The 72,089-nt window shown below is 36.5% G+C and overlaps 1 long non-coding RNA gene and 1 pseudogene across 1 annotated transcript; both read right to left on the bottom strand.

Moving 5' to 3' along the window:
* Positions 1-34,669: 34,669 nt before the first annotated feature.
* On the bottom strand, positions 34,670-52,092 carry LOC120768084. Its single transcript, XR_005704730.1, has 3 exons — positions 51,960-52,092; positions 47,553-47,711; positions 34,670-35,052 (listed from the first exon to the last, which is right to left on the bottom strand). It is a non-coding gene; the product is annotated as an uncharacterized LOC120768084 (long non-coding RNA).
* Positions 52,093-52,242: 150 nt separating this feature from the next.
* On the bottom strand, positions 52,243-71,261 carry LOC120768758 (annotated as a pseudogene).
* Positions 71,262-72,089: the final 828 nt, after the last annotated feature.

Genomic DNA, 72,089 nt, shown 5'->3' with positions numbered 1-72,089 from the left:
TCGTTGGCAATCAATTCTATCTATACTAAAAGCGTCAATCTATAAGCAACGAAGCTTTTCGTTTCTCTATTTGTTTTGGCCGAGGTTATGCATATCTATCGAAGTTTAAAACTCTGTACAACATCCGTAATGACAGCATTCCAATTGCAATGACAACCCCGAGGGGCAGCACAACCGGAAACCGAATATTCTGCGGCAACTAGATTCAGTGTGTAATATTATCCAAACATTCCGAAACTACGTTATGAAAATACGCGAAACCGGACTGTGATCAGTACTACTTCTTAAATAAATTAAATTCACTTGATTTTATCCTTCATACAGAGCATTTATTTCTCAGAATGATAAATGCAAAGTGCGTTAAAAAGTAACCAGGATTTTTTGAATCTAGCGCCCCCTGGTTGCATCATATACGTATGTATATGTCGATGGTGCGTTTGAATCTGCTATCTTTATCGATTGTCCAGTGAGAATTTCATGACATTTCATCAATTGGAAATGAAGTTATCGCGTTTTAAGTGTCAGTATGTTTGGGTTATCGGTCCAAAAATGGGCTTCGAACAAAGAGCCAGGATTAAATTTTCGTTCGATATGCTTTTGGACTGTGCAAAAAGCTGTATTGAAGCAGAAGGAGACTATTTTGAATAAAACAAATTGATTTTGCCAAAAACACAATTTATACTATTTTTACTGTCCTGTTTACTTTGGAACACCCCTTGTAGTAATCTCAAAACTGGAAAATAATGAGTCAATAAGTTTCCCAGCTCCTATAAACTTTATATAAGAATTTTAATCTGTCGGTTGTCAATTATTACATATATCGGGTCCATATACCAACCATACAATTTGTTTGGCTGTGATTGACCTTAATCATCCCATCGAATCAATAATACTCCATTGGGTCGCTTACCAAGTAATCCCGTTTTTAGTGCAATCAAATATGAATTTCGATCCAATATTTTTTGAAATCTTTCAGACAAGAGATTGACTCCACGTTCATACAATTTTTGGTTCTTGCAGACAAATAACCCGTTCAAGTTATTTTTCAGTCCCGATTTGAGGTGAAGGTTGTCTCATTCAAAGAAAATTGCAAAACAACTGAAGAAGTAATAGTCGGAAGAATATGGTGGGTTGGGTAGAAAATCCCATTCCAGCTGAAAAAACTTTTAGCGAGTCATCAAACTGGTATAAAGTGTCGCATCATCCTGGTGGAATAGTACACTTTTTCTATTGACCAATTTTACCCTCTTTTAGCTCAAAATCACTTTATTTGTCAAACAGATCACAATCACTTCAGGATTCATCGTGTTATTGTCAAGCTACAAACTTAACGAAAGAGACAACATAAATATCTTTTGATGACTATCGGCCTTCGAAGCGGCTCGAGCTGGTTCATCCTTAATAGACCATGATCTCTTGTGCTTGACAAGAATAAATGGATCACTTCTTTGATATTGAGTGAGGAAGCAAATAAGTAATTTTTGGTCTTTATTACTATTTGTTTATACTCTTTTTTACTTTTTAGTTTGATTTAAGTTTGTCACGAAGTCTGTAACACCCAGAAGGAAGCGTCGGAGACCTTATAAAGTATATATATAAATGATCAGTATGTTGAGCTGAGTCGATTTAGCCATGTCCATCTGTCTGTCTGTCCGTCCGTCTGTTTTTATATATACGAACTAGTCCCTCAGTTTTTAAGATATCGTTTTGAAATTTTGTTAACGTCATTTTCTCTTCAAGAAGCTGCCCATTTGTCGGAACGGCCGATATCGGACCACTATAACACATAGCTGGCATACAAACTGAACGATCGGAATCAAGTTCTTCTATGAAAAAATTTTGGATTTGACAAGATATTTTCACGAAATTTGGTATAGATTTTTTTTTAGGGCAACAGTGTAAGCTCCGAAGAAATTGTTTAGATCGGATTACTTTAGCATATAGCTGCCATACAAACCGAACGATCGGAATGAATGGCTTGTATGGGAAACTTTCGCATTTGATGTGGTACGTATATCTTCACGAAATTTGACATGGATTACTGCTTAAGGTAACAATATAATCTCCAATAATATTGTTCAGAACGAATTACTATAGCATTAGCTTCCATATAAACTGAACAGATAGTTACTAAAAGAAACGCATTTGTGAAGGGTATATTAGCTTCGGCGCAGTCGAAGTTAACGTTTTTTCTTGTTTATAATTAAATCACCTGGTGGTTCTGCAGCGTCAGTGATACTGACGGAGAAATAAATATATTGGATAAATAAATAAAGAACATACTTATGGTGCGTAGTCCAACAAGCACCTTTATATTCAAACACACTTGCCCGCTCAAAGGTGAGAAATGAGTTTATGTAGGCACGACGAGGTCTTTAAGGAGTAGACCTATGACACTTCGGGAACTAAATCTTTAATATTCAAAATACATAATACCATTTGGTCACTATATGAATGACAGGAAAAAAAAACTTGAGATATTCATAAATTTCTCATATTTTATAATTTATATTCTATTAATATGACCACAAAATCCGACTTGAGATGAAACCCATTGCTTCGTCGACGAGCGGAACGACGTCTTTCAGATTTACCTTAGTAAAGTAGCTTACTTAAAGGCTACAGCTGTAATGACTATATTTAGAGAAGTTACTACCTTCACTTCTCCTTCTTTTCGGTATTACATCGTTATGAAATATGTGCTTGGAATTTAGAAGAATTCCGAAGCAACTATGTACGAGTATATATGTGAATAGTAATCTCAATGTAGCATCTCAACCATGCAGTATCATATCTCTCTGTAAATCATGCTTCTCCTTGGTAGTTTTTATCTCTTTAAATAGCTGATTCGCTTAAGTTATAGAGGTCATAAATGGAGACCAAAAAAAATAATCGATCTACTTATCAAAGATGTGCTAAAAATTTGCTGATATCTCTGTTTGCCGGATAGCAAACAGGAAACAGCAAAGCTCAACTAAGCTAAAAACGGGCATTACATACAAGTTTCAGAATTGAATCTAGCTAAATTCTGACTCTGGGCATTGGAAAACACTTGAATTTTGATTTTTAGCTCTTCAGGGTTGTTCTTGTTGAATATGAATATGCCCATACGAGTATAAAATATATACGAAAAAATTATTTACAGAAGAAAACTTTAATAAATACACAAAAATGTTTGCTTATCTTTTTTTAGGTAACCAGTGCATTATTTTAAAATTCAAAGGATTGACAACCATCCGCCACGAATATTTCCATTATTTCCGCTAATAGAGTAAGTCTGATCGAGAGCGAGACTCTTCTTAACAAAAAATTTAATTGTTTAGAGTAGAGGTCTTTAGGATCTAGAGTTGGAAAATTAGTCAAGGAATAACATTTTGTTCTTCAAAAGTTTAATACTAACGCATACATATTAGTAAGAGCTCAATTTTGATATCATTTCAGATGAGTTCTTATTCAACAGGAAAAACTCTCTGGTCAAATATACATATATATTATGTAAAGTGGTTAATTTATTTTGAATTTTTTTCAAGCCTCTAGTTTGGGTTTAATATCATTTCGAATGTGAGAATTTGTAATATTATTTGCTTTTTATTAGTTAAAATCTGAAAAATTAGCTCAACCGCATTCTTTACCAGTATCTTGCAATGGTTGACTCACCAAATAAAAACAGACATTAAATGGGAACTTTTTGGTAAAAAGTACAGAGTTTCGATTAACCATAAGAGCTGCTCTAAAATATGTCGGTGCTTTCTGATAATTTTTTTTGCTTTATTTATAATGGCGGCCTTACAATAGACTCTCATTTGAATAAATTTAATAATTAATTACGAGTCAAAGACAAGAAACTTCGTATCACTTGTAGTAGTCAGAGAACTATTTATTTTATTTATTATTTTTAAGTTAGAGCATCTGCGTTTATAATACTACTTGCGACAAAGCATTGCGGTGCTGATGGCGGTTATGATTGGAGTTGATGAGGGGCATCATCCTACTACAGAACATATCATTTTACGTGTCACATGCATTGGCACGTGGGTGGAGTGAGTACAGAATGTGGAGAGAGTACAGAAAATTTCGTTAAATCTACATATATATATATAAATGAAACCCGCTTTCCATTGTCACGATATATCATGAAAACGGCTTGACGGATTTGGCTGAAAATTGGTGGGGAAATAGCTTAGAACCAGGCAATTCTACCAAGGATTAAAAATAAACTCTTCATGAATTCCCACTGCTATGACTTTAGCATTTTTCCTGCGACCATGGCGTATACGTAACATGATGTGAAGCTTATGAATACGAATGCGCTCTTTAATTGCATACAGTTCGGAACAAACATAACTTGTTCATCTGTTAAAGATTAATATTATTTTTGAAATTTAGTTCATATTACCCTCTTTGCACGATCAATTGGTTTTACTGTTCGATTCATTCATTCAGATTTTAATACTAATGCGGCATTTGTAGAGCAGGTATAACTAATATTTTTCAAATTCAAAAAATATACATGAGAAGCTTTAAATGAAGTATTGAGGTATAATGTCTAGAAAACCGGGAAATTATCCTATATTTGGTAATTGATCAAACTCCGACTAAGTTTCTCATGATCGAGTTAACCTTTTAACATAAGTTCCCCTATCTCCATCATTATTATTTCCCTGTACCCGTATGAAATCAACCTTATCCGACAACCAACATGATTTTTTATTATTAATTACTTGAATGGTAAGTTTTCGAAAAGAATTGCAGTTCTTACTGAACCAACTAATTCATAAGTGGTTCATTCAGAGAGTTCTGGTCTTTAACTTCGAACTCGCTTTCACAATTTGTATGATGATATGTTTTAATTTTAGTCCTGTTTCAACAGCTGGTCATAAATTTTATTCAATTAAATTGAAGATTTTACAATTAAACCTTAAGTGGGCGAAACTTTTAAAATTAAAAAGAAGTGAATATTTATTTTAAGTAAAAGTAAATAAGAAAGAGTTGTTAAAAAAATTAGGAAGCTTCTCAATGAAATCTAAAATGGGTATAACGATCGTTGGAACCCTGTTTGACGGGTGATATTTTCATACCACAATAGCGAATGTCAAAAAAGTCATCATAGCACAACAAGCAGCTTTTAAAGAAACAACGAGGACTATTCTACCTGATCTCACATCAACATGTTGGTATTGGATTAAAGAAAAACACTTACCACTTAGTTGCTACACTTCTTGTTGAAAGCACAAGAAACTGAGTTTTTTAACACAATTTAGACACCGTTTGCCTTCACTACAACTAGAACAGTAAGGAATCGATGAACAGAAAAAATGTAGATAAATTGTTGTCCATGGTGTCCTCAGCCACAATAACGAACGCTGAAAACCGAAAGGCGGTTGCAGTCATGCAACAACACTCATAAGTTGATGTGCTTTGCTATGTTATGTAACTAGTGGCTTTATGTGCTAAAAATTTTTGCATGCCACCAAGGAGAACAACATAATTATTTACAGCTACATCGAAACAAATCTATCAGAGTTATGTTGCGTAGGCGTCGCAATGCAAAATTTGCACACTTTTAGATACACACATACATATCTAAATACAGGCGAGCTTGATTTAGTGGGGGGATTTAAAAGCACAATTATCAACAACAGTGAGGTAAAGCAATACGCTAAAACTGAAAACACAGCGCCTTTGAAGAAATGCATGTCGGAAGCAATGCGTCAATGTCAATGTCAGTTTGCACACACTCGACAAACAATGGAATTATTACTGTGTTCACTGGAGTACCAACCAGCGTTGCTAGGGCTCTTATGCTCGTCGCTTGTAGCATATGTAGAGAAATAAACTACTTCTGGGGTGAGAGTCGTAACAGTGAGGAGGATCATTAATTAGATCACGAGCTCCTTAGTCCGATATCGTCTCATATTTCAAATTGTAGTTCATCGCTTAGCTGAAAATAGGTTTGTGTGTCGGTTACATATTTGACTTAAATGTTTGGAAGTTTGTTCTATTGCCTTCTAAGAATGTATGTAAAAGTCATTGTGATTTCATAAACCGGGTCCACTGACCAACAAATTACTAATCGAACAGTAGTAGCTATTGAACCCAATGGAACTTTATTTTGCAACAACTACTAATTTGTTAGGTAGATAGATAGTTTTAAATATTATTTATTTCTACTGACCGAATGAGATTCTAATGGACAATGGCATTAAATATTTTCAAAATATAATATCTTTGTATGCAAATGTGTTAGGCGATGAGGGGCATGCATTTTTACACACTTCCTCAATTAGGTTTGTGATTATGTCTGGGATAGATCATTTGCAAGCTATATAAATTTCTGTTTCGTATTTGCAAATACTTAGAAAAAGTTCATGCCAATGACTGGAAAACTGTGCCGTTTGGCATTGTGGTTGAAATTTTAAAAGTACAAATAACATTAGCATAATCAGAAACATATTCGATGGAATAATCAAACGGGGATGATTAAATTAATAAAGAGAATATTCTGCTCTTGCAAGGTTGTTCGATTGCACGAAATGACAAAATGTAGTGCCCACCAAAATATGCCAAGGAACGAGAATACCTCAACGAAATGTTTGTATGTTATGTATGTAATAGCTGATGGTTGCAATTATTTAGCTATTTTTAATTGGAAAACTAACATTAGTTTTAGTGTAGCGTACTTTGCATATTTTTTGCGAGTGTTTTGTTGATGTGCCATTGCGCAGAGTGGAAAACTTTCCGATCCGTACACCGTGGAAGGATTTAGCAGTAGCCAGACGTAATTATTTTAATTTATTGATAAAAAGAGTTGAATTAGGTAGAGTTTAAAATTTTCGGATTGCAAGAGTTTTTTTATTAAAAAAATAATTAAAAAGGAACTCAAAGCATTGATCTGATTGTCGAAACAGAGAAGCAGATAGATAATGAACCCACTGTATAAAGAAATTCAGGACTATTCTTCTAAAAGCTTAGCGTTCTCTACGAAGAGGTCATTACTAAATGAAGGCATCTGTAGTAGTCTCCGATAGACCGGACACCCTTTGGTCCGGACACCTCTATAATCCCGACATTGCCATTATTCGGACACTTTTATATTTTTTACTCTTTAAGCCGGTCGCTATAAAAAATGCAGACTTTTGTTTCTCTTTTCGCTTTGGTATTATGATATTTACTTTGCGTTGTGAGTTTTTGCTGCAGCAGTTCGAAGAATATCGATACTTTTACGAAAAAATGTGCGTATATATGTACAATACGTACTTAATGTATTGCCAATTATGGTGTATTTATTCCAAGAATGATATTATTCTCTACACGGCGGTGCACCGTTTGTTTATTCATAGTTCGTGAAGTGGCACAGTGACTGGACTTGCATTCAATTTCTTCCTCATATTCTATTGAAATTCACTAAGCTAATTGTGAAGTTTTTCTCATATACTTATATTTTAACATCATTACAATAGCCAATCTACATCGCACCGTAATCAACATCTTGGTTGAATTGCCTCAGCTTATCGACTTATGTTAAATGCTGTTGAAAATCCGTAGGTAAAAGGTGGGTTTTAATACATTATTTTTTATTCCTTTTTTCATTGGGTGCGTTTTTTTACGCGGTGGGTCCCAAACCCAGAGCACATCCCCTACGAAGGGGATGTTTCGCCTTCAAACGGATGTTCTTAGGCTACCCAGAGGATAATTGGTCAAAGACCGGATATCGTGAACTACTTGAGGCATATATAAAAGAATTGTTTCTGGCCACTCCCAAGTGAATGGCGATCAGAGAACTTTCCTCACTTGTGTGAACTTCTACACATGTCTCCGTCGTCCAAACTGACTGCTTACGACATGTGCGGGATGGTATAGATACCGAGATACCGAGTTGAAGAGGGAAGCGAGACGCATTTGCAGGCAGAAAAAGAAAGAGGCCGAAATGAGTGAGTACGAGGAGCTTGACAAGCTGGCCGACAGGGGTAATGCTCGAAAATTCTACGTAAAAATACGGCAACTAATAGAAGCTTTCGAGACCGGAACATACTCTTGCAGAGCCCTCAGAGAGGATCTAGTGACCGATGCCTATGTATGTACCTACTAAAATTACGGAGGGAACACCTCTCCAGCCTGTTGAATGGCAGTGAAAGTATACTGCCAGGAGAAGGCGAACTCGATTCCCCAGTCGATGACGAATCCGTTCCATTGCCCGACCATGAAGAAGTTCGAATAGCAATTACCCGCCTGAAGAACAAAAAAGCGTCGGGGGCCGATGGATTGCCGGCCGATCTATTCAAACACGGCGGCGAAGAACTGATAAGGAGCATGCTTCAGCCTATTTGTAAAATATGGTGGGACGAGCGCATGCCCAACGATTGGAATTTAAGTGTGCTATGCCCAATCCATAAAAAAGGAGACCCCACAATCTGCGCCAACTACCGTGGGATTAGCCTCCTCAACATCGCATATAAGGTTCTATCGAGCGTATTGTGTGAAAGATTAAAGCCCACCGTCAACAAACTGATTGGACCTTATCAGTGTGGCTTCAGACCTGGAAAATTAACAACCGACCAGATGTTCACCATGCGCCAAATCTTGGAAAAGACCCGTGAAAGGAGAATCGACACACACCACCTCTTCGTCGATTTCAAAGCTGCTTTCGACGGCAAGAAAAGGAGCTGCATCCGATGTCAGAATTTGGTATCTCCGTAAAAGTAATATAGCTGTGTAAACTGACGTTAAGCAACACCAAAAGCTCCGTCAGGATCGGAAAGGACTTCTCCGAGCCGTTCGATACCAAACGAGGTTTGAGACAAGGCGACTCCCTATCGTGCGACTGCTTCAGTCTGCTGCTGGAGAAAATAATTCGAGCTGCAGAACTTAATCGAGCAGCTATATTCTTTTATAAGAGTGTGCAGCTGCACATGATATTGATATCATCGACCTCAACACCCGCGCTGTTAGTTCTGCTTTCTCCAGACTGGATAAGGAAGCGAAGCTGATGGGTCTGGCAGTGAACGTGGGCAGGAAGAAATATCTCCTGTCATCAAGCAAACAGTCGTCGCACTCGCGCTTAGGCTCCCACGTCACTGTTGATAGTCATATGTAACTTTGAGGTCGTAGATAATTTCGACTATCTTGGAACCATTATAAACACGACCAATGTCAGTTGTTGTAACTGGAAGCTTCAACTCGCTTGCTAGTGTCATCCCTTGTACCCAGACCAAGCTTCGATCATTTCTATATGCTGACTGTTTTCAAGATTTTTGCAAACGCTGCCATGTTTTGAAACTAGCTCCCTCCTCTTTTTATGTGAGACCCAGACTCATATATTCATGTTTTTTTTGTTAGTTTGGATTATGTTTTGGACCCACGAGTGTAGATGAGGGTGTGCCCGCTTGTGCATGGTCCTACTACGCAAATAAAGCTGTCTTATTATGGAGGGTGTCAGGTTACGGATACCGTTCAAGGCTGGGCTATTTCAGAGCCGACAGCCAAATTAATCCTCGGCAGACACCTTGATGAAAAAGTAGAATTCACAAAATATAAATTCAACGCCGCTGCCGACATCAGACACTGAGAAATGGTTAAAAAGTCGTCCTGCAAATGAAAAGATATGCCTGGCATAAAGTCAAGAAATCGGCAATAGAAGATCACGCAGCGTAGCAATTAATAGCCTGGAATGACCAACTGACATAATGTGGGGAAGCCATTTGACCTAAATGTCATTGAAAAATATTTTTGGCTGCGCTGTTGTTGGCTTCGCTATGTGTGGCTGTGGATGGTGCGCCGAGGGTTGTATGCATAATGCAAGCACTGCAGTATTGAGATAAAGGTAAAAGACATAACTGCTACAATTCACCGATAAGAAAATGTAGGAAAGATAATATAAGGAAACAAACCGCAGTGTAAACGGTAAGACGCTCTAACGCTGAGAGGATTGTATAGGACCTACATAAGGAATTTCTGATTATTATTGCAGCACAAGACGAGTAAATGTAATTGCTATTGATGATGCGTCTGATGGGAAAATTCATAGCCCATCGAGTGATAAAAACTGCACACACATACTCGTGACTCCAAACATGCACCAGACTTGGTTATCCGTTGCTCCGGCTTTAGATACTGCGGTGCACGTCACATATGTAAGCATGAGATCAAAAGCAAAGTGGAAATGAAATTTCATAAAGTAAGGGGTACAGATATGGATATTCGAATTTATGTGTTTGCTGTCTCAATAAGCACCGAGCACTGCTGCTCCGTTTGTAATTACGCAATTATTGTTGTAGTATTCAGAGCGCACTGCAATTGAATCTCCGAATTACATATTTCCAACCCAACAGAAATTTTAATGCCACAAAACGCGATAACAACAACAAAAAAAAACATCATACGTCATAATGAAGTAATGGCACCGAAATCTAGATTTTTACGTCAAAGAAAAAAGATTGTTGACATAAAATATGTGTACGAAAAAAATTGGTCGAACGTATAACGTTATAAAACTTATGTTTATTATTCAATTTCAGAACATATGTATACAATTTGTAGTTTATATATAGATTTATATGAATTCAATATATAATATTCTGAATATTTTTTTATAAGCGAATAATCGTAATTTAGACTTAACATCCTTCATAAGCGCTTGCACAGAATCCTTATTGAAGTCTTTAGTGACGTTTGGCCACTTATTCCTAAATTGCCTCTCATTTTTCATTGTATGTTGCGTCTTTAACAGTTTCGCTTTAATAATGGCCCAATACGTCTCAATCGGCCTGAGCTCTGGGCCATTGAATTGGTTCACCTCTTTGGGAACAACAACCACTATGTTGTCTTGGTAACACTTCAAAGCGGTTTTTCCGTAATGACATGTCGTAAGATCAGGCCAAAAGCGTACTGGATCCTTATCAAGCTTAATTAAAGGCAAAAGACGTTTCTGTAAGCACTCATTAACATAAATGTCTTGATTTATTGTTCCATAACCTCTAAAAGGTTCACTTTTAAAGCCACACAGGCGAATGGCCTGCCTTACTAGACATTTTTTTGGGAATTCGTCAAACTTTTTTTTTTAATTTATTTGCCCTTTTTGTTTGCTATGTAAAATTGTCGCCTTCGAATTTGTTCCAAAGTCCGCTTTTACTCAGGATTCATCGTCCATTACAACGCAGCTAAAATTAAGCATGAACTTTCATATAATTGTCGAGCACGTCGTTGCTGTCCCCAAAATTGGTTCGCGTCATTGCGGTTTGGTGCTGCATTCACTTTGAACGTACGTAATCCATTTCGTTTACGTACTTTCTGTACATATGAAGGTGACATTTGCACTTTTTTGGCGACATCTTGTACTGAACGTCCAGGATTTCGTTTCAAAAAGGTCAACACTTTTTTCTGCTGTAAGTGGAGATTCAAATCCTTGTTTTCTGCCACTACCGGCCTTTCTATTTAATGGTAAGGAGTCACTGTGTCTTTTAAGTACAAAAGATACCGAATATTTTGCAATTTTTAATTTTTTGGCGATGTCGCTATGAGACATGCTTGGATTTTCCTGCTTTTTGCGCAAAACCGATTCGTGAACTTGTATATTCAATGCTGACTAATTTTACACTAACCTTACTTTTTTAAAAAATATAATGCAATTATGTAAACAATGTAGTAAACTTTGCGTGCAAATTTGAATTTTGATTTTACCGTTAGAAATTTCTAAGCTGTGCGGATTTCTATGTGACCAGATTTTTATTGCAATTATACTTTAAAGCTGACGAAGTGTAGTAAAATATTTTAAAACTAGAGTTTTCGTAACTAAAATAAAATTTTGAAATAAATGAAAACAATTTTTCGTGTCTTCCTTAAACCTGCTTAATGTAACGTCTAAAGGAGCTTTCCAAATTAAACAGGACTTTTTGAATTTAGCGCCCCCTGGTGAGTGTTAGAATCTGCTATCTTTATCGATTGTCTAGTGAGAATTTCATGACATTTCATAGATTGGAAGTGAAGTTATTGCGTTTTAAGTGTCAGTATGCTTGTGTTATCGGTGCGAAAAAAAAATTTATGGCGATAATTGCCTATCGCATAGCAGAGTGCACGAGTTGTTTCAACGTTTTCACACTGATCGTGAGGACATAAATGACGATTAACATGTGGGCCAATCAAAATCCGTGATCACCGGAAATTCCATCGAAACTGTGCGTGACTTCATCAAAAATCAGCCGAAATCATAACACTGGAAATTGAATGGCAAATAGAATTGAACATCTCCAAAACATCGATTTATCGAATTTTGAGCGAACATTTGGGCTTACGAGATGGTGTGTGCACGGTTTGTTCCGCACAAATTTACTGACGACCAAAAAGTGCTCAGAATCCAACATTCGAAGGACGATTATTTGAAAAAAAATCACATTTTAAACATTAACCACACCCCGTATTTACCTGATATGGCACCGTGCAACTTCTTTCTTTTCGGAATGCATTTGCCCATGAAAGGAAAGCGTTATGCAGACCTAGAGGTCATTCAAAAAGCTTGCACCAGCATACTGGCGGCCATACCGGCCAACGAGCTAAAACACTCGTTCGACATGCTTGTGGACCGCGCAAAAGCTGTAATGAAGCAGAAGGAGACTATTTTGAATAAAATAAATTAATTTTCCGAAAAAACCATTTGCTCTGTTTTATTTAAAGTCCTGTTTACTTTCGTACGCTCCTTGTATACCACCGTCGTTCCACCTGTATTTTAACGTAAACTAAATGGTTAAATTTTCTAAAGAAATTGGGTTGCTTAGCGCTCCTCTGGTTGACGTTTTCCATATTAATTTTATTTATTAAATTAAGCCTCTTCTGTTAAGTTTTTGTCGGATATATCTCATTTGTAGGTGTTTTGAATATAATTTTAGCTAACGCTAACTGAAATATAGCTATAATACTAAGCGTAAGTTAATGGTTTTTATATATGTCAAGAAGATACCAAACGTGATCATTACATATATAAGACTTCATCAAATAATAGATATTTCATTCTTCCGCAACTTATAAGGATTTGTCAGCACCTGAATGAATATCCGGGGTTTTGATTCTCCCGAGTTGCAATGGTATAAAATGTTTGAACTTAGCCCTTTCTTGCTGTTTATGTTGTCCCTTGAAACTGATGTTTATATTTTCCGCCTATTCTAAATAAATATACGCAAATAGGTTACTGTTTCCATACTCTTTGTAACGTCACAAAGGGCATGTTGAAGTTGCTCATTGCGACTTTTATTGTTATTCTTTACGAGCTTTCATATCTTTTGTTTCAAGTATTATTTTATTTTCTGTTTCCCTGCATCGAGGTGTGCGAATGTGTTCATATTCCAGGACTCTAATTTTTTATAACTTTATGTTTTTGTTATTTGTAGTTCTTCACCCAACTTATCTCGTTGGGACATCATATTTTATGCGGACTGCACAAAGGACGGTATTATTCTTGGTAATGTTTTTTTTATGTGGACTGCTATCCTTGGGGAAGGGTATAATTAAATGGCTGTATGGTTGATGACATGGTTGTTTGCCATATAATTGGCCAAGAGAGGCTTAATTAATTGTGCATACAACAAAAACGAAAACAATAGAAAAAGAAAAATAGAAAACAAAGGTCCAAATAAAGCTTGCGAAGGGAAGTAAAGAATTTTTATTTGCTTGCCGCAAAACAATGAAAATGAAAGAGAAGTGACAGCATTTGCAAATTCTTCAATTTAAATTTAAATGGAAATGCTCTGACGAATAATAATTTTTTTCGGTTTGTGTAAATTTTTAGCTAAAGATGTATCTTCTTATATATAAAAAGGAGTCGCAAAATGTGTTACTAACGCCTGGACCAATTTAGCCAATTCTTTGTTTTAAATGTCTGCTGAAATTCAAAGATGGTTTTTAAATTCGAGTTTCGAAAAATTGAGTGCATCACGAATGTTTTTGCCAACCTTGGCCAAATTATCGTAACTACTATAGCTTGAGAGTACGCGCAATTTTAGCTGCCAAAAATACGAAGCCGTGAATTTTTCGGTGAAATTTCTAAATTCTTTGGAGAGGCTTGGTATGCCGTCGTATTTTTTACGTCTCAAAGTTGGATCTGACATTATTATGTTTCGCAATCTTCATGCGTCTAAATTTTGTAATGCAACCCTACTGATTGTGCCGCAGCTATCAAATTTAAGATGCAGACTATCGTGCAATTGTTTGGATAAGTGCCAGCTCAGAGAAAAATTATTTTGTGAGATGTGTGTCCACTCTGCTTTAAATGCAGAATACCTTTTGAGGTTGAGGAACGAAGCCATAATGATTTTTTCAACAATTTCATAAATCTTTATGTTGATGGTCTTTTTACGATGAAGGATTTATCTGCATTGAAAAAACATTGTTGAAAAAAAAATACCCTCTTTCGACATCAATTAACCAGAATTGATACTTCAATCTTTTTTTAGTTTAATCGATTGAAAACTCGTCAACGCATATTGAAGTATAATTATAGCAATATATTTTTACACTTTTGATATCCATAATACCTACTCACCTTCATGACTACATTCCGTCATTACAGTTTTTTCTTAGAGTCCAATAATGTCATCATCTATAGTTCAGTTTGAATTAGTACGACATGACTTTAGAACGAGTTTTACGAACGCTAATGCTTACTTTGGGCTTGCAGTTACTTTTGCAGAACAGCGATACTCTGATGAAAGATTTGCTGAGACCAGATTAACTAAAATTGAATAATTAAAGTTAAGATTTTGATTTCGTTGAACTTCCCTAATATTTCATCTAAGATATGTATATCAATTTACATAATCAACGTCAAAGTTAAATATTTTTAGAGTGGATAATCAATAACCCGGCTTTAGCTTTTCTTGAAATACATGATACCGCAATTTAATCAGCAGTCATAACACCCAATTGGAACTAACTATTACCAATGTTCTTAGTTCGCAAGAGCAGATTCTCTCTACTTATTGTCTTGTTCCTATTTTTACTGATACCGAAGTGGCTCACAACACACGCAGTAATATATTATAACCATTAAGGTGTTACATAGGTTTCCTCGGAAAAACGCGTAACCTCGACCAGCTGTCAACTTGACGTACTACCATCCTTTCTTTTTCTTCGCGCATCATCACGGCTGCAAGCACGTCCTACCATTTTTATCTTTTATCACATTGTATCAGTATTTTACATTTTAATAAATCAAGTATTATTGTGGACATCCCACACCCTTAACCAAGATTCAAATCTAGGTATTATCAAATAATGTAAAGAAAGCGGTCGAAAAAATCCAATATAATCCAACGAATATAATCTATTAAGTTCTTCTATAAAATAACATGATTTTTGAATTTTGAGTTGACTATTGTTTTCAGAAAAGGAAGTATCTAGGGCTTATACAATATTATGTTAGTATTGTGAGAAGTTGGCGAATGTAGGGGTAAGACCTACTATTTATTTATTCTTATTATTCTGTCATTATTTTCGATAAAGAGATAATATTGTCAGTGTAACATATGTTAAACTTAAAGTTTTGAGTTAACATTGTTAAATCAGCTCTCCTGTTGGACTTAGACTTCGAAAGAATTTGAGGACATTGAATAAATCTTCTTTTAAGAAAAAAGGAAATTGTACTATAGTTATGTAAGAGAAGAAAGATAGTTTTATAGCATTAGAATATTTTATACATCCCGGGGCCAATTCTGGGTTAGTTTTAAATAACTTTAAACTGAATGCACCCTGCCTTTTCGGTAATTGGGCAAATTGGTTACTAATAAAAATCAGTAAGCCTATAAGTGCAAAAACAGATGCACATAATTGAAGTGGACGTAAGTCAGATTTTCCAACAGCATAAGCTTCAATTACTATTTATTATATTTTCATTTATCATGGCTTTGTGTCGCTCCCTCGTTAAGCGGTGAACACTGATACTTTTATTTCAATTTCGTAATTATTTATTCCTTCACTTTCAGAAGACTACTGTTATAACAATCAGTGCCTGCAGTTTAATCCAGCTGCGCCTAACTGACCCGTCCAAGTCGGCACCATCCAACCACCCAAGATCCACCAGTCGCGTTCGATCGTATTAGAAGAGGCAAACAATGAGCAAAAGGTCACTCAAAGTGTTCATTTGGCTTCAACTTCGAAATCAACATTCAGTTCCATTCGTAAAAATGTCACAAGTTTCCGGGTATTCAATGCGGCGTTTGTGATGCTTGATAACAGCATCCAATGCAGCTTCGCGGATGTAATTGGCTTTATTTACCCGTTTGAGTCGTTGCGCTCCATCACTTTGTGCTCGAGTCTACTGTTTTAAATCGCTTGCTGCTCGTGATCCTTGATAGTTTTTCAGACACATATACCTACAAAATGTGTTTTTTATTTATTTTGTGAACACATCCCCCTTGGGATGTGACAAGTCATTAACTGAATGCTTCAGAGACATTAAATTTTATGACCAGGATGAATGGAAGCCAAATTTGAAGGATGGGCGTGGCACCGCCCACTTTTTTGGTGAAATCACTTAACTTGGCACCTGCTGGACCGATTCCAACCAAATCCTTTGCATAACATTTTTCTGATATTCATACATTGCAATCCAAAAATGGAAGACTGCAACCACTTCAACTTTTCGTGATCCTTTTCTCCGGGTTACTTTATGTTAAAATTCACACGAAATGTTAATGTATTATGTCACAAAAAACTGCTACTAATCCTGGATCAAATGTCTGATTTCATATACATACATACATCAAAATTGTAAGTTGTTAATGTAAATTTTTGTTGTGACAAACTCAGAACTCATATGGTTGACGTAGCAGCCACAACCAAACACCCGAACGGCAAACATAAATCAAAAGTCATAGTAGAAATATAAATAAAAGCTTGATGAAATGGATATAAAGTAAAGCAAAAGTATGTAAAGCTGTATATGCGACGTATAGTCAACCAAACGGTGAAAAGAAACGTTAGGTGAATTCCCAATACCATGACTTTTAGCGGCCATGGCGTATACGAAACATGCTATGATACTTATAAATACAAATGCACACTTTTGCTATAGTTAAATATTTAGGAAGCTATGTTTGCACTTGTGTTTGCATTTATATACACGGCGTGATTCTCTTGGGTCTACATTACTTTTGATACGGTCGCACCCACTTTGTTTGCAGGTGTGGCGATATACTATATGTAGGTACATATACCAACTTTGTTATGCTTTATCAGATTTTTATACCCTGAACAAGGTATATTAAGTTTGTCACGAAGTTTGTAACACCCAGAAGGAAGCGTCGGAGACCCTATAAAGTATACACATAAATGGTCAGTATGTTGAGCTGAGTCGATTTAGCCATGTCCGTCTGTCTGTCTGTCTGTCTGTCTCTATATATATACGAACTAGTCCCTCAGTTTTTATACTCTCGCAACAAAGTTGCTAAGGAGAGTATTATAGTTTTGTTCACATGACGGTTGTTTGTAAGTACACATGTACGATATATGGGTGAAATCGGTTCACAACCACGCCTTCTTCCAATATAACGCTATTTTGAATTCCATCTGATGCCTTCTCTGTATAATATATACATTAGGAACCAATGATGATAGCGGAATAAAACTTTACACAAATACGGTATTTGAAAAATATGTAAATGACGGATAATGAAATCTCGATTATCACTTTATCATGCGAGAGTATAAAATGTTCGGTGACACCCGAACTTAGCCCTTCCTTACTTATTTTTTATTTAACTCAGTCGGATAAACTGACACTTATCTGAACTACCTTCGGTCCTAGTTCTTATAGTTTCATAACAATTATAGTTAGATATTACATATTTGCATCTATTAAATGGAAAAAAAACCTAGCATATGTCAACGACAAAATTGTAAACCACATAAGGAGTCATATATCTTTGTTGCAGTGTGAAATGTCAAGCAACACTTACCGACAAAATTTTTTTATTTTTCGTCAAACGCGCCAAAAATGCTAAAGGTTGTCCGAAACTCGCAAATACAATTTTTTTGCAGGAAACCTCAAAATACTTTTTGACCAAACTGAATATGAATGTATGGTTTTGTGAAGAATTTCCTATTTACTGAGCTAGTGCAATGTGACAACGGTAGTTTTGATAGTTGCCACAAGGGGTTACTGCTAGTTTTGCATGTTACACTGGCCTGGCTCAGCTGAGCAAATAACATGTATTAAAATTTGTTGAAAATTTCATATGAATACAGTGGAAATCAACAATATTTGTGGCGAGCTATGGGCAACTCCCAATTTAATACAAAGTCCAATGGTAATTTTTACCTATATATTAGGGTGTGTCATTCTGAGGCAACCTTTTTTTTTCAACTGAAAAACAGGCTAAAACCTTTCGAAAATGTGAAAAAGAAAGTCACTCAAAAGATGAGCTCTTAATATTAATATTAAGAGGTGCCTATTTCAAATTTTCTGTTTTCCATATACATAAATTACATGGAAAAAATCATTTTTTTTGTGGTGGTTATTGTACGGAGGTTATTATACATATGTGCACGCGATGGCTGCCAGTAGGGATGGTAAACTCGATTCCGATTCTACTCGAAAATAGAGCTTTCTCGTAAAATAATCGATTTTTCGGAATCGATCTTCAGTAGTCGAAGTCGATTAAGAATCGATTCTTGACATGATGATTGCCTATCTCGTAGCAGAGTGCACGAATGGTTTCAGCAATTTCAAAGTGGTCGTGAGGACAAAAATGACGATCACCATGTGGGCCAATCAAAATCCGTGATCACCGGAAATTCCATCAAAACTGTGCGTGAATTCATCAAAAATCATCGGAGGACTTATTTTTGCAAAATAACAGTCGATTTGACAATATATGTATGTATTTATAATTCAAGAACGGCTAAAACGATTTTGCTGAAAATGTATTCGGTGGTAGCTTAGAACCAGAGAAGAGACTTAGAGAAAATAGCTTCAATATTCATGAAAAAATCATTTGAATATGTTTTTGCTTCAAAAAACTTAATAGCATCACTTAGCTACTTCCAGAGTGCAGTAATTTTTATTTACATACATATGTATTGTTGTTAATGAACAAGGTTTTTTGGGCACATTATGTGCAACCGGCAAATCATTTATAATATCACAACAGAAAATCGCATCGCCAGGCATTGCAGCTACTTTTTTGGATGATGGGTGCCCGACGCACAAATATTTATAACAGACCAAACAGAACGTGCTGCATTAAAAATCGCGGAATTGCTATAGTGTTGAGGAAAAGTTCAATCTTAATATGAGACGAGTGCATGAAATCCTCGACTACAACGTAATAAAATATGATGTCAGTTTCGAAATCCACGAAAACCAACTACTGGAACTGAAGCAATGAGAAAGCGAATAGCAGAAAAGAACGAGATAACTTGTTTTGCCAAATAAATGTGACCCCAGCAACCAGAAAGGCACGCCGAAACAAAGAATGTTAGTAGTTAATGTCAGTGGAGTGCTGTATGCATCAACAACATTTGCATACCACCCAGAATAGCAACAGAATTCCACATGCAACCGAGTTATGCTTCGGAAGTTTTTGCAGCGTCGAAGTCAATTATTTGTGTGAGTGTTGTTAACAACAACGATAACGTTCGAGTTGACCCAACAGATGGTCTTGAATTGAAGGAAACGCACGTCGGATGCAATGCGTCACTGTTGGCTTGCATACGCTAGGAAAACAACTGAGTTATTGCTATCACCACTGGAGCTCCAGCCAACGTCATAAAGCTTTTGTATTCCATACTCGTATGTTGTGACGTAATCAATAGTTGTAGAAAGCTGAAGTTGCATAAGCCAGCTGTAAGTTTAGAGTTATGTGCTAACTTAGTTTGGTAGGGAACGATGACGGTTACATAATTCACTTACATGTTTGGATATACATACATATGTTCCAAAAACTCGCTTCCTTGAGCAGGGTCCTCTAATTCTTAATCTCAAAAATCAATTGCATTTTGGCAGTTATTGACTCTCATGAAATTAGGTTTTGCCAATCAATAATTTATTTGTTATTTCATAAAAAAATTGGTGGAAATGGTTTATTGTTGTCGTAATGTAATGCTAATCGATGGAAATAATTTGAGGACTGTAAGGAGCGACAAGGTAATGTCCTACCGCCATGATGGCCGACACATTTGTTTAACATTAACGGATCCTCCGGCAGAGAAACTGTAAAATTGTGCAATATCCCGTCGACTTGTTCATCAATGATAAAACACCGACTCTCTGAAGCATTTATTGAAATTTAAAACGTAAATGTTATTTTGATACTAAAAAACAAATAAGCTTAAATAAAAACAACTAATGAGGACTAATATGCCGACGAGCAGACTATAAAGTTCATATAACAGTTTTCGGACACCAGAGCCAACATGAAGATACCACTAATCTTCGCTTTCGAATTCACAGCTAGCGATAAGTCTTATCTTATCATACATTGGTCAATGTCTGAAGAATTGACTCGAGCTTCTTTAAACATTTAGTGCAAGTTTCTGCTAACAGAAAATTAGCACTAGCATATTTAACATCTGCGACTAGAACTGAATTGGCAAACCCGGAGGAAACTAACTAGCTACGATCAAGGTTCAAGTCCATTTGGTTCAAGTACACATATCCCAATTCCATGCTGGTTACATGGGAAGAGTTTTTGGTTGATATAATAAATTCTTTTCTCAAAGTAGACATCAAACTTTTCACTTCGTGCTCCTTTGCTCTTAGCACAAACTGGGTTAAAAATATCTGACATGAAGAACTGCATACGGAATTAATGAGAACAAAATTTAAGCTTAGCTTAGCTGGTGTCAAACTTGTATACGGGACGTCCGCAGCTCAGATTCATAACACCACGGAACTCAAGCCGGATTTCTGAATTCATATTCAATAGTTTGACACCATTTCGATCACTGTTGAGTCTAGCCGTCATCATATCACATGTGTACACAGTTACATACACATCTCTAATATCTGTACAATGTACAGTGTACATCCTTGCATAAAGTTTCAGATTTAACAAAAATCGATATTTGACCGTTGCAGATGTAGCAAGGCGATAAATTCACATGCTCCACATGCCATACCACCATGCATTCGTTCTCCAACCTACCATCAGCACCACTCGTGATCCGGGTAGACCATATAGTAGGTAGCAATCGGGAGGAACATGCTATGCAAATGAAATTGTATGAACGATGGGCCTTAACTCGAAGTGCACAATGAAAATAACAAAAGCATTTTTTTCATTTTAACCTCATTGTTTGCATTGCTCCAACTCATTTTTTCCTTTGTTCAACTGATAGAACGGTGAGTTGACCGGAGAGCCTGAGTGCAGTGCTTGGTGTTGTTATTGACGTTGTCTTTGCAGCCATCAGCTCGGCATCTCTGGGAAACGAAAATACTTTCGCAGGGACTTCACTTTTAATTCCCGACAAATGTCTTTTGTGCTGTTAAACGATAAATTGGAACTGGGGTATAATAGTTTATACTTTGGCATTCTTTGCAAAACCCTTCGCCGGCACACCTGCACTCTTATTTAAACGCCTCCCTAAAATTCATACGGTAATCCAGAAAAATTATTTTTATACCCTGAACAGGGTATATTAAATTTGCCACGAATTTTGTAACACCCAGAAGGAACCGTCGGAGACCCTATAAAGTAATATCTAAATGATCAGTATGTTGAGCTGATTCGATTTAGCCATGTCCGTCTGTCTGTCTGTGTGTATATATACGAACTAGTCCCTCAGTTTTTGGATATCAAGTTCTTGTATTGAAAACTTTCACATTTGACGTGGCATCTTCACGAAATTTTGTATAGATTATTTTCTAAGGTAATAACATAGTTTCTGAAAAAATTGCTTAGATCGGATTGCTATAGCATATAGCTTCCATACAAACTGAACGGTCGGAGTAAAATGCTTGCATTGGAGACTTTTTCAGGTAACCAAATTATTCTGTAAATTTGTCATGTTTTATTCTCTAAGACAACGCTACAATAGTTGAAGAAATTTTGCAGATCGGATAACAAAACCTGCCATACAAACTGAAAAATCAAAATTAAGTTCTTCTGTGACAAGAAACATTTCTTAAAATTTAGCACAGATTATTGCCCAAGATATCGCTTTCATCTTCATAAGAATTGTTAAGGTCGGATTGCCAAACAAACCGACCAATCAAAATCAAGCTCATATATGGGCAACTTTGGCTAAATATAATCACAAAATTATGAATTAATTTTTACATTAAATAGTGAACCAATTTTCTACGCAATGTAATATAGTTTGTAGGTGTAACGGAACTAATTATTATTCTACATTATTTTTATATTGTAATCAGAATTAACCACTATAGAATTAATATATCTTAAATAAATCAAAATTATGTTAAGAATACGTAACATAAGAATAAGGAGCAAAAAAGTTTTTTTTTAATTTGCCTTAAAGTTAATTATCCCTAATTTTTTCAGACACATATTTTATTATATATTAATAAAAAGAGAGCACTAATTTTTTAAACATAATTATCCTGTTTTAAAACCATAATTAACTGATAGGTAGGTACAAAACAAAAACTTGGTAATAACATAGGTAGGAACTAAACATAGTTCGATGGGTTGGTAGAAAGTACAACTGAGGTATAAAAAATCTTCACAATGACTCTTTTGTAATTAACGCCTTAATATTTCCACTAAAATTTCTTAATGCAATTTCGCATGGAATAATTTCTACGTCAATGATACAGTATCCAGGGAAATTTTACAGATCGGACAATTATATCATATACTTACCGATCAAAATATTTTTTTGTATGGAAAATTTTTTAGTTGGCAAGAATATATATGGCACATAAGATAAGTAACAAACATATGAATAAATTAGTTATATAATAAATAAATCCCTAATTTTTCCAGATATGTTATTATTTATTAATATTAATACAGATAATAATGAATAATTAACATTGTAAGCACAATTATCCAACCGTAATTAACTGATGAGCAGGTAATAAACAAAGTTGGAAGGTTAGGTAAAGTGTAACCAGGTAAAAACAGGGAGGATTTTACGTATACGGTCCTAAAAATTTTATAAATATAGTGCAAACACATTGGATTACTTCAGTTTACGCGTGCAGCTTAAACTTTGAAAAACGAAGCAACTTGCAAATTTATCAAAAAAACTATTTTTTTTAAACAACCTTTTTTGTTTTGAAATGTGTTATTATTTATTCATTTATTATCAATCTTTAACTGTTATTTTTTATGTTTTTTACTGGTACAATAATTTTATAGTAATTTATAAAAACGCCAAGAGTATCTAGGCAGTCACAGGAACAAAGAGGTCGCAATGCTTTGAATCGAAGCCGACAACAATATAACCAAAATTTGGAAATAAATCGACTGAGGAACGCCGACTATATTGCACAATTACGTAGTTCAAATTTGAAGTTCCGTAATAAAGAGAGAATTCGGGACAGTTCTGCACGTTCTAATAGACAACGAAACGTACTTCACAGAGCTGCGGAGCAGGAGTGCGACGCAATAAGACACTCAAACTGACGACTGGATTCAGAATATAAAGCTGAGGAGAAAGAACGCAACACCGCGGAACATTTAATTAGGCGAACGAATCCAGAATATAGGGCAGCGGAGCAGAAGCGCGTCACAATAGGACATACAATCAGGCGTTTGAATCCGGAGTATAGAGTTGAGGAGCAGGGACGCAACACCGCGGAACACAGCGGAGCAGAAGCACGACACAATAGGACATTCAATCAGGCGCTTGAATCCGGAATATAAAGCTCAGGAGCAAGAGCGCGACACAATGGAACGTTCTGTACGACGCCAGAATCCAATAATCAGAGAAGAAGAAAGGCAACGAGATGCAGCATTGATTTTAATTCTTCTTAAAGAAGAGTGACACGCCAGCAAACCAAGCAACAACTTGCAAACGAGCAGGAATCAATGTTGCAAGGAGTACAATTCTATAGGTCGGATCCCGCAAATCGTCAGTTGGAGAGCGTAAGGCAAGCCAGGAGAAATATTAGAAGACATCGTGAACTTTCTCCTGATGCACTGCTAGAAGAACAAGCATGCCAACGTCGAGCTGCCAACATCTTTGATATGTACGCATTGTTGATAAAAAAAAGGTCCCACTGAAATATGCGTGTGTTGTGGGGGCACTTGGTTCCCTCACCAAGTAAAAAGCTAGAAAAACGTCAGACCTCAACTAAGTTCACGCACTCGGAAGATACTAGAAACGTTTTTTACTTGTCGTCGAAGTTTCCATCTTCGGGCCAAAAATATAATTTTTGCAGCACCTGCTTCCGGATCGTCAAACAAGGTAAAATACCAAACATCTGCCTCTCAGAAGGATTAGAGTTTCCTGATATTCCGGAACGTTTTCAACACTTAACGTGTCTGGAGGAAAGGCTAATATCCTCGAGAATTCCATTTATGCGCATCATATCCTTAGGATATGAACAACAATGTGCTATTCATGGAGCAGTAGTAAATATTCCGATTTCGGTTGTAGAGACAGTTACCCTGTTGCCACAAAGATTTGACAAAAGCCATATTATTCAAGTGCATCTGAAACGTCGCTTGGAATATCAGCAAAATTTTATGACGGAGACAGTGCGACCAGCAAAAATATTACAAGCACTGAATTATCTGTTGAGTACAGAGCTCTACGTCAAGCACAACATTCAAATGTCGAGGAAATGGCTGGAAAATGTTGGAAACGAGGAAACTGTGCCATTTATTGCGGATCCTGGAGATGAGGTAGCAGTAAAAGACCTTCTTAATGCCCGTCAGGAAAATGTACAGGAAATGGGAGAGGAATTAAATCCAGGTGGCCAGGAAACTTTTATGGACCCTTTGAAAATAGATCGATTGAACGGATTGCAATGTCACCAGGGCAAGGTAGATGCCCAAGGGACATTACAACCGACGATGATGCTCAGGAGTTGTCGTATCTTACAATTTACTGCGGAGAGAGGAGGACATCCACGACAACTTATAGCAAAATTGCGCGATCTGAAATACGACGCTATGATCGACGTTGCGTTCGTGCTTCTCTATATCTATTAGTTCTACGAGTTGGTGCGCATCAAAAATGCTATTTCTATTTGCCTGCGCAAAAAGTCTGGATCAAGAAATATAACTGCTGCAAATGTGAGGAATGAAAACTTTGTCAGCAACTTTATCCAGCATGATGACGGCTATCATATCCTCAAAGTACTTCCTTTGGGAGGCTGAAAAGGAAGAAGTTTTAGCCATGATCCGTCAGTTTGGAATGCCAACATTCTTCATAACAATGTCAGCTGCAGAGACAAAATGGTCGGAGCTGTTGGTCATATTAAAGAAAGTAATAGAAAAAGTTGACATTTCGGAAGAAGAGGCCACTGCCCTATCAAGTTCTGAAAACGCGAGACTCATGAGGACAGATCCAGTTACATGTTCCAGATATTTCGTCAATCGATTCCGACAAATGCTGAAATTGTTAAAAAAACGGACTGTTTGGAGTACATTTCGTAGTCCGTTACTATTACAGAATTGAATTTCAGCAATTGGAAAGTTGAAGTTGAAACTTTCATCGACCGTTACATTACGACTGATGGGGATGCTTTGGACTTACAGGAATTTATTCAGTACAAAAAACACAGACATGGTCGAGCTTACATAAGAGACCTGCATGGAAAAGAAGTGTGCCGATTCAACACCACATATCCGCCGATGCCGCGGACAGAAATTCTTTTCCTCTTAGAGAATGAGGAGGGTATTGAGCAACACAAACTTCAATTTTTAAAAATACAGGAACTATTAACTCAGACGGATCTCGCAGAAGAAAAAACAATACGGTTGAGTTTTTTTAAAAATTTTCTGGCGGATGAGCGGATTAACACTGACTATGAAGGATACAAGCTTCACTCATTTGTAAAAAAACACCGATTTTCTTAAAGAGAAAATTTTCGGACAGACTTCTAAATGCCTACCATAAAAATATCCTTTACTTGCATAGAGCAAATATGGATATTCAATTCGTTTTGGACGCCTACGCTTGTTGAAGCTATATAATTAATTATATAAATAAATCCAATAGAGGGGTATTAACACTACTGAGCCAAGCCATGGAGGAAATAAATGCTGGGGAATTTCTCAATTTAAAGAAAACTGCAGCACATCGGAAACAAATTTGTAAACGGGTCGGAAATATCGGCTCAAGAAGTAGTTTATAATATTTGGGACTTCATTTATCGGAAGCGAGTAATGGGGAGATGTTTATCAATACATCACATCCAAACAATCGAGTAAGGATGCTAAAGCCCAGTCGTGAATTGGATGCTTTACAGAAGAATTCTACGGACATATATGTACCGAGTGTACTGGGTACTACTCTCAAACGCCTGATCAATTGGAAGAACTATGCTTAGCAGATTTTGCAGCATGGTTCAGATTTTCCAAAACAAGTAGGAATATTTCTGTTAATAATGAAGACTACAATGAAGTAGAAGACGAGGATGACACGACAGCTGCACTTCCCATGGCAATTAGAGATGGATCAGGATTTTTATGTAAAAGGAAGCAAGCACTTATTCGGCACTGGAAACGTTTTAGCGTTGAAAATTCAAGAGCTGATTTCTTCAAAGTAACTGCCATGATGTTTCACTCATGCAGAAATGAGGAGAATGAGCTCTTAAATAATGATGTCGAGAATGTTTGCAACGCACACAAGGTGCAAATAGAGCAGAATAAGCTCAAATAAGACAAATTTTTATCCAACGAGCTTGAACGGATTCTGGAAAACCTGCATGTTTCAGCGGAAGAAATAGCTGATGAGAGAGCTGCCTCTCAAATTTTGGATCCCGAATTCAGAGCTCTAGCTGTTCCAGAGGAAGCAGGAGATGTTAATGTTTTTCACGAGGACAATAATAGTGTGGAAGAGGCGGTTCGATTGATTAAACTACCACCTTTTATATTAGAAGGAGATTTACTGGCAATGGTAACAACAAGCAGAGGGAATATTTTGCTCATGTAATGCGCAATGTCAGTAAGAAGAAAATCTTCTACGAATATGTCGGAGGTGATGCTAGAGTGGGCAAAACCCGGCTTATAACGACTATATATCAGTCGTTGACATTGCGCACTAACACTGTACCAGGAACTAACCTCGAAAGCATCACTTGGAATTGGAGGTTTAACACTTCATTCCGTTTTTTCACTCCCCGTCAACCAGTCCTCCGCCGATATTCGGCCTCTCAATAGTGACACACTGAACACTATTCATGCTAATCTCATAGATATTAGGCTTATAATAATTGATGAAATTTCAATGGTTGCAGCAAAGATGTTTGCGTATTTAGATTTTAGGCTAAAGCAAATTTTTATGAGCATTGCTTACTTTGGAGGCATTTCAATTATCGTGTTTGGTGACTTTAAACAGTTACCACCAGTAGGAGATCGATGGATATTTGCGCCGAATGGCAATGATCATTACAGCGCAATTACAGGTACCCCGCTTTGGGATCAACTTCGGTACTTCGAGCTCACCGAAATAATGCGTCAGTGTGAAGATCAAGAATTTGCCATTGCTTTAAACAACATGTCAGAAGGAAATATGACACACGCTGACATCCAATTAATCCAAAGCAGGGATAAGACCTCTAACGAGTTACCCAACGAAGCCATCCATCTCTTTTATTCAAATGCTGGGGCAAATAATTTCAATTCAACAAAACTGGCGAACACGATGGCCGACGAGTTCATTTTGACTGCGAAGGATACAATTAAGTCAAGTAAATGGTGCTACAGGGGAACTAATGCAGCTGGATACCGAATCGTCTGGACCTGAAAGCACAGTGCTGCGACTAGGGATGAAATTCAAAGAATCAAAAGTTGGAAGCTTTGCACGTTCCAAGTAGCCGCATAGTCGCAATGCAGATTGGACACCAATCATGAGCGTGGTTCTATCATTCCAATACAGGCGAAATGAACAAATAACTATAGAACGTAGACATTAAAAAAAAAAACACCCTAATATGTACTAATATATAAATATTATAATATTTTTCCATTAAGTTTATGTTAGTAATAAATATTCTTAAAATTTTAAATAACTATACACGTCTAAAAGATCAAATTTCCTTATTAAATAAAATTAATGTTTCTAGCAAACAACCTGGCTAAAAATAATTAGTAAAATGTTTTCCTTTGAATGAAAAGCACTGGCCGGTTGCGTCTTTAGATTTACTTAAACACATAGTTACTAAAAGAAATGCACCTGTGAAGGGTATATTAGCCGAAGTTAACGTTTTTTCTTGTTAAGAATTATTCCGGTTCCTTTTAATGTAGAATTGGAAATCTTAGGTTCTGTCAAATAAAGGGTAATTTTTTCAGTAATTTCCAACCGCCTTTCTGTGAAGAAAAAGGTTTTTATACCCTGTTATAGACGTCCTAAAAATTCATGGGTTTCTCTGTTTATCTTATAACTTCAGATCGCAATTAATAAACAGGAAGATCCTCAGGTAAGCTTTATCAAAGCACTGATTCTATAATCAGGAGGGTTTTTTTATAATAAAGTAAAATAAACCCTTCAATCAATTTGGTAATTTTTCATTGTGGTCTATGGAAATATTAAAATATGTCTGTCCCATGTGTTACAAATACTTCTTTAAAGGAAGCATTTTTTGTACAATATATGCCATTTTTAAGCCACTGCAAACACCATAAAAATAATTAAACCATACAAACTCCAATTAAAATTCGATCGGTGTATACTGTCCAATTTTTATTAAGCTCAGTAGTACAGTTTTTCCGACATTTGTTGCTTTTACTTCCTTATTTTTGATGGTGCCTGCAACGCAGGTGTTTGTATGCCAACATTTTAGCTTCGCATCGTTGAAAGATTTTACGTGGTAACGTCATTGTTCACCGTCCAATGTTATTTGCTCAATCACATATCGTTTGTGTATATGGGTACGACAAAGCCATCCGTTATTTTACTATCTCTCTGCTTCAATTGTACCTGACCATTGGAAGCATGCATCAATCACCAATTGCTTTCATGATATGTATATCAAATCCGAAGAGTAGTAAGGAAACAAAAGCGCTATGGAAACAAGAAAATGGCAAAAATTGATAAAATTTAAAAATTCTAAATTCAATTCGAATAAAAAAGTTACTTCCGCACAAACTCACCAAATTTCTAAGCTGGTCATGGTATTGTAAGTCCTTTACCGAGGGAAGGTAAACAAAAATCTTTGTGCGACTACATTGATACACCCGTCACAAATATCTTAAGGTGGATGTTGAAAATGTTCTTAGAACCAAAAGCATTTTTAGGCAACAAGCCAACAGTTTGGTCTACGATATTCGTATATATAATATGTTAAAAAGTTTTAACAAAATTGGTATCAAATTGAAGAAATTTGTTTTCCATATTTATAAATAAATTAAATTAATAAAATAAATAAATTAATTTATTTTGTGTTTTGTGCAAATGGTTTTCGGAGTTTTTGAGTATGCATCATTTTTGCCTACGGTTTCAGACATGATGGGTTGATTTCCTATAAAAAAAACTGTCGATCGCTACTACAAAGCTATTTAGGCCTGAAAAACTTCAGACTACACTGGTAAACACTGTTTTTGTCACATGAACTTTGTTATGATTTTTATTTATGTTGGTGTACCCTCATTGAAAATATATAACAGTTTGGTTTCTATCACATCCATTTTTCTAATAAATATGCCACGAAAGTGATTGAACAACCCGGAAAATTTTTGTTATGGGTGTGGAGAATTAACTTATACATCTCAGCGTCGAAATTTGACATCACTAATTGAACAGTGCTATTTAGATTATTTTGGTTTTCCTATGAGGAATCAAGACAAATCCTGGGTTCCACATAAATGTTGTGTACCGTGTGTGAGGCTCCTGTTAGGTTGGGCTAAACAAGAACCTAGACATTTGTCAGTTGCTATACCAATGATTTGGATGGAAACAAAGGATCATGTAAGTGATTGTTATTTTTGTTTGACTCAAACAAAAGGTATTACTACCAAATCCAAACACACTATCCAGTATTTAAACTTGTCTTCGGCCAAGAGACCCATCGTACATAGTGCCGAACTGCCTATGCCGATGCCTCCAAATCGATCAAAATGTGAGAATTCTAGTCCGAAAGATGGAGATGAATTTTTATATCTAAAAGAGAAGTTCCCTAAACTCAGCGAGACGAAAATCAAAGAGGGAATATTTGTAGGCCCACAAATACGGCAATAGATGAAAGATAAGAGCTTTCAAGAAAAACTGAATGATCAGGAAAAACTCGCCTGGAAATGTTTTGTGAATGTTGTTACAAAAAAAGATTTAATAAATGAACTTATGATATCATTTAAAGCTTTGGGGTATAATATGTCCTTGAAAATACATATGCTGGACTCTCATCTGGATTTCTTTCCGGCGAATTTGGGAGCTGTGAGTGACGAACAAGGTGATTGTTGGAGACTTAAAAGGGACCTACCGGAAGCCAAATATTCAAGAATATCTATTAGATATTACGAAATAATTCTGTAAGTGTAGCTGAACTTTGTACTTTTTACGAAAACATACATATGTTTTGATGTCACAAGAAAACATGATGTATACATTTTTTTCGTTGATACATTATTATTTGGTGGCCCTAGTATATTAAAAATTTGATATAAATTTTCATGTGAAAAAAAAATTACAAATTTGTTGACCAGTGCTATCATGAGTGTTTAAAAACAACATTTAGCACACTCAGAGACTCTAGTGTGGTTTGGTTTGTTTTTATGTATCGGTGCCGTTCCTGTTATGTGACGGTTAACCTTAATTATCAGCACTTGACATTCGTAGTTTTAACAGTGCTAATTGTGGCTTATTTAAAATGGTACATGATTTCACTAATTTTGTTCGTCCGTGAATGAATAGGTTCCGGACATTTCGCACTCCCACATTCTATTATGCATTGCTCCTCGCATTTCAACTAGTGCAATAACAAGTGTATTGTATATTATACACGCGCCGGAAGTAATAATAAGTGCGAAATTTTAGCGGAAGGAATCATGCAACGATTGACAAATTATACTCGTTAAGCTAATGCGAATTTGCGGGTGGGAAAAATTGCATATTTTTATACTCTCGCAACAAAGTTGCTAGGGAGAGTATTATAGTTTTGTTCACATAACGGTTGCTTGTAAGTCCTAAAACTAAAAGAGTCAGATATAGGGTTATATATACCAAAGTAATCAGGGTGACGAGTGGAGTTGAAATCCGCATGTCTGTCTGTCCTTCCGTCCGTCTGTCCGTCCGTCTGTCCGCCCGTCTGTCCAACCGTCTGTCCGTCCGTCCGCCCGTGCAAGCTGTAACTTGAGTAAAAATTGAGATATCATGATGAAACTTGGTACACGTATTTCTTGGCTCCATAAGAAAGTTAAGTTCGAAGATGGGCAAAATTGGCCTCCTGCCATGCCCACAAAATGGCGGAAACCGAAACCCTATAAAGTGTCATAACTAAGCCATAAATAAAGATATTAAAGTGAAATTTGGCACAAAGGATCACATTAGGGCTCCGCCTCCTACTAAGTTTTTTGTACATATCTCGGAAACAACTATAGCTATGTCAACCAAACTCTATAGAGTCAAAACTCCAACTTCACTGAAAAACTTCCCACCTCTTAGTCGTTTGTTAACATAACATTCTCCTGTTTGACAACCGACTCTAGTTTTCATAATTTAAACTCCTTCCATAGTTGCAATAGCTCTCGGTTTTAAGAGAGTATTTACATTATATTCGGAAATTTTAATTTTTTTTTGTCATAAATTTTTTGCATGTTACACGAAAATACGGTATGAATAATATTAGAGAAATGTTTTAGAAAAGGGTAAAAAATTATACAAATTAGATATTATATTATTTTTTTCACCGCGTACACGAAGCGTACAAGAACTTGAGAAAGTGATTTGAACGAAAATGCAAAAAATTGTCTGACTCAAGTTGGGCACGTGTCCGTAGTGTAAACGTAATGAGCAACAACAAAAGAGAATTTGCCGATAATTACTAAGGACCAAAGGCGTCTCCGTCTAGATGCCGTCTAAGGCAACTGTTACATAGAGAGTCTTCAAACGAACTTGTATATGCATAAATAGTGCAAAATTTTATACCATCAACTATTTTCCCTACTGGGGTTCTTATGAATTTATTCTGGTTTTATGCCTAAATGCTCGAATGCGTGCAGATTAAAAATTTAATTAAAATTTTAATTTTCGGCGACGGCGACTGAACTGAATGTGGATTGAGTCACTGTTGTGGATGGAGTTTTTGTTTGAATTGTTGTAAATCGGAACAACTCATATTGTTGCTGCATGGTTTTATCATCGTTTTCGTTTTTGCTTTTACTTTTTTATATTCTGCTTCTGATTGAGGGCGCGCGCGTAAACGAAACGTTCGCATTTAAAGAAAAGCGTTAATTAGAAAAGCAAACTATTTGTTACACTGCGCTTGTTATTTTGCATTTGTTTTTACTGTTGTTGGAACAGGGTCAAACCACGTCAAGTAGTCCACGAAAATTTCGAAATATCACCGATTTTGAAAATTAGCAGTTCATTAGTTAGGGAACCAGACGCATACCCTGTGGTATAAATAATTCGTCAAAATTTTTTTTATTAAAGTTATTGAAGGTACTACTAGAGATAAATCGATGAAAATTTGTGAAGTTAAAGAAAAATGGTCGTGCTATATCATATATATTTTTTCACGATCCATTTGTTTAAATAATAATATTTTACATAATTTTTTGTTAAACAATTGAAATTTTTAAAGTGTTCTTCACGCTAAAAATAATCGAAAAGTATGTGACACAACGCAGAAAATATTCACCTTTAATAATCTGTAACAAAATTTTTGTTCATTTATACCGTTCCAAAGATATTGAATTTTTTGTCTCCCTACCGCTTTAAAACGTATGGCACAACCATAGTTGTACCTCTAAAACCCACCTAAAACCTTAATGTCTTTAATTGACTGAAAATAGTTTCCACGGAGTGGTTGTTGAGGTTACTGAAAAATTCACACGGAACTAAATCTGGCGAATATTGTGATTGCGGCACGATATTGGTTGAAATTTTGGCGTAATAATATATCGTATTGTACAAAACAAGATTTGTCGGCCTATAATTCCGGTTTTTTTTACGAAAAGCTTCGCGCAAATGGAACTCAACACTCAAATAGAATTCATTGTTGACATTTTGGCCGGTCGGAGGGAATTCGGGTGCATGCCCCAAGGATAATAGAATAAATCTGTTAAAGTAACCATGAGTTTGGACGGTTTCGGATCACCTTTGCCACGATATTAGGCCGGTTGATCGTTTGTTTGTGGGTCGTAAACAAAGATCCATATATAAGATTCATAGCTAGTAATAATTCATTTCACGTTAACGCGACACTGGTTTTCTCCGACTGTTAATCGTCGAACTTTAAGCACCAATTCCTTTATGTTATGGACGTGTTGATCATCAGTTGATGTGAATGTTTCGTTAAAAACATTTGCTCGCGGCAAACAATTATCACTAAACCCTTTTCCAACATTTTGAACGTTTCGTTACCAGAAATTTGATTCCGCACACAAAATGTAATGAAAATTGTTTGTTTAAATATTTTTAAAATTCCCCGAATACACTTTATGTACTTGAAAAAGATAAGCGTATTCTGAACCCTTATATTGATGTGAATTTTGGCACAGATGCCAGTCATACAAAACTAAAAAAAAATATTGTGACGAATTTTTGCGCTCAGTAGTATAATTATATTGCTATAAGAATTAATTGCAATCATTCGGTTGATTAGTTTCCTGAAGAAATTTTTTTATAATTTCGTCTTTTTGATTTAATGGTGACCGAACCAAAAACTCAAAAGCATATCAGTTGTATAAGAAAAATTTTAAGGCCTAAGAATATGTCTTCGAATAATAAAAATGGTCTAATATTGTTAATCTTGTCGATATTTCCTACCGATGACATATTGGCATGTTTTGTGATGAAATCGATAATCGTTTTATAATTCATCTCGCCGAAGTTAGTAATGACCTTTTTGCTGATAAAACCCGATGGGTCATGAGTGATGTGTTAACGGCTATGACCTTTGAGACGAAACTCAACCAGGACATTAATGTTTTGGAGAAAGTATCGGCCACCAAATTCTGTTTTAACAACATCCCTACAATAAAGTTAAATGTATATAAATACTAATTTGAAAAATACGAATTTTAATGCTTCTTCTGTAGTTGATCAAAACTTGTACGCAAAGCCCTGTTGTGATCTTTATATTTGTTTCGCTCAATCTAAGACAGCTCTGTATGCAATATGGTTCTAAAAGCTACAACCTCATCGTTTTAAACCATGGAATCTTTTCCTTAAAACTCATCAAAAATCATGCAATCCAAAACAGTATTTTCTTTTAACCGTTTTTATTTTCCAAAATTTCATTAATATTTGGAATGGTATACCTATCGTTGATCATTAACAATCTTCAATTTCCCTTTTCCGAAGCGTCTAACTTTCAAGCATCTTTTGGATATACATATCATGTAGATCCTACTGATTTATTTACCGAGTAAAAAATAATTAACAGTTGCATTTAAATTTATACATTTTATTTCTTCCGTTACAAACTACAAAAAAGAACATAGAGAGACCAGTTCATTGGCAGGGAACTGAACTCAGTTGTCGGTATCATTTTCAAAGTTTCTACTTCAGCATAAAGTTATTTTATCCTTGCGAATTTTGCAAACCAACTTTATTGCCTCCGACCGGGTTTTTAAAATTCCACAACTCCTGTGTTTTGGTTCATGTGCGCCATGATGATGAAATTGTCGCCTTCGTTAAGTTTGTGGATGCGACGGCCACTTCCTCAAAACTCATCCATACTCCATGCTTCTTGAGTCGGTTAGCGGTATATAATTGGTCACATTTTAACGACTTAAATAATCGTGGAAAATAGTTTTCATACCATAACTGTAAGAGATAGAGAGAAAAAGTTGGGATATTAAAAAAATAATGCAGACAAAAATTTGGGTTATTTCTTCTTCAACGATAAAAAGAGAAGAGAAACTAACTAGTAAAATAGTTTACATTAAATATGATGAGTTTTTTTTCGAAATGTAGTAGGACTTCATTTTGTATGTTTTTTAAATTCAAAACCAAAAGGTGCATCTCTTACTACATGTACTTATAAGTACATGTATTAATATATGCAGGTATCTCTCCTGCGACCCATCGAATTCCAAATCTAAATAGATCTGAAGCTATTTACATACTACATACTGAAGAATACTTAGGTATCTCCTATAACAACAACAGCCAATAATGAAGTATCAGAAATTTCTTTGCTAACTTCATTAAAAAAATAATTTAAATATTTTTAAATTGTCTAAGTTTAAGAACTAACAAGTCGTCGCTGGGACCGTACTCATAAACGGCCGTTATTTAAAAGAATCTGAGTAAATAAAATGTTTAAAAAACCTGTGGTTCGTTTTTTATCAAAATTGTTCCGTCATTTTTAATATGCGAAAAGAAAAACCAACACATATGTTACCATGGCCAAGCAAGGCTACTGTTTAAGCCAATTAATTATTTGGCATTTTAAATGTGCCCTATATAACCTTTTCGTCCGATCTGGATTGTTACATAGGACAATAGAAAGTGATTTCAAAATTAGTTTATTCAACGGTGAGCTATCGGTATTATACATCCAGGCATATTTGGAATTCGAAATTATTAGAATTTATGGATTCCAAACAGCACCAATTGTTACATATTTCTTAACAACAAATATACTATTTTTCCCTCTACAAGTATTATACTATGGCCATACTACAGAGCATGGTAGAACAAAAATGATTGTAATTTTATTAGTATTATAACAACATAACACATAGTAATTTTTTGCAGACTGAGAATTCAAAGAGTGCATTATAAAAGGTGTAACCCCAAACATCTAAGTTGTTAACTGTTAACTAGACTTGACTTTCAGGAAAAGCACAAAAAAGCTTGGGCACGATTAGCTCAGGCTATGCAGGTATTTGGTCACAACATTTTGTACACTGTAATTACACTGTCTTAAATACTGTCCGTGGCGACAATCAGAAGGTTGTTTGCAAAGTTTTTAATAGCATTTTAGGTTTATTTGAGCGATATCAATTACATAATTATCTTTAGTACAAGAGAAACAAATATGGTTTTTTCTCAAACACAAGACTATGCGCCTAATTTAATTAAATTTAAAATGTATGTAGTTTCATTCCAAGTGCAATGATGACTGGAAAATTCGTTAGAATAAGTGTATTGCAGCGGGAGGAGATTACTTTGAAGGACACGAAATGGAAAAAATTCACCTTTCACTTTGTTGTATGTATATATATGTATATATCTATAGGTACTTATGGTTGAAGAAATAATGGTCGATTGTTGACTGTCAACGGCAGTCGGCGCGCATATCGGACGTTTAAGCATTGGCTTTGTTGACAAAAACACAACTGTTCGGTGAGCGCCGTTTGAGCGTCACCCCACGACGTCGGGTCACGAATGTACAATACTGATGCAGATGCAGAAGTGCAGAAATTCTGAAATGCAAAATGGTGCAAAATGCAAATCGTGATGTGCACACACCATGAATGGTGGATACCAAAAACGGAGGAAGAAAAAAAGAAAAAAGCAGAAAGAGAAGAGAAGAGAGAACGCTGGAGTTTAGAAGTAAATTGTGCATTGCAGCGGACGTGATTTTAATAGTTATTTAAGAGAGCGGGCTCATATGCTTTGCTGAAATTCAAACAGTAAATATTTAGATGAAAAGTGGATGCAAATGCAGTAGAAGTGAGATCTTAAAGTGCGCTGGGTATGTATGGTGAACGTTTGCGGTGTTTGTTGGTGAGTTATAAGGTGCTTAATGTTGTGCAAAATTCGTGGTGCGTGTGCTGCATGCAAATCTTTCGCATAAACTTTGAAGCAAGCGGGCGTGTTGATCAAGTGCAAGTGCACTATGGAAGCGGCAATGAAAAGATAGTTGAGGTGGAGGACTGGTTATGCTAAAGTGTTAATACGGCACTTAAGGCTGTTTTGCTCCTAGCACCCGTGGATACAGCCAAAAGAAGTTTGGCTGAAAAGTTGCTATTGGAAACTGGATATCTAAATAAAAATGTCTCTGAAAACTTCGCAACCATTTTCTCCTTTCTTTTAAACCTGTGAGGAAGATGTGGTTAGGAAGAAGTCGCCAGAGGAGAGGCGCAATATGACTCTAACCACCTCTTTTCATGCTACTTCAAGAACCGTAAGTAATGTTTCCAATCTGATGTGCTGATAGAAAAATGCTTACTTAATGTTGCAATATTTAACAAAAATTCACGATTAGAGTTTCGATCTAGAACTGTGTGTACAAGTATTTTAATAATAGTAGTTTAGTTTAATAACAAATCGAATAGAGTAGAATTTCATCTACTAAGAAATAGATAACACTGAAATCGTTATGAGTTTCCAAGCTAATATCTGATCGAAAGCCGAAAACAATTGTGATAGTAAGGTGTCCAAAACTAGGAAAGAAGAGACTACAATCTACACCTTTTTCTGTTTATCACTTTAGTAAACTCAAAACAAAAACACCGTCGACCTCATGTCTCCAAACATCTAGGTGAGCTACTTAATTTCCATATATGGATGTGTTGAGTGCAAGAGGCTTTTGTGATGCTTGAGTCAGAACTATATGTAGAAGTTTTCTTCACAAACACTGCTTTTGAAAATCCATCTGCGAACTAACCTCAGTGATTAAACCTGAAATATATTCTCTCATGGCAGCGAAAGATGTCAGTTTCAAGCAGACTTAAGCAACCTAGTTTCTTGATGTGTTAGAAATGACATGCCATTGAACCTTAAAAAATGTAAAACGATGTACTTTTCACGTAGATCTGTAGATCCTACTTCATACGGAATACAAAACTTTAGGTTGGAGCAAGTATGCAGTTTTGTTGATCTGGGAGTAACTATGGACCCCAAACTCAATTTTAATCTTTATGAATCTTCCACGGTTTTTAAAGCTAAAGAAGCTCTTAGTTTTGTTATTCGTTGGTCTAAAGAATTTAGAGTTCCGCTTACCATAAAAATTCTTTTTACATCTTTGGTAAGGCCCTTATTAGAGTATGCTTCTGTGGTTTGGTACCCTAGTTACCAAGTCCACTCAGATAAGTTTGAATCCGTTCAAAAACAATTTTTACTTTTTGCCTTAAAACCCTCTTACACTAACCGTCTAAAACTTATAAATCTCCCGACACTCGCTAGTCGTAGGGAGATACTTGGTATAATATATTTCTTGTAAAACTCATGAATGGGTCAGTCTGTAGCCCATCTCTCTTATCTGATATTAATTTTAATGTTCCCGTTCGCTCTACCAGGCAGTTTAGACCCTTACTTTTAAAACTTTCTATTACGAATTTTGAGTTAAACGAACCATTCCGCCGTATATGTCATGATTTCAATTCTCATTCCAGCACATTTGATCTAACAGACTCACTCTTTACCATTAAAAAAACTATTTAATCTACTCTTAATAAGTAACATTTGAAAATAATAAACTTACTTTAATCTAATTCTTTTGTTTTGGCTGTTGAAATTTTTGTTTTTGTAGCTGAGCAGCTTAAGATCGTAACGCTTAAAACTCTCTTGCCTTTCATGACTCGGCTAATTCCACTCGTTCGCGGATTGCGCCCCTCACGTTGGTTGGGCGGGAGGAGGGTAATCGTTGAGTATTATTATGACCTAATATTACCGGACATAAAACTGATCAGATAACTTATGTTAGTGATCTCTTATCTAACAACCTTCGTTAAAGACGAAGTTAAGTGTGAGTGTTAGCGATCAAAAAACCAAGAACAAAGAAATGTGAATTAATTAAAACGATGATGTGAAGAAGTATTGTTTTTGCCTTTTTAGGTTTTTCGGAATCAAAACATAAAGCTGTGGGTGCAGCCAACGTAAGAAATAATAACTTCGATCGGAATTGCATACGAATGCAAAGCTGCAATACCGAAGGTATGCAATTAATTCCCGCGACGAGGGAGTTTAAAAAAATATATATTTTATATCGCGGATGAAAAGAGAATGCGTGTGATTCTAGTGGATTCTTCTTCTTCTACTCCTTGTTTTTAATTGGCGTAGACACCGCTTATGCGATTATAGCCGAGTTAACAACAGCGCGCCAGTCGTTTCTACTTTCCGCTGCGTGGCGCCAATTGGATATTCCAAGCGAAACCAGGTCTTCTCCACTTGGTACTTCCAACGGAGTGGATGTCTTCCTCTTCCTCTGCTTCCCCCGGCGGGTACTGCGTCGAATACTTTCAGAGCTGGAGTGTTTTCGTCCATCCGGACAACATGACATAGCCAGCGTAGCCGCTGTCTTTAATTCGCTGAACTATGTCAATGTCGTCGTATATCTCGTACAGCTCATCGTTCCATCGAATGCGATATTCGCCGTGGCCAATGCGCAAAGGACCATAAATCTTTCGCAGAACCTTTCTCTCGAAAACTCGTAACGCCGACTCATCGGTTGCTGCCATCGTTCAAGCCTCTGCATTATATAATTATGAGCGACTTATAGAGTTTGGCTTTTGTTCATCGAGAGAGGACTTTACTTTTCAATTGCCTACTCAGTCCGAAGTAGCACCTGTTGGCAAGAGCCACTCTTATACAAGATGGTACCTTCTCTATTCAGTTCTGCAGCTCGAATTATTTTCTCCAGAAGCAGATTGAAGAAGTCGCACGATAGGGAGTCGCCTTGTCAGAAACATCGTTTGGTATCGAACGGCTCGAAGAGGTCTTTCCCGATCCTGACGGAGCTTTTCGTGTTGTTCAACGTCAGTTTACATAGCCGTTTTAGTTTTGGAGGATGGAGTCATGTGTAGAAGTTCACGCAAGTGAGGAAAGTTCTCTGATAGCCATTCACTTGGGAGTGGCCAGAAACGATTCTTTTACACATGGCTCAAGCAGCTCACAACTTCCTGTCTTTGACCAAGTATCCTGTGGGTAGCATAAGAACATCCGTTCGAAGGCGCGCTAAAGTGAGAATGCGAAACATCCCCCACATAGGGTTGTGCGCTGGTGCACGTAAAAAATACTCCCAATGAAAAGGAACAACAAGCCTCGGATGAAAGACCTCCCTTTTGATGTTCTAGTGGATTGCCAGGTACAAATCAAATCTTTATTTCCAAGATACTAATATTTATACATTTTGGTCTTATTTACTTAAAGTTAAAGCTGAAGTGTAAGCATCAGCTAGTGATTGAATCCAGAACAAAGAAAGTGTCAATTACAAAATGAGCTGTTTCAGCATATTTCGGCAGAACTTTAAGCGTTCTGTTTACGTTACAATTATCATTGTTATGCCTTCTTATGAGGGCGAGCGACAGCACGGAAAAAGCATATCGAATTCTTAAATAATCAAAAACGTTAATTAAGATTTTTAATTTTTGAGACAATGTAATTGCAGAATGCAAAGATTCAATTTTATTTACAGTTTTGGTAAGGTTGCTATGCGGAGGCTGTCATTAACTTGCATTTGTTCATCCAAGTGCTAATGTGTTTACGCGTATGTAACTATAAGAAGCTTGTGAAAACATTTAAGCAATCATTACCGGCTGACGATAGGAATTTTATAGCGGTTTGATGTGCAGTAAAAGTGCGGTGTTTTTATAGCTTCTTTTTGATGTTAGCTTTTGAACTTAATTTATTTGCTCAGAACGTTTTTATTTGTTGTTATTTTATTTATGAATATCATAGTTGCGTGAATGTGTGTGAGTACGCGTAAAAAGTTTTAATTAACATTTATCATTGCATACTCACATTTCATCAATTCCTCTCCAGAGCGATATGTCAAAGCGAACGCAATGTTATTCGAAAACATTGTTCTGTCTGTATGTGTGTGTGTGTTTATCTTTGTATGTGCACAGTGAATGAAAAAAATTTCGTATGCAGGCTAATAAAGGGAAAATTTAAGCAATAACAATAACAAAATGCGCAGCAAATGCAAACACACAGAGGTAGGACAAAGGGATAACGGTAAAAAATACAGGTACAGCAGCAGTGAAAATTATGAATAAAGTGGAAAAATTTAAAGAAGAATAAGTAGAGTAGCAGAGCAAAATGGAAAAACGTAGGTGAACAATTAAAATAGTTTTAGTGTGTGAGTGCTGTATGAGAGTGTGTGTGTGTGCTGTGTGTTTTTTCATTTCAGCACCGCTAAACTGCATCAAATTTTCCCGTATTCTTTTCATTTCAGTGGGTGAAAGCGGAAATGCCAGCATGTGCATGTGATTTTGTAAAACTGTATGTGTGTATGTATGTGCTAGCGCATTATATTTTTTACCAAGCTTGGAAAAAAATGCGTTTTTATAGGTAACTGAAATAACGTGAAGTTTAAATGCGAAAATATTTTTTACGAGTCACGAGTTAAAAAAATTCGTTATTGTGAGTAGCGTGCAAATTCAGTTTAATATTATTATTTTTGTTCCACCTTTTTCTAATTTTTTAAATTGTTTTATTATTTTATTTTTTTAACTTTCATAGTTTTGTGCAATTACTATTGGCTTAATTAATTGTTATTTAAATGTGCATATGATAAATCGCCGCTAAAATGTGGTGTTAAAAAATAGTCAATACCTTTCAAAATATTTTCATGTTATTTGTTTACTTTTCAATACCACTTGTCATAATAGAGATGACGTAAGCAAAAACATTTAGAACTGGTTTCAGTTGAGAGAGAGTGTGACCAAAGTTATATAAAGACGCTTAGGACAATCAATTTTACGTAACTTTGTTAAAAATTGCAGAATAAATGAAGATATTTATAAATATACCTATAATTTGAAACCATAAAAGGTACGGAATGGATTAAGTTTAATTTGATTTAAATAAAAAAATCTTTTTACCAATGCAAATTATTTTTTTTTATAAAAAATATACTTGGTGATAATAAAAACCAAGTAAGGGTATAACCGAACATATCATACTCTTGAAACTTGCAAGGATTAAAGCTAGGGAAGTACCATCAGGTGCGTAAGACTTGTTAGTTATACTTTTACGGAAGCTAGGGCGACCGATTTAAACATTCTAAGCACAAATATGTATCGTAATAAGAAAAACACTTTCTCTCAATTTTATTAAGAAGAAGCGAAGTATTGACCTGACTCAACGCTTTTTGATATACAGAGATACTACTGCCAGGATAGGATGCTCTCCAAATTTATATTATATCTCGCACACTTACCGATATTTTCGGTAATATTCAACTATAGGCTTCACTTCCAGTTTAGGTTCCATTTAAACAATTTTTAGTCATAGAGTGGCATACTGCAAAGGCATTATTCATGCTATGTTTTATCCCGTTATATTAGTTGTTTCTTGATTTGAAAGGAAAGTGAAAAAATCAAATGGAATTTAAAATTGTGTTGTATGAGAAGTAGGCGTGGCTGTAGTCCGATTCTACTCATTTTCGTAGTGTAGTATAGAAATGTTAATAAAATATCATGTACCGAATTTAATCAGTTGGGCAGATGTGTTTACACCTAAAAGTGGCGATACCACGCTCATATTCGACTTTTGGCCCAGACTCCATTTAAGCCCCATCTTGCAATTTTGGAGGTACCGTTATATGGGGGATTGAGCGCGGTTACCAACCGCTTTCATCTGTTTTCGCACTGCCGAAAAGAGTTCTTTTAATATTTGCGCTAGATGAATTTGGTTGTTAGCGCTTTAGGGTTTTAAGAGATGTGTACAATAAACTTTTAGAGTGAGTAATTGTTTTATTGTAGTTTAAGTAGTAAAGGAGATATATACATTAAACTTATTAGAGGGCGGGTCCATGCTCACTTTCTTAAACTTTTTTGCCAACAAGTGCTCCTTGCTACTGCGATCCTTTGTGTCAAGTTAGAGTTTTATATCTTAATTTAGTGCTTAGTTCTCGCACTTTATAAGCTTTCGGTTAATGACGTTGACGTATTGGTCTGAGTACGCCAATATATGAACTCATATTTTTTTCTAAGGAACGCGCCTATCAAGTTTCATCAAGTTATTTCAATATTTACTCAAATATTACTTTACAAAAGGTTACAAGAACTTTGATCGGTGACTCGAACTAAAAAATATTTTCGAAGATTGCAACGTTGTCTCAAACCAACAAGCCGTGCCAATTTTTTTGAAGCTAGCTAGCCAAATGTAGATAGATTCCTTCAGATGTTGTTCCCGTAACTTAAAATTTACGTCAGAATTGCTGATTTGATAGATGCAAAACATATGGAACAATACAGCATAATTCATTGGGACAAAATCCTGGATTCTTTCTTAGATAAAACAAGAAGGAATATTAATATCGGCTTCAGTGGGCTGTTATGCCCGCACAGATGCATTTTGTAAATTATAAGAAGGTTTTATTTTTTTATCGATCAGTTTGTGTACCATTCCATACAGAGCCGTCTTAAACCAAGCTGCGGCCCTTGGCCACACAAGAATTTGGGGCCCTTTTTGAAAGTAAACAAAGCGACTTATACTAATTTTTTTTACATTTAATAAAGGTTGTCAAATACAGTATGATATAAATGTCATCAATGATTATGCATGTAGGTATGTTTGTGTGTGTGTGTGTGATAGTGTGAGAGTGTGTGTGATTGCGGTATTAAGATAACGATTTCTTTCGGGATTTCTGTTGAGTAAAATCTTCTATTATAACTTTAAAGTAAATTTTTTGAAGGATATCACTTTCTATGCACATAATTGACAAACTAATCAGTCGTTCTTGTAACATTGTTCGCAATTCATTTTTTATTCTCTTAAGCTGCGAAAATGACCGCTCTCCACTACAATTGGTAACCATTAGACAAAGGAATATTCTAGTAGCAATTTCTACGTTTGGAAAGTTTCTTCCAATTCTTCTGATTTTATCAGGTTATGTAAGTTTGAGATATTTAAATCTGCTGATTACTTTACTGTATTTTTTAAATATTAGCTTAAATGAAAACATTCTGTTTTGAGCTCATCTGCATTAATGTCTTCATGATAAAATTCTGAAAATTCTCTGCATTTTTTTTATCAAGTCGCCAGATTCAATTGTTGTTAACTGACAAAGAAAACTAAATCGACTATAAATATCTTGGTATGCTGTGGAACGTTTTTTTAATGTGTATTTAATGTGTCATATATAGGAACGAAAGCATCTACACGAAACTTATCCTTGCCTCTGAACTGTGCAGTTTCTGATGATCCTTCAAAAAAAGTGGTCAGGCTGCTATTCTGTAAACTTAGACTTGTTTTATTCATAATTCCCAAGAGATCATTCCATATTTCCGTTAGAAGAGCAGTCTTAAATTTTCCCATTTTTTTCTAGGCTTTGGGCTTCCTTTCTAGTGTATCCTGGTTGATTGGTGTCACTTGCGATTGAGAGCAATGCTTCAGAATTATTTAAATAACCATTTTGCAAAGCATTAATAGCATTGGTACGTGCAGACCATCTAGTTTCCGAAAGAGACTTTAGGACTCTATTTGCTCCTAAATGATTTGTCAAAATTTTCCATAGTTTTGTCGAAGCCGAGAAAAAATTGAACAAGTTTTGTACAAATTGAAAGAATGATACCGCTTCAGTAACACACTCAACAGCCACTAAATTTAGCGAATGTGCCGCACATGGAACGTAAATCGCAAATTCGCAAATTTCTTTTATTCTTGTCTGGACACCGGAGTACATTCCAGACATATTTGATGCATTGTCATAGCTCTGCCCGCGACAATGTTTTATAGGGATATCAAGGCTTACAAAAAAGTTTAAAATAGCAGATACCATTATATTGCGCATTATGTTTATCCATCGGAAAAATTGCATAAATCTCTCAATAGGCTACCCGTCTTTTACTTATCTAACTATGAAAGTTAGTTGGTCAACGTGGGACAGATCTGGCGTAGAATCTACGCTATCAGAACAGTACTTTGCTAATTTAAGTTCTTTGACAATGGTTTTCAAAACTTGCTGTCCCATTAAATTAATAAATTCATTACAAATATTTGCCGATAAATATGATGTACTTCCTTTTCCACGATTTCCGCAGTTTTGTATGTGATCAGCGAGAAAAGGATCAAATTCACTAATCAGTTCTAAGCATCCACAATAACTCCCATTATTTTGCGATCCTAATGTCTCATTAACGCAAAGCAAGACCTCTTCAAGCCAAAAATTTCACTACTGCTATTAGGAGAACTTAAATTATATCCAGTACCAGTAGTGGTATTAAATAGACGGCAGCAATAACAGTATACAGATTTCTTTGCTGGTGAATAAAGGAGCCATTTTCTTTATAAAGACTCACCACTCGCCAATTTACGAATAAGAATGTTTTTGATTAAGTATCTAGTTTTCGTTTTACCCTTTGAATCTGGACAACTTGTAGAAGTTTCAGAAAAGTCACTATTTATATTTTGGATAAACTCTGGTCCTTTTCGAATCCAAATATCACGAACCTCTTCCGGTAAAATGCCGTCAGAGTAAGTACCAGGGTCAAGAGACGCAGATACATTCTCTAAGCTTGCAGTTATTAATTCACAGTGACTTGAAGTCGATGGTTCAGCATCTAAAGTATGTTTGTCATTTTCGTCACATGTAACCTCTCTTTCCTGGTGACATTCAGAGGCACTTTTGTCTTGCGGTGATGAGAATAAATAATCCCTCGCCTTATTTGTTTCTTCAACCGTAAAAAACGAAGTGAGCTTTTGAAATTTTTCCGTTATTTCTTTTGGAGCTGTAACTTTTTTTCTTTTTTGTGAACCACTTAAATATGTTCTTTTCGACATAATGAAATAATGTTTAAACGAACAAATCAAAACTTCTGTCTATTTTACTCAATTTTCAATATCAAGCCTTGGATAAATAATCCAGAGTTTATTGATCTCAGTATCAAACGAAACAAAATAACGCCACTCACTCACTGAAAGTATAGACAATGTCGACATTTATGTTAGACCTTGTTTACACGGTGCAGCTTGACTTTAGAATCGGAGTGATTGCGTGGGTAGATGGTGTACTTAGTAAATTTAGTAGGATGCGTTCGGAAATATACCCGCTGATAAGATTACTGATTTGTGAAAAAAGTGTAATATGCCCGACAAAAATGTGTCAGCGAAATTGTCGGTCCTTCGGGGGCCTCTGATAAGATTACTGATTTGTGAAAAAAGTGTAATATGCCCGACAAAAATGTGTCAGAGAAATTGTCGGTCCTTCGGGGGCCCTGGGCACGGACCCCGTGTGCCCTTATGGTGAAGACGGTAATGATTCCGTAGTTGTCCGCTCTAAATTTTTTCGAAAATTATAGTGTTGCCTCGGACTATAATCTAATTTATCAAATTGAAAAATATCCATACGAAGACTTACTTTTGATCGGAGAATTTCACGCGAATCATTTAGATATACGATTCTTTTCTTTGCAGTGTATCCGACGTTGTTTGGCTTTTACAAACTTCGTGCCAAACTCAATATTGCAAATTCTGGAAACATTTGAATTCTTTAGAAGTCCTTTTTTGTATAAGTAAACAAAAGATATAATAAAATTAAAAGTTGTGCAGTTGATGGAGATTTAATCCACAAATATTACAACATTCAAATCTTAAAAGAAAAATTTTATTGATAAAAAAGCCACAAATAAATGATTGAAAATTATTTGTAGCTTAATCCAATTGCATAATTTTGCACTCAGTATATTGTGGAGCATCTACCACTGCATAAATTAAACAAAAATATCCACTTGGTTCTTTTAAACAATTTTATTTAAGTAAATAAATTTATATGTCACAAATTAATTAGAAATGAATATTGATATTAAGGCGGTGACACTCAAATTCTGACGATCAAGTTGACGCGGATCGTGAGTGACTTGTATAATCGTGGTAGAGAAGCGAGATGTACGTATGAAAGCGAATGCGTATTATCGATGAGAGGGCGACGAATTGTGTCCGCTTTTCTTTTTGCCCATCCTTTTGTTAAGTACGTTGAATGATGTAGAAGTGTGGTGAGTTTTGTTGAGTGGTAATATATTAGTATGGTGTCATCAGGTATCGTGTATTAAGCAGTGCTTTATTAGTGTGTGCAAGTTTTTTCCGGGTAGAGTGGGTGGATGCTTATCTCATTTAAACACCAATTAAAAGTTCAACCTTAACGGCTTCTAAGTTCTTAAACTCTGCCCACTAATCTCAGAATATATTCTCAAATTTAGTTATGCTAAACATAAGTTATTTCGCAATAACTTTTCCGAATACGTAAAACCAACAACAATTAAATTCGGCGGCTTACAACGAGCAGTGTTTACCACTTGCGGGTTTTATTGTGTGTTTTCGTAGCTTATTTTGTATTGTTTTACATACAACTTTCAAACACCACTGGCAGTGTTACCAACGAACATTTCGCCGCATCAACTGCAACCTCAACTTCAACTTTAACTCACCCAAAACTTTCGTCTCCACCGTCCGTTGCGCCGTATAGTTGTGCTTGTTGCGGGCTATGCAATTGTTGGTTCCCTGATCGGCGGTGCGTTGCACATTCTCGATGAGTAGGGTGTCATTCTGAGCACGCTGTCATATATTCGTTGGCAATCTGACGCCATCTGCAATGGAAATGTGCACTTACATGTGTTAGTGAGTAGCGTAATGAAAACAAAACAATTACGTGAATTTTTTGATTTTAAAGAAGCATTAGGGTGGTTTGTTTTATGAAAAAGTCTTTATAATTGTTAAGTGGCATCAATCATAAAGATTGACATGACAAATAGTAACTTTAAAGGTAAGTCACAACAGTTACACTAGTTTTATAAGATACTAGAGGACCCGTCCACGCTTCACTGTGGCTGATACATAGATAATACTACAACTACCATCTATATGTTTTCTATTAGTTGGATTATAACTATTAGTTAATGAGATATAGCATTTTTGTGAAGCAACTTATGTTAGTTTACAAAAAAATGGATCATAAAGCATTTCATGTGTTATTAAAGCATTGTTTTTTTGGGGAAAATACTGTTTAATATGGGCTCAGGGAAATCCACCGTTGAAAAGATATTTGCTAAGCTGGAAACAGGCGAAATGAGCAAAATAGGTGGCAAGTTCATAGTCCAACAAAAACAACGAATAACTGATTCTGAGAAGTGTTTAAGTGCTCTCTAATCTGAATAAAGCCGAAATTTTTCGTCAGTGATAGAAATATAGCTCCATCATTTCCCACTGGAGTCCAATCGACAGTCATTCTAGTGGACTGCACATGATGAACCGGTTCTCAGGCGTGGAAAAACGAAAAAAGGCGGCTGGAAAGGTTATGATATCAGTCTTTTGGGATGCACGTGATATAATACATACTCAACGACTGAATAATGAGCCAGTTATAATCTATTTCACTGCGTATAGTTCTTTTCTTCTATTCCAAATATTTAGCAATTGTATTATTTTTGAGAAAACTCTGTTTAAAATTGTGCGCATATATTTTATACAAACATGAATTTTGAACAAATGGTTATGATTTAAAATAATTTTTGTATTTATGAGTTGTATTAAACTTTGACATAAAGAGATAAAAGGTATCCTATGTCCTTACCCTGGTTCTAAGCTACCTCTCCACCAATCTTCAGCCAAATCGGTTCAGCTGTTCTTAAATTATAAATGGTGTAACTAACAACAAATTTCTTTTATATACATAGATTAAGTGTCAATTGGCTTCTGGGGAGTGGAAGACTTCAAACGGTTCTAGTTCGAAACTCTTAAAGTTTTATAGCGTGTTTTTTTTACACATGTGGTCTTCAAGAGGAAATAAAGCGCATATGATTTAATATTGTGTCGAAGTACTATATTTATGTTTACTATAAAGAAAAGAGTTTGGCACTACGTTTTTAAAATGATTTCGAACAAGTGACCAATGTGGTTGGCTTATATAAAATCCAAAATTCAAAATTAATTCGAAGTATTTATCTTTACTATAAAGATATGTGTCTGGTATGCAGAAATCCGGCAAGAGATTCTATATCTTCTGTACCTATAGATCAGACCCATCATTGTATTCTCTATAGAAAACGTTAGAGAGATTAACTGATCTACTTTTAAGAGGTAGAATACCAAACAACGGCCTTCCAAGGGTACTTGATGCATATTGTAAATGCAGTTTGCAGCGAGAATCTTCCTCGATATTAGCTTAACTTAATCAGAGCTTATCTTCTCAGTTTGAAACTTCATTGCAATAAAGGATCGGTGGGGAATGGTGCAATGTGTGGAATGTGAGTAGAGGCACCTCATACTCCATATAATTGTCAATGATATTCGGGAAAAGTTTAAGCCGGCTGCCGAGTGATTATCTATGCAGATGACGAAGTTCTCATGGTTGAGTGAAAATTCTTGGCCAAATCAAGGGTACCTTGACATCTTCAGCAATTGAAATGTTAATCTTGTTAATTTATCTGAATAAATTGCACTACCTTAAATGAAACGAGATGAACGATCCAATAGCAAGACCGAATTATTCCATAAGAAGTTAAGAAAACTCTGGATGGACATCTATCATCAATAGAAGGAATGTGTTAACTACCTAAGGCTAAAAGGTGGGGGTTCTAACCAAAGGTAGTTGTTTGGCTTTATGAAATCATAGTCATGCCAATAATTTTTTTCGCAGCTTTTATATGGTTGTGAAGTAGTACAATGTCGGAAGCTTTCTAGAAACTCCAGTTTAAGTTTCCTGATCACTACAGGATCTTCCATGCAGAGGTGGCAGGAGCTTTAGATCTACTGTTCCGGATCGTAGTTTTATTTAGAGTTTTGACTATCCACACCCTTTATAGGGTATTAGCTCTGACTTAGGTGACCGTGTGCTCAAATATAGAGAAGAGATTTCTAAGCCCCTTGTATGTGGTATCGGGTTAGTACGTGATTTGACTGGTTTGGATGAAACTGCAACACTAATGAACTTGCTAGTTCAAGGGTTTCACTACAATACATAGATATCAGTTGCATCAACCGCTGCACTTCCTTCTCGAATGTTACACATTTCCCAGATCAATTCTAAAACGCCGCGTATCTCATATATTTTGACATACGAAATTGAAATGATACGAGTCAAGTTCAAGGCAACTTGCCAATAGCTGAAATCCAAATAAATGATTTTTTAATCTGGATTTACAACGGACTTTACATAGCAGTTGGTCTGTTACCATCTTAAGGGATCAGCCAGCTAACCTAGCCTAATTTATAAGTACCAGTGGATAGCACTGTAAAAGCAAATAGAACAAACAATCACTGTTTTCGCGGCAATAGAACAAACAAGCTCTGATTAAGCTTGAAGGTGTCTTCCGTATGTACTGCTGATTACGAGTGAATATTTGTTTAAATTGTATTTTAGGATCACCCCAATGTGAGCAGATGCGTTCCAACTAAACATGCAAATCCCAAAAGCATAACTTGCCACATGCTGCATGCAATATTCGTACTCTATACAATATGCAATAAAGCGGAAATGCTCGCAGAAAGAAAATTTGAAACCGACCGACGCACATAGGAGCATTTGGTCTCAAAAACCGTACAAAATTATTTAAAGTGCTTTTATGAATGAAAATGAATAAAAATGCATGATTAAATATAATAATGCAATATATTAAAATAAAGCAAGTGTGGAAGGACTAAGATCGGATGCAACCGAACATTTCCTATTGAATATATTTGAGAAGGGGGTAGTGCCGACCAGATTTTATCTATTTTTGCTCATCCCACTTACTACATATATGCCACATACTCAAAAAAAGTTCCCTCGGTTTCATTTAGGTACCTTACATACAAGTTTTCGCGCAATTGTATCTATTTTAGGCGCAAACATACACTGTTATGAATAAAACATGTTCTGCAATTTTCATTGAGACTTGATTCAAGTATTGGCGGATATATCCAACATAAAGTGACCTAGAAGTTCTACAATCTTTACATTAGGTATATGGGGGCTCAGGAAAGTATTGACCCGATTCAACCCATTTTTGACACAATGAAATACTATTGTCACAAAGGGATTCTGTGTGAATTTCAATTTCATATCTCACACATTGAACAATGTTTTCGGCCAAAAGTCAAGTATTGGTATCGGGTTCATATATCCGGTACCTAGGGGCTTGAACAGTTTTCGTTGGATTTAGACAATTATTGGTCAAAAGGTAGCCTACTTTAAGGGAATTATTACCGCAAAATTTTATTCCGTTAAATTAACTAATTCTCTATTTGTGTACTGGAAAGTGAAAGAATCAAATTGAATTTTAAATTGTGTTATATGGGAAGTAGGCGTGGTTGTAGTCCGATTTTGCTCATTTTCACAGAGTGATACAGGAAAATTAAAATAATGTTACGTTCCAAATTTCGAAATCGGTCAGTCGGGTCCCGAGATATGGGATTTCACCAGAAAGTGGGCGGTGCCACGCCCCTTGTCCAATTTTTACACCGGCTCCGATGGAGCCCTCTTATACCATCTATATAGATAGATAGATCTATATACCACCCGTATAGAATAATTAGGCTGGATTTCCGTATTTAATTAAAAAAAAAAAATAAAGCAGTGCTCATTTTATGCAACTGACCATAATTTTTCAACGCGCTTTTTTTAAAGGGGGGGAAAGACGGGGAAAATTTTTAAACTTATATGTTAAGTAGAAACCCTGTAGTTTACTAAAAAAAATAATTCATAGCTCGACCTCGCACGACACTATAACAAAAACACTAATTTCTAAAAAATTAAAAAAAAAAATGTTTTTAATGATTCATTGTTTTCCACAAAAAAACATAATATTACGTATACATTAACTAAATTAATTTTTATGTCATTAGTATTAAATACATACCATGTTGTCCTGAATCCATAAAAAATATTTTCAAGAAGTCCGTTCACGCAATAAAAAAACCACTTGCAATTTCGAAAACAATGGAGAGTTTCGCGAATAAGCACGTGTGTTCTGAACGAAGTCTAGGTTCCGACTACTTGTGTGGCAGTATAGCGGTCTGAAGGTCATTCATTTAATCGATTCATTGAAGAACGGTTATTTAGGTACCAAAAAAATCAATTTTGAGTACCATCGCTGAAGTTTGTAATTTTCAATTTTGTCCGGTTTTTGAGGGTAAATGCCCCTATGTGCGACGGTACAAACGCTGTGCTGACAGCAAAGTTCATATGAATATTATGTGCATATATGTATATGCGCTTGCAAATTAATAAATATGAACTCGTACATGCACGCTTACCTGTCTCTATGATGATGCTGTCGATTGCATATCCTGCCACAGGGCATTTGAGGAACAAGATTTTTCCCGCCACTTCAGATGGTTTCGGTATCATACGCATATATGGCATACCTGTGAGTAAAAAAAAGAATATATATTTAAATAACCTTGTAGGTGTGTAAAAAAGATAAGCAAACAAATAAAAAATATGAATTTCAGCGAAAAACGTGAAGTTATTTTTTTAAAATTTTCAAGTATTTTAACGTCCTGTCAATCACTCTATATATATATCGGGTGATTTTTTAAGAGCTTGATAACTTTTTTTAAAAAAAAACGCATAAAATTTGCAAAATCTCATCGGTTCTTTATTTGAAACGTTAGATTGGTTCATGACATTTACTTTTTGAAGATAATTTCATTTAAATGTTGACCGCGGCTGCGTCTTAGGTGGTCCATTCGGAAAGTCCAATTTTGGGCAACTTTTTCGAGCATTTCGGCCGGAATAGCCCGGAATTTCTTCGGAAATGTTGTCTTCCAAAGCTGGAATAGTTGCTGGCTTATTTCTGTAGACTTTAGACTTGACGTAGCCCCACAAAAATAGTCTAAAGGCGTTAAATCGCATGATCTTGTATTAACTTACGGGTCCATTTCTCTATGATGATGGTGTCGATTGGATATCCTGCCACAGGGCATTTGAGGAAAAAGGTCTTTCTCACAACTTCAGATGGTTTCGGCATCATACGCTCACATGGCTTGCCTATGAGTAAAAACAAGAATATATTATATATTTGAATAACTTTGTAGGTGTGTAAAACATATAAGCAAACAAATAAAAAATATGAATTTCAGCGAAAAACGTGAAGTTCATTTTTAAAAATTTTCAAGTTTTTTAACGTCCTGTCAATCACTCTAGGGATGTCATATGTATTATATTAATATTTATATGTATGAATGTTTGTATTTATATTAGCTCCACTCACCGCAGATGTTTAAGCGTGCAGAATGCGATGCTTCACCTGCCCGCGATATTGCTTTGCACTCGTATACTCCACCATCCTCTTGCTTTACCGCAGATACTTATATTGACTTGGCTTATAACATCACCAAACATTATGACATATTATCCAATCATGAGCCGGTCGTTCTGTGAGGAAATGCCAAGTCAGGTATTAAAGTTTTAAAACTAGCTATCGAGTATAAATAACAAATGCTGACTCAGGGGTTAATGTTGAAAATGATTTAAATGAGAGAAATTATTTTAATTTAGAGGGTTCAATTGTTTCAAATAAGTGTATAAATCGGTAGAAGGATACAGGTATACAACGGGTGATCCATGTAGATATACATTAATTATTTCAATAGCCTTGTTTTGACAGACAACTCGCGATTCGTGTCAAGTTGTATGTTTTTGTTGCTCAGTATTTTTTGTAATTTCATGAAAGAAAGTCTTACGCTTGAACAACGTTTACCAATCATTCCATTTAGTTTGAAAATTCACGTTCTGTTATGAATGTGTTTCGTGTGTTTCAGTCAACTTATGTTCATGTCAACATATAAGAAAATTTCCAAAGTAAACAGGACTTTTTGAATTAAGCGCCCCCTGGTGGCGCCATCTATATGTCGACTGGTGCGTTAGAATCTGCTATTTTTATCGATTGTACAGTGAGAGCTTTATGGCATTTTATTGATTGGAAGTGAAGTTATTGCGTTTTAAGTGTCGGTATGTTTGTGTTATCGGTGCGAAAATGAGCTTCGAACAAAGAGCCAACATTAAATTTTGTTTTAAAATTTGTAAAACTTTTGCTGAAAAGTTTCAATTGATAAAACAAGTTAATGGCGATGATTGCCTATCCCGTAGCAGAGTGCGCCAGTGGTTTCAACGATTTCAAAGTGGTAATGAGGACATTAATGACAATAAACATGTGGACCAATCAAAATCCGTGATCACCGGAAATTCCATTGAAACTGTGCGTGAGTTCATCATAAGTTAGTGGAAATCATAATAGAAATTCATGAAAATGGAATTGAACATCTCCAAAACATCGATTTATCGTATTTGACCGAACATTTGGGCTTACGAAAGGTGTGTGCGCGGTTTGTTCCTCACAAATTGACTGACAACAAAAAATTGCTCAGACGCCAAAATTCATTGTTGTATAATTCATTCGTTGTATGTTTGACCACATTTGACGAAAAAAAGTATAGCACTTTTATTAGAGATCACAATTTAAAGCTATCAATACTGTAGTAAGCTGTTACTTGCAGCACACTTACGCTTAACTAAACACTTTTTTCTTCTTAATTAGAAGAATATCCGCTAACACGATGGCCTAAGTTCATGTTTTCCCAAACTTTCTTGTAAGCAGGACAACATACCCTGTTAGACTTAGACATACAATTATATCGTTGTCAATACACTGTGATACTCTATCTGTTATCTTTCTTCTGTATCTTGTGAATACAGGACGAGTATGCGTTCACTTATTAATTTGAAGAGAAGAAGACGAGGTCCGATACATGTACTTGCCTATTTATATGTATATGTAATTTTTATATAACAATCTGACCTTTAACTGTCGGATTCTTACAGCGTTTAATTATAAGAAAAGTCTGACTGTGGTGTCCATATTGGAAAATACTTGCTTTCTTTTCTTTCATATACTCACACACGACGTCAATGAAATCGACCCAAGTTCAATATATCACAAGGTTGTTTCTTTCTGACAATATCTTGCAAGAATTTAAATTGTGATATGTTTAAGTTGATTCTTATTCTCAAAGTAATAGAACGTATTTTTCAAAGCCAAGGCTAGGGTTTCAATATTTTTGTGTTGTGTTGATGGTATATATCTTGACATATACATATGTATAATATGACTAAAACTACAATGTAACCGTCAATGCAACCACAACAACATAATTGATAATCTTTCCAGTTTCAGTTTTCAAGCTGTCAACCACTTTTGTTGCCGTAACGAGTACCAAAAGTGCATGGACGCAAAGCACCAAAGTAACATTGCAGCGTAACTAACGCAGACGACAAGAGGAGACTAGACGGCCAAACATATGTCTTATTATTCCGGTGATCAGAAGGTTGCTGGGCGTACATTTTAAGATGGATGCATTGGAGACTTCAAATGATTTTAATCTGCGTATCCTCTCGTGCATAACATCAAAATGCGTTTTATGCAAAATCCATGTTCGTCGCTTGGCCTAGTAGCCACCAGCAACTACAGCAACAACGAAACTGTCAGCAACAACAATCTATAGCATTAACAAGTAAGGAAGACATAAGTCTTGTAGTCTTGCAACTTACAAGAGTCAAAGCAAAGGAAATATCTTACGGTGCCAAACGTCTAAGTCAACCGGATGTTATATGGGGGCCAGGTCAAGTTTTCTCCCACTTTTATTCATTTTAGACACAAAGATACATTGTTATGAGTAAAACACGCTCTGTAATTTTCATTGATTTATCTCAAATATTAGCCAATATATGCAGTATAAAGTCACCCGGAAGTTCGGTAATCTTTATATTAGTTATATGGTATATGCTCACTTAATTTTAACACCTTAAGCGGCTATTCTTGTCTAGGATTTTGAAAAATTGATTTTTTTTTGCATACTTTGAAAGTTTAGACTTTCAAAAATATGACCTTGGAAGGATTTTTCAAAATTCGACTTATTTTCGGAGATACAGCCGATTTTGTAACATGGCGTCTGTGTTCACTGGAATTGTCTCCTAAACTTTAAACGCGTTTTTCTCAAAACTGACTTTTCGGAACGATACCCACGATTTCTCAGGTTCTACTGGACCGATTTACTTGAAATTTTTATAGAGTTTTCTTTATAGGCTTGTCTATGACTGGAATTAGCCCCATTCCCAAATTTTTATTTTTTTATTTTTAAAAAATTCGAAATAGTCAGAAAAAGTGATCCAAAAAAAACTTTTTTTCAGGCAATCGCCATTTTGTGAAAAAAATTTTTCCCACTTTTCCGTAGTTCCGGCCATTGCGACATTATTCTAGATTAATAATCTTTTTTTTTTTTTGGTTTCAGATAACTAGGAGGGTTGAAATCATGGGTATGGTCATGTAGAAATTTTTAGAGACCCCCCACTTCGGCAGCTCATAATTTTTGAAATTTTTTAGTTTTTAATTTTTTTCTGTACTCTTCTAAAATTAAAAACTAACTAATAAAAAATGAATACTTAAAATATTAATTGCCTTTTTTTATGACACTTTAAAAATTACCTGAAATTCATGCTGCTAGACCAGAATACCCCCTTAACTATTATCAGGAAACGGTCTAACTTAATTTCAGTTATGTATCCGAAAATTTCGGTCAAAAGAAAGCTATAGGCACGGGGTTCCAAATATTCGTATCCTAGGCGCTAGAATAGTTTTTGTTAGGTTCGAACAATTTATGGTAATAAGATGGCATTTGGCATTCACTAGAAAGGAAAGAAACAGATGGAATTTAAAATTGCGTTATATGGAAGTGGGGGTAACTTCGCTCATTTCCGCAGTGTGTAAAATAATAATGCTTGTAGAATGTTAAGTATAGATAGAAGTTGGTTGCAATCTGTTGAAAGTCCCGGTTAAATTTACCTAAAAGTGAGCGGGTGCCACGCCCATTTTAACACCAGATTGTATAAAGCCATACCATCTCGTAATATGGGTAGTGGCGGTTCAGAGGGAGAAATCGAATACATTTTATAGTCCAGAAATTTGCCATTTTTTCAGAAACAAAAAAAAATACTGTCTCCATTCGTGAATATAATAAATATTGCTAATATACCACTTAAGTTACAAATTGTAGCAAAGTATGCAGATTAAATTGTTAATAAATCCAATCAGATATGTAACTCAAAGTTTTAAATTGAAGCGTCTCGTATTGATAGAGAACTTGAAATATATGCTGGATTCAGCTCCATCTATGATCTGTTCGAATGATACATACTCCGGGATATATCCTCCAAGGTTTTCAACATGGAAAAGCCAACAGCTGATAGCTAAAACATTCTGCATTTTTACGGCGTTTTTTTCTATGCTTCACCTAGGCTACTATTAAAATACGATTAATCTACTATGGTACTGCACATAAGAGAGGTGGAAAAATTTTTCAAGAACACCCCAAGCGTTCGACCGCATTAGGAAAAATACTTCACGAACAACTTATACAGTTATGTGAAACAAGATGGGTAAAATTTTCGTTGATCATCAAAGCTCTAACAAAAATTAGTAGTTAAAAAAATAAAGTAACAGCGAGAAAAGTTACGGTACTAATCGCAGCCGTCTGCAAATTAGAATTTATAATTGGGTTTTTTGGATATGTGATATATTATCGACCGATCTGGGAAAGGCATCAAATATGATAGATGCGCTGCTTGTAACGTTCCGAAATCTATGAAAATCAGCTAAGGAATATTTTCGATCCATTTATTCAGACACGAAAAAAGGCGGCAAAACTAAAAGTTGACGTTGGTCAACAAAACTATTACACTCTGAAGTAAAATGTTGCAAGAGCGTAAAAGAAAGAAACTAACGCGCAAGTGAAGCGTGGAGAAAAAGCGAAGAGGACAAAGCTGTCACTACCGCATGGATGGCAAATACTAAAGACGATGTGTGATCTCTAGGAATGTCAATACTGAATTATTTTACAAATTTGGTTGTATTGTTAGTTCAAAACCAGAAAAACTATTAACTACGACGACAGCGAAGCTACTACTATGAGCAAAATATAGTAAGACTTTTTTATAATCTAAAAATTTTTAATTTATTCTTCACAATCTATGTCGTTCCACTAGGTCCCAATACACTTATAGCAATGTTTTTTTCAATCTTCGAAACAGTGGTTAGAGTAAATTTCCAGAATTTCCGTCAATACGCGTAGCGATTCGTATCTGCATGCATCTCCTATAGCTTATAAGGGTATAGAAAGGTCTTTATCTTGATTTTGATAGTTCAGCTATATTTTGCAATTCCTTCAGAGACTGCACCCTTCTCCAATAATTAACACGTGCTAAATTTCGCGAAGATTTCTTGTCGAATAAAAATGTTTTTCATACAAGCAGTGGACTCCGATCGTTTAGATTGTATGACAGGTAAAGATTTTAGTGATCCGATTTGAATAATTTGTTCGGAAATTGCACAATTGCTTTAGACAAAATCCCTTGTTAAATTTCTTGCTTTTAGGTATTACAAACCTCATGACAAACTTAAGATAACCTACTCAGAGTATAAAAAAAGATAGAAGGGTGACTGATAAAGAAAACCTAAATCGTTCACTAGTACCAGAGTTTTTAACTTCTTAGTCTTTATTTTGGAGTAACGTATGCGATAGCTCTACAGGATATCTGAAAGTACTGGGATATACAACTTAGAAGGCTTACTGTCGTTCTCTTAGAAGTTTCAGTTAAAACACCGTCTTTTGAGACTATACAATTAAGTTCGAACTAAAACATTTCATGCATTTCTATGCTGCAATACATCACCACAAGTGTGTGGAACCAACAGTGCTTTCTAATGCTTTTACCATAACTCTTGTCCATCACTAGGAGAGAAAAGCTCACTTCACCATAAATTGTGTGTGTTTGTTAGAGCTAGTGTTTTGGTGCAACACCAGTACGTCCTCTCCAATATGTCAAATTCAAAGTTGCTGGCGACATGCTTCACTATGCACATATACTTCTTAACCATACTATCAGTAAAGGGTGTTTTTAGACAGGTGGTTTTTTTGTGATTACAGCTTTAGATTTTAAAAATGCTTTTGAGAAGTGACCTTCGGGGCTGACTCGATTAAATTGCTGTCGAAATACCCAATTTTTGCAGAAGTGGAGTCATATGTCAGCATCGAACGCTCCAAATATTATCTTCGGGTCAATCGTCACGAACTTAACTGCGTAAAAGAGCTATCTCACATAACTCCACAAAAAATAGTCCAATGGTGTACGAGATAATGCGTTCACAAAAAGTTTCCTTCTATGAACTTATTAAATCCGTTTACCATTAAAAATAGTTTTCTAAAAAATATGAACCAATGATTCTATCTATTCATTGCGACAAGTTTCTTTATTAACGTACCCATTTAATCCAAAGTTAGCTTCGTCGCCTAACAAAACATTTTGGTAAATATCGGGATCGGTGGCCAGTTTGTTTTGGATCTATTTACCGAATTTGCGACGCGGTTAATGGTCGTTCGACTTCAATTCTTGCAAAAGTTGGATTTTATAAGCCCAACATCCTGCCAAAAAATTTTCCATAGAGTGGATGAGCAAAGCTCCAATTGTTGTGTATGGACTAATTTGAATCTTCTTCGATACTCTGCACCACAGCAGCAAAAGCGTCTTCGCTGCGCAATATACGGCGTTTCTGAGGATGCGCATTATCCACGACTAAGAAACACCCATTAAGGACATAACTACATACAAATTTGAATGAATTTATTAATGCAATTCCCGCAAACGGAAAAATTGAATATGAAGACGTTTGTAGTGGTAACAAAATGTGCAGACACCTCGTCTTCAGTGGAGCAACCTAATTGTCAGGTGAGAAATCGAGTTGGTAATGTTTCTCTCTATTTTTCCTGTTTTAATCTTTTTAATGAACTGTTGTTGCGCAATGCCATCGAGAACAGATTATACTTTGAACGCTCTGTACTTTCAAGTTGTGAGGATGTACCACAGTATATTTAATTATGGGGTTAAATGCAATCAACTTTAGGGCACCCCTAAATTCATATAAACTGATGATAAAGACAACTAAACATGCAACACCTATCAGAACCTGAAACACGTATTAGATCTCGTTTCTAAAGTTAAGAAGAGAGATTTGTACAGAATTTAAGCTCAATAGGTTCGCATTATGAAGCAGGAAGCAGATTAGCTTCTATTTATAGAAGGATCTTAGACATAACTTATATTATTTCAAAATATATAGGTGTGCTTGAAATATGTATAATATAGAGTGTGCACCGAAGTTTTTTCCAAGAAGCGCCAAATCTCTTCAAACATTTTCTACTATACTAGGCAAGCTTCAAATAAATGGAACTTTTTCGGTTGAAAGAGAATTTCGAATTAATAAACTACGTGAGATACTAGGAAAGCAGAAATGTAGAAGTAGAATCGTGGAGAATGGCGTAAAGGTGGGAAACCTGCATGATTTTCGTAAAATCAACAACCTTAAACACCGCTGTCGTCTAATATATCTACGGAGAAATGAAAAAGCTGATGAACGTTAGGAAGTCCCTTTAAGATAGAGGGACATAAATCCTTACCTCGTTTGGGAATATCTGGTTCTGCAACCTTTTTTATAACTACTTCGCGTTAATTTAAACCAAGTAAAGAGTTAAGAGTAGAGGCGGTAAGGTTCTTTACCACCAGCTACAACTCATGATAACAAATAATTAGTAAACTGGTGCTAAGGTTCTACAACGTTTTCCTATTTATCCTTTAATTATCTTTTTGACCCACCCCATTTGAATATTGCGCTCACACTTTTAAACAAAGCTTAATTATAATTATGAAATAAAAACAATTAGTTGACATAATTAGCATTTCACTCACCTACTAGTTGTAATTCGGCTGTGGCTTGGGCCAACTCCAAATCATTTTTCACAATGTACTAATACATGCCTTTGTCCTCCTTCGTAATGGACGTAATGTGTATGTGCTCTGTGGGGAGGAGACGGACGCATGCTGCGGAATGCAGTGGCTGACCATCCGTCAGCCAAAGAACACTCTGTTTTGGGAAAGGCGAATTGCTGCAAATCTAATGAAAAGAACACATATCAACGGTTAGAGCTACACAAAAACGCCAATCATTAGGCTAATTGTGCAAAATTGAAGTGAGTTTTTTGTGCGTTTCAAATAAATTTCGCGAATATTCAATTAAATTTTCGCCTCCTGGCTATGAAACTCACCAAGTTTACGGTTTTGCCCAGATTCACTGCTTGCACGGTGGGTTGGATACTGGCAGTGAGCGGTGATGTAACGGCTATTTGTACTTCCCAAGTTTCGCTGCCTTCTGAGTTGGTGTCAGTGCAGAAGAAGGCCTTAGAGTGCCTTCTTTGATTTTTGCACGACCTGTCGACAGCAAATGCTGTATGAACTCCTCGTTGTTTGGTCGTTTCGTATGTCAGTTTTAAGTAATTTGCAGTATGTCGAAATATGCGGAATTTTATTTCTCAAATTTAGCAAATGTAGAGGCTATGCAAAACTTTTAGTTTTCGCCCCTAAACTTTTAGCTCCATTTATTGAGAATATTTATTTGGCAGCGAAGTTTCGTACGGAATAATCGCGCAAGTTGTTTAGCGTTATGGATAATTACTTAGTTTAATGAGCCGTTAAGCGGGTAGGCAATCTACTACCAAAGCAATTTTAGTAACCCGAAATTGTTGTTGTTGTATCCCATGTTGACAATTAGCGAATATATAAGGTGGTAAAATATCCCTTCCGCTTTTTTGGTCTGTATTCAATGCTTTATAAAAAGTGTTACAGTGATCGGATTTAGTTAAAATATGCGCCGTTTCGTTCGATAATCTGTTTCCATCTAGACGGTGACTTCATAATACCCCCCTCGTCGAAGCCGCACTCCTTATTTGCGAAGAACCCGGGCAGTCACTTTTCACAAGCCTCTTTTGAGTTTAACTTTACACTAACAAGGGCATTCGCCATGGCCAGGAACAGGTGGTAATCACTTGACGCTATGTCCGGGCTATATGGTGGATTCAATAAAACCTCCCATCCGAGCTCCCGTAGCTTCTGACGAGTCATCAACGAATATTTTAACAGAAAAAGAGATGGTTCTGCCCATATCTTTCGGAAATAAATGGGCTTGGGTTCGTTTGAGAAGCAAAAATTCCAGAGGACGATATCTCATTTACAAAAAAATTATATCAAATTGGACGCCTTCCTGGTACGATATACATAAGCAAATATTTCACGTATCTACATCTGACGACTATTCGGTATAAAGTGAGAAAATCAAATTTCTTTGGTAATATCACTGCTTGTGGTGGTCGCTATCATATACGTACTATATGTTGTTGCCGGCATCCTGCTTGCCGAGGCATATTAAAATACTGCATGTCAATGTACTCGAGCATATCAACTGTAGTGGGCATATAAAAGTATGCGTGTGGACAAGGCAAAAACTGTCTCAACACATATTTAGCGCAAATAAATGAATGTAGCATACACCCAGGCGCGTACGCTTAACAGCCACAATGTAACGTAGCGCTCATTTTTCCCAGACCAATAGGCTCGCTGGAGTATTTCCACTGTTGTCTGAGTTTCTTTCCGGTTCTATACCACACAAACTCCCTCTATTGCTTCGCGTGGATCGCTTTTTCTTCTTCTTTTGTTGTTGTTTTGTTTATGTCGTTCTGGCTTTTAGGTTTTCTGCTGTTGTGTTTCGCCTGGCACAGTCGGTTTCTACGGTTCAAGCGTGCTACGGGACAGTTGAAGCAGTCATGTGTGTTAAATTATTTTCCTGCTTGCTTTTGATATGGTTTCTCATACTCTTCGCCAGCTCCTGCTGTTGCTGGTCGGTTCGTTTTGTCTTAGCTTGACTTGGTGCACCGTCAAGCATGTATGCAAATATGCACGACATTCCTGAGTAAACATTTCGTCACATACATACACTGCCGTAAGTGAGCAGAGGTGACGGTATTTGAGTCCATAGTGCTTATGAAGTCACCCTCATATTTTCTGCTTTCATTTTCATTTTAAACTCTCCACATTCGTTTAAATTTTGTCAATTTCAATTGTCCGCAGTTATTTTATTAGTTTAAAGCTCCCTTCGTTTCTCAAAAAGGAATAAGTGTATTTTAAATATAATAGTAGTTTTTCGCGGTTCTAAGAATATGTCTTCTATCATTATACACTTGCACTGTCGTGTCTTTTTAATGCGTGCACATTTTATCGCCATAAACTTGAGTTAACTACCCATTTAGTACAACATATAGTAGCTTCTATAGTTCAGTTCCACAAAGTTTCCTTGAAATCGGAGTTTCTTAAAACACTTTCGCACAAAATTTTACACTACACTCTTTGCTTATTAAAAAGTTTGAAAATTCATATTAAACTCTGAGTTCTTTAACAGTTTCAGCATCAAAGTACAGCATGTCTGTATGTTGGGAGATGATTTATACCACAGCGATAAGTTACATTCTTATTGCTCACATACCGCCGCATGTAGGGCTGAAGCTACATTTTTCGCATGATGTATCTTTACATAGGGACCTCCTTGTAGTTTTAGATATGATAATAAATTACTGTCAGCCCCCGGTTTTATACTTCTTGACCAATGCAAGGTGTCCACAAAGGTAACAGTAGATCTATTGCTGCGGAGTACAGCCTCTGTTAGAGTGGTGACTATCTACTCCCATGGTAGGGAAGTGATATCGGTCTTAAGCTCGCCGACAGTATGCTCAAAACTAGTATAAAGATGTCTAGAACTCTAGTTTCGAGGCACTTTGCCGATAGCTAATGTTTTAGATCTGGCTTCAGAAAGAACTGTACTTAACCCTCTAAGTGTGCTACCTCCGGCATGTAGGGGATCAACCATCTAATTTAATCTAAGCTACTTGTTATGTTCATAGTTGGTCCATTAGCCATAATCGGAGGATGAATGTGTGATAGTTGATTGAGGACTGATTTACCTAACATTATACTAATATTTGAATTGGATTGATATTCATGAAAGCAGACTCGATGCAATATAGAAATTTTTTGAAGGTGTATATTAGGTATGCTAATGCTGACTGAAACCGAATAGCTAACTCATTTCGGAGGTTTCTGGTATTAATAGTGAAACTGTTTATTCTTTGGTTAGATCGAATAGTTTAAATCGAATTGACAAGGAAGGCTCACTAAATCACTGATTTTCTAACGCTTTCTTGTATGGGCATCCGTATAGGTTGCTCTTATGAAATCTTTATATTATACCTTTATATTACCCAAGTAAAATCGAATATTTATTTAATGTTAACTCCGAGGAGTTTAATATTTTCATTCAATATATTGTAATCCTTAGCAGCATATACATTAAGCGTGGCAGGTAAATTTTAAAGAAGCGTTAAATCATTAATATGCAATATTTACGCCACGCATGGCACGACAACGGGATCGCCAAGACGTGCTACCACGCTTGTGGCCTTCTCATTTATAATGGACGGCACAAGTTCACGCATTTCTGTGGAGTACAAAAAGAGAAAGAAAAGGAGGGATAGTGTTAAATTACAAATATATTATAGCGGAATATCGAGAATATACTGGCTTATAGAAAACACAAGAAAAACAAAAAAGTTGCAAAGAACTTAGTGCAAATGACATAGAAATTAACGGCAATAACACATGCATGCACTCCCAATAACAACCACAATTAAATAGCTCTTGTTTAGTTGTTTGTTTATTCGCGTTCGTACGCGCTTTTGAGTGCTTTCAAAGACCTCAAGTGCACACTTATTGCAAGTTTGCGCTTGGCTTTTAGCTTCGCAGCTATCGCTAATTAATTTGACGATGTAACTAACACACCGCAATATTATTAAGCCCACATACGATTGGCGCAGCTTAGTGCCAGCTCGGTATGGTCTTGTGCAAGTCATAAGCAATGCCTTCGCAGCGGTTTGCTTAGGGAAATTCGTAACATGTTAATCAGGTGCTTTCAATAGTCGAATTCCATTCCCACTCGGCTTTCCTCATGGGCAAAATTTACTATTAAAAAAAAAATTATCACATCATTCGTTACATTTTTTTAAAAACTTTCAAAATAGGCTTCCTCTGCGTCGATGCAGCGCTGCCAGAGCGATTTCCAAGCATAGAAGGCGTCACGGAAGGCATCCTCCGGAATAGCCTTGAGAGCCGATGTGCATACTGTTTGGATACAAAAATATATTAAAATTATATTAATTCGGATGAAAAAGGGATGCTTGATCAGCTGCAATAACTTTCTAAGCTATTTTTGAATTTTTCATTCCAAATTTTTGAGTTAAAAATATATATATATCTTAATAATCTTAATCGACACCCATCACCTTTTTGTCGATTTAAAAGCAGTTTTCAACACAGTGGCTGCATATTCCATGCCGTGTCATAATTCTGCATCCCGTGTGAAACCATACTAATATGCAAAATAAGCCACAATTATCAGCACCGTCAAAATAGGGAAGGACCTCTCCGAGCCATTCGATATCAGACGAGGTTTTAGGCAGGGCGATTCTTCTTCTACATAATGATAGAAAAAGTAATACGCAACACTAATCTGAACTGCAATGATCCCGTCTATCCTGAAAGTGTAATATAAATAATATTGATATCCTAACTAGGCGTAAATAACAGAATCGTCAGCGCAGCCTTTCTCAGCCAAGAAAGAGGAGCGAACGAAGTTGATGTTGTGGTGAACGTGGGTAAGATGAAATACCTGGAGACCACAGATTCCTTCCTTGGGAACTACGTTGCCGTTGACACATATTAATTTGATGTGAAGGACTTTATATATTTAAATTCAACCAACAATATAAGCCTGAATATCAAGCGCAGAATAACTTTACCAACACGTGCTACTGGGATCGGTATGCAATTGAGAAGCAGACAAAGGTCTCGACGAAAAACACCACGCTTTATAAATCTTGTATAACTTCTGTCTTATTATACGTCGCAGAAAAGTAAACGTGTACAAACCGAGACGGCAAGCACTTCGATCATTAGAGGAAACTGTTCTCGGAAGTAATTGGCGCCACCCACGTACAACCGGTGAGACCTACACTGTATGGAAGTGAAACAATACCTCTCTTCTTCTTAATTGGCGTTGACACCGCTTACGCGATTATAGCCGAGTTAACAACAGCGCGCCAGTCGATTCTTCTTTTCGCTACGTGGCGCCAAATTGGATATTCCAAGCGAAGCCAGGTCCTTCTCCACTTGGTCCTTATAACGGAGTGGAGGTCTTCCAATCCTCTGCTTCCCCCGGCGGGTACTGCGTCGAATACTTTCAGAGCTGGAGTGTTTTCATCCATCCGGACAACATGACCTAGCCAGCGTAGCCGCTGTCTTTTAATTCGCTGAACTATGTCAATGTCGTCGCATATCTTGTACAGCTCATCGTTCCATCGAATGCGATATTCGCCGTGGCCAATGCGCAAAGGACCATAAATCTTTCGCAGAACCTTTCTCTCGAAAATTCGCAACGTCGACTCATCAGTCGTTGCCATCGTCCAGGCCTCTGCACCATATTGCAGGACGGGAATTATGGGCGACTTATAGAGTTTAGCTTTTGTTCGTCGAGAGAGGACTTTACTTTTCAATTGCCTACTCAGTCCGAAGTAGAACCTGTTGGCAAGAGCAATCCTGCATTGGATTTCCAGGTTGACATTGTTGGTGGTGTTTACGCTGGTTCCAAGATAGACGAAATTATCTAGAACTTCAAAGTTATGATTGTCAACAGTGACGTGAGAGCCAAGTCGCGAGTGCGACGACTGTTTGTTTAATGACAGGAGATATTTCGTCTTGCCCTCGTTCACTGCCAAACCAATTTTCTGTGCTTCCTTGTCCAGCCTGGAAAAGCACAACTAACGGCGCGGGTGTTGAGGTTGATGCTGGCATACGCCAGCAGCTGTACACTCTTATAGAAGATGGTACCTTCTCTATTTAGTTCTGCAGCTCGAACTATTTCTCCAGAAGCAGGTTGATAGTCTGTCTGATAGTCAGTCGCACGATATTGAGTCGCCTTGTCTGAAACCTCGTTTGGTATCGAACGGCTCGGAGAGGTCGGTTTACACGGTCGTATTAGTTTTGCGGGGATACCAAATTCAGACATCGCGGCATAAAGGCAGCTCCTTTTCGTGCTGTCGAAAGCAGCGTTGAAATCGACGAAGAGGTGGTGTGTGTCGATTCTCCTTTCACGGGTCTTTTCCAAGATTTGGCGCATGGTGAATATCTGGTCGGTTGTTGATTTGCCAGGTCTACAGCCACACTGATAAGGTCCAATCAGTTTCTTGACGGTGGGCTTTAATCTTTCACACAATACGATCGATAGAACCTTATATGCGATGTTGAGGAGGCTAATCCCACGGTAGTTGGCGCAGATTAAAGAGTCTCCCTTTCTGTGCATTGGGCAGAGCACACTTAAATTACAATCGTTGGGAATGCTTTCATCCGACCATATTATACAAAGAAGCTGATGCATGCTCCTTATCAGTTCTTCGCCGCCGTGTTTGAATAGCTCGGCTGGCAATCCGTCGGCCCCTGCCACTTTGTTGTTCTTCAGGCGGGCAATTGCTATTCGAACTTCTTCATGGTCGGGTAATGGAACGTCTGCTCCATCGTCATCGATTGGGGAATCGGGTTCTCCTTCTCCTGGTGTTGTGCGTTCACTGCCATTCAGCAGGCTGGAGAAGTGTTCCCTCCATAATTTAACTATGCTCTGGGCATCAGTGACTAGATCAACTTTGGGGGTTCTACAAGAGTATGCTCCGGTCTTGAAACCTTCTGTAAGCCGCCGCATTTTTTCGTAGAATTTTCGAGAATTACCCCTGTCGGCCAGCTTATAAAGTTCTTCGTACTCACGCATTTCGGCCTCTTTCATCTTCTGTCTGCAGATGCGTCTTGTTTCCCTCTTCAACTCTCGGTATCTATCCCATCCCGCACGTCTAGTGGTCGATCGTAGCGTTGCGTGGTAGGCAGCCTGTTTTCTCTCCGCTGCGACACGGCACTCCTCGTCGTACCAGCTGTTCTTTTGCACTTTCCGAAAACCAATGGTTTCGGTTGCAGCTGTACGTAAATAGTTTGAAATGCCGTCCCTCAGTTCCCTTATACCGAGTTGTTGACGAGTGCTCTCAGAGAGCAGGAGTGCAAGCCGAGTAGAAAATCGTTCGGCTGTCTGTTGTGATTGCAGCTTCTCGACGTCGAACCTTCCTTGTGTTTGTTGACGTGCGTTTTTTGCTGCACAGAGGCGGGTGCGAATCTTAGCTGCAACAAGATAGTGGTTCGAGTCGATGTTAGGACCTCGGAGCGCACGCACATCTAAAACACTGGAGACGTGTCTTCCGTCTATCACAACATGATCGATCTGGTTGGTGGCCTTTCGATCCGGAGACAGCCAGGTAGCTTGATCTTCTTGTGCTGGAATCTAGTACCACAGATAACCATATTTCGGGCCCCGGCGAAGTCAATCAGCCTCAACCCATTTGGGGATGTTTCGTCGTGGAGGCTGAATTTAACGACCGTAGTGCCAAAGATACCTTCTTTACCCACCCTGGCGTTAAAGTCGCCAAGCATGATTTTGACATCGTGGCGGGGGCAGCGCTCATAAGTGCGCTCCAAGCACTCATAAAAGACATCTTTGGTCACATCGTCCTTCTCTTCCGTCGGGGCGTGGGCGCAAATCAGCGATATGTTGAAGAACCTCGTTTTGATGCGGATTGTGGCTAGACGTTCATTCGCCGGAGTTGATGATAGTACTCAGCGACGGAGTCTCTTTCCCACCATGAATACCACAAAAAACTTGCGCTCCTTTATATGGCCACTGTAGTAAATGCCACAAGGACCTACTCGTCTCTGTCCTTGTCCCGTCCATCGCATTTCTTGGACGGCGATGATGTCAGCCTTTTTTTCACGAGGACTTCAACCAGCTGGGCAGCGGCAGCTTCTCAATTAAGGGACCGGACATTCCAGGTGCATGCCCTCAATTTGTAGTCCTTATTTCGTTTGCCATGGTTGTCATCAAAAGGGGGGTCTCCCATCCGAGGCTAGTTGTTGCTTTTCATTGGGGGTGTTTTTTACGTGGCGGGACCCAAACCCAGCGCACAACCCTATGCAGGGGATGTTATTTCTTAGCTAAATTCAAAATTTTGTGCACTAAATTGACGAAATGCAATAAGTTAGCTTGATTTAATATGACAAAAAATTTATATTTCTGTTCTTGAGTTACGCGGTTTTTGTCTCAAACACTTAATACGAAAAACACGCAACTAAAAGGAACATGCTTGGCTATCCACAAACTAAATGCCGTGAAGTCAGGTCAAGCGTGTTTGGCGTTTTCTATGCTACATACTCACTATTTGTTGTTGCTGTAGTTAACTTACCAGTCAATTGAATTTTGCCAATATTGCTGCTCACAACGGAGTTCTGCGTCAGCGTGCGATAGGTGCGGCAGCAATAAACTTTGGGGGCATCGGTGCGAGTGATGTTGTATACCAGAAGTTTGCCGGTCGGTAGCATATGATTTTTCCCATCTAAAAATACAGAGCAAGGAATGTGAGAATATGTGTACAAAAAAGCGATAAAACGAAGTAGGCAAAAAGGTTGTGGTATAGCGGAAATATGGTGTGCAATAATGTATTCATTTGTTTTATTTTAATCCTGCTTTCATTTGTTGATTCGTTGTCTAACTTTTTTCCACTAGATACTTAACTACAATTGCATACGCTCACCGCATATTTATTCCTAATGACTCAAGTCACACATGTAGCCCGGTATTTAAATAGCTTTGGTCGGTTGTGGCAAAAAATAATAATAGAGTTTTCAACAAGGATATGTGCAAAGAGGATATTCGATGGAGGATGGCCGAGAAAACTCTTGGTCGGTGGGAGTGTTCCACAATCAAACTCCGAACTCTCAAAACTCGTAGCGCTAGATATGGAAGTCTGAAAGTGTAGCGCGAAGGAGGAAAACGGCTGTTAACTGCTACTGGCTCGTTTTGCTTTGGTGATGGATGACGTAATTCATTTTTTACTTATCCTTTTTGATTCACTAAATCCACATAAGTTATTTAGACTAATAAAACGCAAATAGTTGCGTAGACTAAACTTTGACAGTCGTTTGACTCCTTTTTTTGTATTTTCGAAAGTTGTTGGAATTTTAGAATTTTTGCGACCTTGAGGTCATTGACCTATGTTGGTTACCGATAAATTAATTTCCATAAGATAATTAAAAAAATACGTAGATGAACAGAGCATATTTTCACTAACAGGTTACCAATTTCCCTAAAAAAATTGTTTAACTACCTACTGCTATGTAAACTGTCCACTAAAGTCTATCATGGCCCACGCAAAAGCCAACATATTTTTCTCGAATGCCCAAAAAGAGCATACTCATCGAATTGATGTATCCGCAAAGGCACGTAATCTCCGAGAAGTTCCTGTAATGCGCTGAGGTTGGATCCCACTATTTACCAATACCAATATTTAAATCTATTTTATTCTGTAACACTCGAACGGGGAAAATTCAAAATACTTATAAACCTTACGATTCTTTTTATTAGTACGGAATTTGGAATCCGTCACGGACCGCAATTAATTAACATTTTCTTTAAATAAGTATGACGCTTTTATCGTCACTCTACTGTACTTGTAATTAGCTAAACATATAATTTTTACTCACCTTCTTCAAGCGATGGATATAATATATATTGAAATTCGGTTCCTGCAGCCATGATGTTACCGTTACATATTCCTTAACAAACGACGGTATATTACATTTAATTAACGCTACCAATAAAACCTCCAGGATTTTGCACTTCCGGTTCGTAACGTTGATTTACAACTGCAATTAAAAGGGAAATAAAAGAAAAGCATTGCAAATGCATTAATTACTCAAATTACAACAACAAGACATGAGACAATCTATTAACACATTACTGAAAAACGTACTGAAACATCCATTTGTGTGCATGTATTTGCTAACTGATTCGGGCCACATTAATTATTTCTAAAAGCTTGTTAATGGCGAAATCGAAAATCAAAATAAGTTTTTACAAAGTGCTGACAAGTTTACTAATAATTACAAAAATGTTTTATGCAAATGGTTTGGAACCAATTTAAAATGAAGAGTTATATGTGCACCCTTCTCATGACAGTCGAGTCCACCGGACCTCACCCGGATTTTTACCCACTTCTTTCTTCAAGCTTATTTACATAATACGTTTAAATAAAAACAATTCAAATTTGCAGTCGAATAGCGAACATCTATCACAGTAGCGAGTTTTCTGTTGAACGAAAATTTTAAAATTTAATTTTAACTCGGTCTTAATAGTAGACATAGGTTAATCTTCAGCTCTTAATTCGCCAAACGTTGAAGAGAATAATCAGCTGAACTAAAAAATACAGACTATTCGAATAGAGATTGAATAATCATGATATTTTATTAGATCACCTTCTCTTATGTTAATCTGCTGATAAGAAACAAGTAAGGAAGGGCTAAGTTCGGGTGTCACCGAACATTTTATACTCTCGCATGATAAAGTGATAATCGAGATTTCATAATACGTCATTTATATATTTTTCAAATACCGTATTTTTGTAAAGTTTTATTCCGCTATCATCATTGGTTCCTAATAAATACATATATTATACAGAGAAGGCATCAGATAGAATTCGATATAGCGTTATATTGGAAGAAGGCGTGGTTGTGAACCGATTTCACCCATATTTCGTACGTGTCATCAGGGTGTTAAGAAAATATTATATACCGAATTTCATTGAAATCGGTATAGTAGTTCCTGAGATATGGTTTTTGGTCCATAAGTGGGCGAGGCCACGCTCATTTTCAATTTTTAAAAAATGCCTGGGTGCAGCTTTCTTCTGCCATTTCTTCCGTAAAATTTAGTGCTTCTGACGTTTTTTGTTAGTCGGTTAACGGACTTTTAGTGATTTTCAACATAACCTTTGTATGGGAGGTGGGCGTGGTTATTATCCGATTTCTTCCATTTTTGAACTGTATATAGAAATGCCTGAAGGAAACGACTCTGTAGAGTTTG

The sequence above is a fragment of the Bactrocera tryoni genome, chromosome 2 (genome assembly GCF_016617805.1).
Source record: "Bactrocera tryoni isolate S06 chromosome 2, CSIRO_BtryS06_freeze2, whole genome shotgun sequence".
Classification (NCBI taxonomy): Eukaryota; Metazoa; Arthropoda; class Insecta; order Diptera; family Tephritidae; genus Bactrocera; species Bactrocera tryoni.
The sequence above is the reverse complement of the archived record's forward strand: the minus strand, read 5'-3'. Positions and strand labels throughout refer to the sequence as shown.